The sequence below is a fragment of the Pagrus pagrus genome, assembly GCF_965226575.1.
Source record: "Pagrus pagrus genome assembly, chromosome: 3".
Lineage (NCBI taxonomy): Eukaryota > Metazoa > Chordata > Actinopteri > Spariformes > Sparidae > Pagrus > Pagrus pagrus.
Window position 1 is genome coordinate 27,314,933 of NC_140187.1, and position 60,948 is coordinate 27,375,880.

At 42.4% G+C, this 60,948-nt stretch overlaps 7 protein-coding genes across 14 annotated transcripts in view; 5 read left to right on the top strand and 2 right to left on the bottom strand.

The window, feature by feature from the left end:
- Positions 1-3,177, bottom strand: part of snai1a (snail family zinc finger 1a) — a 4,338-nt gene extending 1,161 nt beyond the window's left edge. Inside the window, exons 1-4 of one of the 2 annotated variants that reach the window (XM_084348351.1) lie at positions 2,977-3,177; positions 1,972-2,109; positions 924-1,445; positions 1-265 (exon numbers count right to left, since the gene is read on the bottom strand). The exon at positions 1-265 is cut by the window's left edge and continues 1,161 nt beyond it. In XM_084348351.1, coding sequence (XP_084204477.1) covers positions 81-265; positions 924-1,445; positions 1,972-2,047 — 783 coding nt within the window. In that variant the 5' untranslated portion in view covers positions 2,048-2,109; positions 2,977-3,177 and the 3' untranslated portion in view covers positions 1-80. Of the gene's footprint in view, positions 266-923; positions 1,446-1,971; positions 2,315-2,976 lie in introns of those variants that run through there. The other variant, XM_084348350.1, reaches the window with a different exon arrangement.
- Positions 3,178-4,586: 1,409 nt separating this feature from the next.
- Positions 4,587-7,505, top strand: tp53inp2a (tumor protein p53 inducible nuclear protein 2a). Of its 2 annotated transcripts, none has more exons than XM_084348353.1 (4): positions 4,587-4,737; positions 5,526-5,722; positions 6,466-6,568; positions 6,768-7,505. In XM_084348353.1, the coding sequence occupies exons 2-4, from the start codon at positions 5,614-5,616 to the stop codon at positions 7,012-7,014; spliced, it is 459 nt and encodes a 152-aa protein (XP_084204479.1). In that variant the 5' UTR covers positions 4,587-4,737; positions 5,526-5,613; the 3' UTR covers positions 7,015-7,505. The 2 variants fall into 2 exon arrangements, with proteins under 2 accessions (XP_084204479.1, XP_084204480.1); XM_084348354.1 differs by having other exon boundaries at positions 5,529-5,722.
- Positions 7,506-9,970: 2,465 nt separating this feature from the next.
- On the top strand, positions 9,971-14,906 carry LOC311254533 (glutathione hydrolase 7-like). 3 transcript variants are annotated; one of them, XM_084348341.1, is made up of 15 exons: positions 9,971-10,139; positions 10,311-10,513; positions 10,591-10,742; positions 10,824-10,941; positions 11,020-11,087; positions 11,165-11,238; positions 11,328-11,509; positions 11,624-11,711; positions 11,801-11,931; positions 12,034-12,122; positions 12,624-12,749; positions 12,852-12,969; positions 13,053-13,190; positions 13,283-13,382; positions 13,489-14,906. In XM_084348341.1, the coding sequence occupies exons 1-15, from the start codon at positions 10,010-10,012 to the stop codon at positions 13,638-13,640; spliced, it is 1,869 nt and encodes a 622-aa protein (XP_084204467.1). In that variant the 5' UTR covers positions 9,971-10,009; the 3' UTR covers positions 13,641-14,906. The 3 variants fall into 3 exon arrangements, with proteins under 3 accessions (XP_084204467.1, XP_084204469.1, XP_084204468.1); XM_084348343.1 differs by having other exon boundaries at positions 13,459-13,519; XM_084348342.1 differs by lacking the exon at positions 12,624-12,749.
- Positions 14,907-15,362: 456 nt separating this feature from the next.
- On the top strand, positions 15,363-21,841 carry cyld2 (cylindromatosis (turban tumor syndrome) 2). The gene is made up of 14 exons (XM_084348340.1): positions 15,363-15,493; positions 15,860-16,368; positions 16,666-16,795; positions 17,257-17,504; positions 17,594-17,759; positions 18,427-18,559; positions 19,098-19,202; positions 19,716-19,795; positions 19,939-20,005; positions 20,091-20,223; positions 20,328-20,436; positions 20,561-20,679; positions 20,765-20,969; positions 21,242-21,841. Exons 2-14 carry the CDS (start codon positions 15,934-15,936, stop codon positions 21,445-21,447), a joined length of 2,136 nt encoding a protein of 711 aa, XP_084204466.1. The 5' UTR covers positions 15,363-15,493; positions 15,860-15,933; the 3' UTR covers positions 21,448-21,841.
- A 2,249-nt stretch (positions 21,842-24,090) lies between these two features.
- top1a (DNA topoisomerase Ia) lies at positions 24,091-35,144 on the top strand. The gene is made up of 21 exons (XM_084348339.1): positions 24,091-24,248; positions 24,738-24,762; positions 26,937-27,027; positions 27,190-27,304; positions 28,137-28,189; positions 28,292-28,372; positions 28,476-28,557; positions 28,747-28,838; positions 28,971-29,086; positions 29,191-29,312; positions 29,436-29,558; positions 30,827-31,014; positions 31,109-31,253; positions 31,605-31,748; positions 31,938-32,123; positions 32,209-32,277; positions 32,668-32,782; positions 32,944-33,071; positions 33,374-33,468; positions 33,567-33,716; positions 33,834-35,144. Exons 1-21 carry the CDS (start codon positions 24,216-24,218, stop codon positions 33,934-33,936), a joined length of 2,256 nt encoding a protein of 751 aa, XP_084204465.1. The 5' UTR covers positions 24,091-24,215; the 3' UTR covers positions 33,937-35,144.
- Positions 35,145-36,015: 871 nt separating this feature from the next.
- zhx3a (zinc fingers and homeoboxes 3a) lies at positions 36,016-49,521 on the bottom strand. 3 transcript variants are annotated; one of them, XM_084348335.1, is made up of 3 exons: positions 49,236-49,521; positions 38,080-40,990; positions 36,016-37,547 (listed from the first exon to the last, which is right to left on the bottom strand). In XM_084348335.1, exons 2-3 carry the CDS (start codon positions 40,791-40,793, stop codon positions 37,514-37,516), a joined length of 2,748 nt encoding a protein of 915 aa, XP_084204461.1. In that variant the 5' UTR covers positions 40,794-40,990; positions 49,236-49,521; the 3' UTR covers positions 36,016-37,513. The 3 variants fall into 3 exon arrangements, with proteins under 3 accessions (XP_084204461.1, XP_084204462.1, XP_084204463.1); XM_084348336.1 differs by lacking the exon at positions 49,236-49,521 and adding an exon at positions 48,626-48,977; XM_084348337.1 differs by lacking the exon at positions 49,236-49,521 and adding an exon at positions 46,222-46,278.
- Positions 49,522-51,717: 2,196 nt separating this feature from the next.
- On the top strand, positions 51,718-57,433 carry fam83d (family with sequence similarity 83 member D). 2 transcript variants are annotated; one of them, XM_084348346.1, is made up of 5 exons: positions 51,718-51,913; positions 52,375-52,935; positions 54,508-54,675; positions 54,857-54,981; positions 56,136-57,433. In XM_084348346.1, exons 2-5 carry the CDS (start codon positions 52,450-52,452, stop codon positions 57,010-57,012), a joined length of 1,656 nt encoding a protein of 551 aa, XP_084204472.1. In that variant the 5' UTR covers positions 51,718-51,913; positions 52,375-52,449; the 3' UTR covers positions 57,013-57,433. The 2 variants fall into 2 exon arrangements, with proteins under 2 accessions (XP_084204472.1, XP_084204471.1); XM_084348345.1 differs by having other exon boundaries at positions 51,718-52,935.
- The last annotated feature ends 3,515 nt before the right edge of the window (positions 57,434-60,948 follow it).

The window sequence follows — 60,948 nt, forward strand, 5'->3', positions numbered from 1 at the left end:
AGTAGGCCCGCTGGGCTCACCTCTAACCCTCCGCTGTCCTGAGCTCTGAGTGGGTCCCCTCCGTCTGTCTCTGTGGTGTCTCACACCGCGCTGGAGCAGCACCCCGAGGAGCTGTGTTTCTGCAGCAGCGACATGCGGCTGAAGGTGCGAGAGCAGATGCCACACTGGTACTTCTTCACCTCCGCGTGGGTCTGCAGGTGAGCCCGCAGGTTGGAGCGGTCGGCGAAGGCCCGGTTGCAGTGGGGGCAGGAGAACGGGCGCTCACCTGGAGAGAGAGAGGGAGGAAACACACGTCGTTTAACTTAACTGTCCTTTGACAACAGGCAGGCGTCTCTGAGTTTACAAGAGCCTTCCATTAACACCTCTCACACACACACACACACACACACACACACACACACACATATCCTGGAGATAATGAAGAATCACATGGTCGACTGGTGGGGTCAGAGCCTGACTGAATTAGCATGATTCAATCAGAGCCAAATGAGATTAGCACGCTAACAAGTTGCTGCAGGTACCAAGTGCTCAGTGATAGCACAGAGCCTTCAGGCATTCTTTGAAGCCTTTTGTCACTTCTGTGTTGCCCGGTTCTCCCCAGCAGCCGTGATAAGATAATTAGCCGACGAGTCATTGTTACTGGGACATTAAACACAATGACTGATCAATGAGAGCAGGGTCTACAGGGGGATTCCCTACGTGATAACATCTGCTGATCAAGTGTTTGAGCTCATCAGCCTGATTGTTATGGATATCCCTCACTTCACAGCCCAGATGATGACCTGCTGACTCACAATGACAGCAACTCAGATGTAGTTACAGCTCCACAGAAACACACGTATGTGGATTTCTTCACCCATGACTCAACATTAAAGTGGAAATCTAGCAGATGAGCGGGGATGTGTAATGTTGCTTGGTCTGACCTGTGTGTGTGCGGATGTGGCCGCGCAGCAGCCACGGCCTGGAGAAAGCCTTTCCGCAGGTGGTGCACACGCAGGGCAGGGTGTGTGAGCGGATGTGCATCTTCAGTGCCCCGAGGCTGGTGTACTCTTTGGGGCAGTGCTTGCAGAGGAAGGCTGGCCTGCTGGCGGCTGTGACCGGGGCCTCCCTCTCCTCCTCTTCCTCAGGGGGACTGATGTGAGGAATGACGCCGGTGCATTTCATCCGCTGGCGAGGGCCGTATGTGTGCACGGGTTCGGGGCTGGGGGGGTCTGAGCTGCGTCCCTCATCCTCCTCTCCACAACTGCTGGCGCTGCTGCTGAGGCTGGATGGGGAGCTGAGGTCCAGGGGGCCTGGGGTGGCAGAGGGCTCTGTTTGGGAGGTGGGCAGGTAGAGGGTGGGCAGGACACTCAGGTCCCACACCAGGCCTGTTGTGAAGCAGGTGGCAATGGAGGTGTTATCCCCTGGTGAGAGCTCAGCGAAAGGATACCTCTCCAGTGAAGTGTCTGAGAAGGAAGGGAGAAGATGGTTCAGACATGCAGCCAGTGTACAAAAAGTCCAAAGATATCTGATTGATTATAGAACAACAGACAACACATTTGAAATAAGTTTCAGAAACTTTCCCCAGCTACATCTACAGTGTCTGGATTTATTTTGGTGTTACATTCTTGTTTTTCTCAGCAGTTAATGAGCGTAAAGCTGAAGCCATGGGAAGGCTTCATGGGCCGTTTCCTCCCACGTATTCACAAGGGCTTGTAACATGAATGGAGCTCTGTCTGGTTGCAGAAAGGGGGGAAAAGTGCATTTAACGGGCCCCGACTTGAACGGGGAGTAGCCGGGCTTGTAGTTGAACCAGGCAAAAAAAAGCACAAAGCAATATGTTCCCAACATGAAGTCACATTAATCTAAAAAAAAAAAAAAACAGTCACAAACACGCCTGAGAAAACAGGTGGTTTTCTATCTAGTTTGCGCACTTACGTAAGGATGCGTTCATAATTCTTACAAGAGATAAAAAAAATCTTCCCAACTCACCATTCTGACATTCCAGTTCACTGTAGTTTGGCTTTTGTTTGGCGAAGTACTTTTTGACCAAGAAGGATCGAGGCATCGTCCTTGTGAGCGTTAAACAAACCGTGCGTAAAAGTCTCCTGTGGTCACGACGCACAGTTTCTACAAGAGCCAAGAAAAAGTGAATCAAATCGTGGTCCTCGGGATTCCGCAGGAAACAGGGAAGTATCCTCCTATGGTCCACGAGTTAGAGCGGACTTCAGCGGACGAGTGTATGTGTGCAGCTTTCATACAAAATGACTAAATGCTGGCCTCTGTTCTGAAATACTCTGACACAGGCGGTAGGGGTGTGCTCGCCCCGAGGGCCCTCCCCACCTCCCGTATCAGCGCTCAAGTGCGCAGGATGAAGTCTTCATGCTCACACACTTTAACAACAACAAAAACACGAGCCTCACAGCGTTCACACACACGAACCCACTGGTGTTGACCCAGAGACAAGGAAGGGCGAAGGAACAGTAGCAAATTATTACAATTAGTGCAAATAAATGACATAAAGTGGCAGCGTGGCACTGTGTGGTCCAGTTGTGCAGATATATACCCAGACTCCGTATACCTGCAGATATCATGTGATAAAAACACATTACCTGATATTTTTGATAAGTTCAATGCAGTTTTTAAACACTGCAGCTCCTAATATGAGTTCTGATGTAAAGACTATGCTGTATGTTATGTATGAGGAGAAATATCATCAAACTCTGCAGCCTACAGGAGGATACAGGATGTCACACTTGAAATAAACAGTCACACTCATATGTGTGTGTTACTTTGGACAGCAGTTATTGACTTCATCTCAAACAATCAGCCTCAAGTTTTTCCCTTATTTTGGGAATTTGCAAGAGAATGAGGTCTTAACGTGAGACTTCATGAATAAGAATAACATTTCTGCTTAATGTCATTTTCAATCCACTGAGGTTTAGATGACTGTATGAATGAATGAATGAATGAATGAATTAAAAATACTGTTATCACCTGACTGGCCCCTGTTGTAAGATGTCACGGTGTCATCAGACCTGCCACACTTTATTTAATAAAGCTACACCCTGATACACAGGCTGCCTCAGTCCATCAACCTCAGTAGGGTAAGTCCGCCACCCTCTGGAAGAGAAGGGGTAGTGTTGTACGACCAATACATGTCAATGAACACTGGAGGGCGCTGTTACTGAGGCTCACAATCACCTGTGAAATGACAAATGTAAACAAAAAGTGATCTATGCATTTTAAATATACGTCCAGTCACAGTCAAAATAAATATAAGAAAGCCGTTTTTGCTCCCACTGATTATCCACTTCTCATCTTGATTAAAACACTGAAAGATGGACCGCAACAAACAGTGAGGAACAATAAATCACAGTCGCTCAACAAGACATTTTTAGACAGATTAGAAATATCACAGCAACACATAAAATAGTTTGAAATTGGACATGATGCCATAGCAGATGAACATGATTATTTCCACACAGTATGTTGTAATATTAAATGCACATTGTTCTACATGCATCCTACAGGAGTATTATATATTCAGCATGTGTGTACTGTACATGCTGGAAGAACTGTAGGCTATGTCTCTTCAGGGTGCCATGGCCACAATGTTACAGTTCACTGACAAATATGTTGGAAATCAAAATTGCATCCTTTTCTTTTTGCAACACAATTTGTAAATAAATGTGACTAGACTTCCTATAAAGATAAAGAGGAAAACCTGTAGTTTTTTGATGAGTGCAGTCCAGTACAGGCTGCACAGTGGCTCAATGGGAATCACTATGGCTTTACAGCTAGAAAGTTGTGTCAAGTGTCATTTCTAATATTCATGTTTTCTCCCAAAGACATGAAGGTAATTGAGCTTTGGTGAATCTTTCTACATTAACCACAAATCTAAAAGTTAATATGTAAGAGCAACTCAAAAAAGTAGCTGCACTAACATTTTGGATTTATGCTATGATTTGCTGTCAGACAGGGTTGTATTGAATTAAAGACACTTTCATAGATCATCATTAATATTTAGCGTACAGATTTTCAGAGTACTCAGAGTTAGATTGTACTCAAGTACTCACTGTAGCAAACTACTACAGTAAGTTACACAATGTACAAAAAAGTTGGTCTACATTGATCTGATCCAACCACTAGGTGGAGACAGAGAGTTACACATGTTTCTGTATTCTGATGCCCTCTGATTACGGCTCAGCAATAATAATACCATCCACAGCAGCTGAGCTGACAGACATGCTTATATTAATGTATTAGGAGACTATTTTCACTAGAAGCTGCTTCCTTTCAGTGCAGTAACTCGATGAATAGACGGCTCTGCCTACTTCCGTCTTCGCTTCGAGCATTCAAACAGTCCAACAGAAGGAATGATTTGGTTCCGTTAGCCTTCCTGTTGCTATCAAACATAATGCATTCATACATTAAGACAGAAACCAACACACAAGAGTGAATGTAACGTATAAAGTTTGTTAACATGACGTTAACTTCTGACGTGCAACCTACCAGAATCAAATCAAACCGCAGGCGCAGTCCTCGACCTCTGATTGGTGGTTGACTCCTGGTGGGCGGGGACATGGGCGTGTCCTCTGTTGTCTGTGATCGGTTGAGGATTTGAAATAGAAAACAACGGACTGCTCGACTGTTACAGTTTCTGGCTTTTAAAGGCTCTTTCGACAATTAAAGGTCCCTGTGAACATTTACAGACTGACTCTCCACAATGGTCTGCGACTGAAACACTAACAGCAGGTAAGGACACTGCACAGCTACAGGCTAATATACAGAGATTTACGATACGACTGCGTACGTTAGACAATAAAGAAGCAACCATTATGATAGCTGTTGACATCAGAGACACATTTTAATCGATTATTATCCCAATGGTGCTTTTTATCTGGACTGCTGGCTGTCATCGGTTGTCTCGGGCTAGTTTGGTTGCAGCCGTGGAAGGTTTAATGACATATTACTGCAAACCACTGAGGACTCTGCATGACCTAAATACACCAGACAGTGTGTAAAAATACATTTAAACTGAATCAAGTCAATGAGAGGAGTTTGATTATACAACGAGGTGATCTATGTAGCTGCAGGAGTGTTTTTAATCCTGTTGTTCCTCCCATTGTTACTGTGCATGACAGTGAGTGAACAACAACAACAACAACAACAACAACAGTAATGCAAACAGCATTAGGGTTAATGTGCACTGCAGACATAGAGCCATCTGAGTCCAGTAAAAGGTGCAGACCAGGCTTTGCATTGACAAGATGTTTGATAAAAGGAGCCCCTCCCTCGTATACGCCCACAGACAGATGGACCCTAACAATGAAAGTCTTGGGGAGTGGGCATCACTATTAAAAACCACCATTTCATTGGACACCCTAGTCAGCTGACCCAGATTGCTTGAAGTTTGAAAAATAATAATGGAGGAAGGGTCACTTGGCATCACTCCCAAACAGTCAAAGAGGGATTACAGTTACATTACATGAAGGTATGAACATGTATATGACTACATGAGTCAGTATTCTCCTCGTCTTCAGCAGATCGAGACTGTGAGCTTCCTGCTTAAGAAAGAAGGGAAGGAAGACAACAGCAAACACCTCAAGAGAAGACAAAGAGAAAGCAGTCATGTTCAAAACGATCAGCCGTCTGCTTTTTGGGGGAGAGGAGGAGACCCCTGAAGATGTCAAGTCTGGAGTAGAGGTGGAAGAAGAGTGGCTTGTTGTCAGTCATCAAGGTCAGTCATGGGACATGTTATCCATATATTTGCAATAACACATACATTGTTACAAATTTAAAAAGGCATATTATGTAGTTTTTTCAGCCTTATAACTTTAATATACTTATATATACTTATAACACTGCTGTCCATATTAATAATTGAGCCTTTCTTGACAAAGAAAGGCACTGGCAGTATGATATATTATATTTTATGCAAAGTATCATATTGATGTGCACTTAATTGCAGTGATGTCATGGTAGACTCATGATGGAGGATCTGCCTCTAAGCCAATTAGGGCTGCATGATATATACAGTATATATAAATCATATTGCGACTATTTTGACATACATTGAAATTTCGATATGATTCACAATTAGTGGAAATGGTCATTTTTGCAGCAGAATTTTCATATTTTTACTGAAAAAAACTACTGAGATCATGATGATGTGACATCTGTTGGGGTCTGTGCCAAACAAACATGTCTTTTTACATCTGGAGAACAAGACTTATTTTGATTTTGATAATAGCTTGATTAAATTGTACAGTTCCAAAGCCAATTAAGCTATACAATGAAACATATTTAAAAAGCTGTTCTTAACATTTGTGTACCTCGTTAATAATTTTGATAGATTTCTTTCAATAATCTACCTGTAAACGGCTGTAACTGTACCTTTTCTGGTCGACAGAAGAACAATACACTTACTGTATATTGAATAATTGCCCAATTATATGACCAACCTCCATTTTGTGTCCACAGAGGCAGTTTCAGCAGAGAACCAGGATGCAAAACTGACTGACACGGAACTGTCAAACTCGGCTCCTCATGGAGACACAGTCGCAACTGTGGAAACTGACATCAGGTGAGGGAGCAGGAGGAATCTTTTTCTTGACATGTAGAATTTCAACATCAAGAAACCGTTACAATGTTAAATTTTGTATATTAACTATAAACAGAGACCATTTCAGTTCCAATTCCATTTAACTTCACATTAACCTATACTGATGAACACTGACCCTCAAGGCTCTTGGATTCACATACCTGCTTGTGTTTTTCTGAAGTGTGTTGGATCCAGAGCCTACAGATCAAAGCAGCAGCAGCCCCAGTCGAGCCATCACAGGCTCCAGTTCTCAGCCTAAAGCTTTGCTAGAAGCGACAAAGATAACCTGCACTCAGAAGGCCAAGACCTGGGCAGACCGACAGCACATGACTCGTAACGCCATCCAGCGCCAGAACCGTGTTCGTCAAGGCGTCCAACAACACTCCTTCCACCTCCAACAGCCAGGACATCGTAACCTCTGCCACTAAGGCTCCGGTGCCACGACTGAAAATGTTAACCAGGAGATGATCTCACAACACTCATCATACACTAATTCAACATACACTGAAATATATACATATACACACCTTTTAGTCTTGTGTAGACATAAGCTATACATCTAGTCTGGATGTAACCATTACAACACCCGACAACTCTTACCACCAGGTAGTAGGCAGCTACTTTATGACTTGTACTGTATCTGAATTGCTGTTGTTCACCTCATGTAATGAGATGTTTTTTTGCTTGTGTGCATGTGGATGAGAAAAGTGCAGCCTATGCAAAATGTATCCTGTAACATTTTGGAGAAAGTGGTGTGATTTGTGCATGGACATGCATTTACCTCTAGCCTATACTGGACTTGGTTGACCGATCATCAGATCCAATATTCAGCTTTATTTTCAGAATCAGTGTTTTTGTTTTTGTTGTTGTTGTTTTTTTTAATCCAATTGTCAATAAAATAATTTAATTTAAAACTGGGGTAATTTGGCTCTGATGCATCGTGTAATCTGCAAAGTAACTAATGACTAAAAGTTATCAAATAAATGTAGTGGATGTATAAAGTCCTCGAAAATGGAAATGCTCCAGTAAAGTACCTCAAAATTATACTCAAGTATTGTACCTGAGTAAATGCAGCCTACTTAGTAACATTCCTGCCTCAGTGCCAGGCTTGACGGCACGTTTCACAACTGTGGCAGGGTTATTGGGGACCGAAGGTGAGTCAGAGAGCTCTACAGATGGACCCTGAGAGGGAGGGAGGAGACAGCGAGGTTAGTCACAGAACAGGAAAATCTTTACATCAGTTTAACAGAACACCTTCAGAGAGAGTTTATCATACCTGGTCAAGTTTGACCTTCTTGGTCCGCATCCCCGAAGGGCCGGGTCTCTTTGTGCTCTGTGAGCCCTCAGAGGGAGACGGCTGTAGAGGACTCAACTGAGCAGGTACCTTCAGTCCCTGGAGCCGGTTCCTCATTCACTTTAAACTTCTTTTTTGTAGTTTCAGAAGATGTTATTTTATCTAAACAATTTTAGCAAGAGCTAGTTAGTGAAATAGATTTGCATCTTACCACAAGTATTAGGCACGTTAAAGGAGTAGGAAATACACTAAGCTTTCTTGCAAAGAGTTGGATGAGAAGATTGATACCACTGATACCACACGAAATATGAAGCTACCACCAGCAGCAGGTTAGTTTAGCGTAGCACAAAGACTGGAAACAAACTTAACAGCAAGCGGTTATTCGTACAAAACCGGTATTTAAAAGCAATGTTGGGGTTTTACAGGGGGTTATGTGCCACGCTATTTCTTGGTCAGGCAAAGTCACATCACTGTGAGGTTGCCAGGCGTTCAGTGGAGACTCCAGGAAGTGACTGTGTCTGGCCAAGAAATAGTCCAGCTCATAAACCCCCATAAAACTACAACTTACTGTACAGACATCAAAAATTATTTGAACTAAAAATAATTTCATCAACTAAGCACGGAGTGGTTTGGCCAATACCTTGTCAGCTTTGAACATCTTTGCAGGAATCTCAGTCACACCCGCATTTTCTCTGACAGGTGGCGTGTGAGCAGGAGGTACAGTGGCAGACATCTTGTTGCTCACTGCGGGCTTCTGGTTTTTAGTGAAAAACTGTCTGTGGCCACCATCAGGCATTGCCCAGAATAGATCTTACCTCTGTCCATATGTGGCTGATACGGTCACCCCCCTCCTCATGGATCTGACTGTGCTTTATCAGACTGGACTGGAACAGCACAAAATAAAAGTATGATTTATGATATCACACAACACTAATGAACTTACAAGAGCAAAAAAAATACTTGTGTCTTTGAAGGCCGTAAGGTCAAAGGTCAGGTCTATTCTCATGTTTTTGGACTCCTGCTTATTGAAGAGGAGTCCAATCAGCCATATGTAAATATGCTCTGAACACCATCTCCAACATGTACTGTCAGAGGAAGTAACCCTCCACCAAAAGGTGCTCTCAACTGCCTTGGAAAGAAATATGTATTTTTGGACTGAACTCCCAGATGATATGAACCAAATGAGAAGATCGTTTCTCCAACTTTGTCGGCCACAATTTCAGGTAAATTCTGAAATAAAAAGACATGCAGAATAATGTATTACCTTTGCCATTTACATTAAATTCTAAACCACAATAATGATTTTTATAAAGCTGTTCCCCTCCAAGCTGTATTAATGACAATATGTAAGTAATTAAATCGAAAAAGATGTATCATATGTGTGAAGCAGCTCCACGTTGTCCTCATTACACACCACATGCATACACAGACATATCAAGACACCTTGGCAGGAAGTAAAAGGTTTGATTATACGGTGACTTAGCCTTCCAGTGTGCTAAGAAATCTGAAATAAAAGTGTGTCAACTAAGTACATAGCTCCCATCATAAGGTACACATCATTATTAAAATATTAACAAAAGGATAATTCAACTAAGAGTGTGAATCACAGATGAGATGTACCAATCAATTAGCCGATTTACCTTCAGGAAGAAAGGGAGAAAAACACTTAAAGCCTAAAAAGTTCCCAAAGTAAGTTTACTTGACTAAAAGAAAAGATGTCATGCTGAAATGTTACTTTGGGAAAGGTGAAAGTCATCCATACAAATACTTACTAAATAGTATTTTAGTAAATAGTAATAGTATCTGATATTAAAATGTATTTAAGTATCAAAAGAGATAACAGTAAATAACACATATTGTACTTTGTTTGAAACCTTTTTATACATAAATAAAAACTAGGACTTTGCAGCTTGTGCTTCATTAATGCATAAATTGTAATGTCTGAATGACATTGAACTGCTCACGGTTTGACGGATGTGAATGCTGAGATCTCATTGGTCGGCGGGTAAACGCACCTGCTGTGTGTGATTACATGTTAAACTGTGGGAAAGGGGGAGTTTATTTACTTGTACAATTAAAGGAGGCATGTTGTGTTCTTTTGAGTTAATCCTTGAGTGAATACAGTGAGGATGGATGTTTCTCCTGAGACAAAAATCAACCAGCAGTTCACATGCGGTTACAAAAGCTTTGCTGGTTCAACTCAGCTTGCTGATGGCTCATCCCCGAGTGACTTCCCCTGTGACCTGAATAAAAAACATGGTGAGAGGAAACAGACATGATGTCAACATTGTGGGTATAAATCACCTGATTAGATCTCAAGGGAGAAAATGGGCAGGATCTCTGAGTCTTGAGGACCATTTGCATCTTTGCAAACTCAAACATTTCCACTATGTTGAAGGTTCAAACTTTGTCTCCTTGCTGCTGCCACAGACTTCAGCCACCTCCCAAAGGAGATCCCTCTCAAACAGCTTGTCTCTGGTAGCCCGTATGTATCCGACCGAAGCCTGTCCGATCTCAAACAGACAGACAAGGACGGCCCCAGGCAGGACAAACGTGTTTGTGTTGTGTTTTTCACCTTTGCCATTGGAGTGACCATTGCCCTGATCCTGCATATTTACATTATGGGCAGTCTGGTATGTCATGCATGTAAAATATGCAAGTATTTACCAAAACTGCATTATGTAACCTCACTACAGTTACTTCCTCTCAGGCATTTGTGAAAGGTGTGTCAGCGTCGGATCACAAGCTCTGCACTGCACTCAGCCAGAGAGTCCTTCATGATGGTGGATCCAGTGTGGATGCAGCCATTGCTGCCGCCCTGTGTTTGGGTGTTGTGCATCCACATGCGTCAGGTATTGGTGGGTATGTGACTAACTAATTAATATACTTAACACAAATGTGTCTGATCCCAAATTCATCCTTAACTCATTGTCTTTTCCATAGAGGTGGGGTGATGATGGTTCATGACATCAAGAAAAATGAGACCAGGGTGATAAATTTTCAGGGAACTGCACCTAAAACACTTAAAGAAGAGATGCTGCAAAATGTTTCAGAAGTAAAGGTGATAAAGAGGTGGAGGGGGGCAACAATTCATCATTTTAAAAATTCTATTATTTATAATTTTCCTTCATTTATTCAGGCAGGTTTGCAGGTGGGAGTGCCAGGTATGCTCCGAGGGTTACATCACGCTCACAGCCTGTATGGGAGGTAAAAGAGTTCAGATGAAGTGAAATTTAATCTTGTGTTTATTAAGTCAAACACGTCTAACCACAAAATCTCTGCAGGTTCTCATGGGAGGATGTGGTCACCAGAGCTGCTGCTGTTGCCAAAGAAGGTTTCAATGTCTCTTTCAGTCTTGGTGAGTTTAACCACTGACTCATTATATTTTACGATGATGTCGCCTGAAGGTGATACACCCGGATGTGACTCATTTATGTCATTCCGCAGCTGAGGCTATATCGAAGGTAAAAGGTGAGCGGCTGTCGCAGCGTTTCATGGACATGTTCCTCCCGGGTGGCCAAGCTCTGCGTCCTGGGTCATTTGTGAGGATGCCAGGTCTGGCTGGAGTCATGGAGGCCGGCCTATGGAACTTCTATGAGGGGAACTTCTCACAGGAGATCGAGGATGAAGTGACTGGCATCCACATATTAAATGAACCTGGTTTTCATAAGCAAAATTATAGGGTAAAGTTTACAACAATCATTCAAATGTCAATGATTTAACATCTGTGTTTTCATACAAAGGTACGAGCTAATGGAGGGGTCCTGAGCAGAGACGACATCAGTAACTACAATGTGCAGCTGGAGCAGCCAGTGGAAGGCCTGTACAATGGTAAAAACTAGACTTTGCTGAACAATGCACTGAATGGCAGTGAATGCATTCTTGATGCCTTCATGTGTACTGTGTTACTCTTGTCTCAGAATTTATCACTTGGGTTCCTCCTCCCCCGTCTGCTGGTGCAGCGTTGATATCGGCCCTCAATCTTTTGGAAGGCTTCCATCTCACTGAGAACAATAACACGGAAAATCAAACATACCAGCGGATTGCTGAGGTGCTGATTACCAAACTCAGATATTACAATGTTCTTTTATATTATGGCCTGGTCGAAATAATAGCACTCCTACATAAAAGTGATTTATTTCTCTCCATTCAGGCTCTGAAAGCAGCTTTGGCTATGGCCAGTGGTTTGGGTGACCCTAAGTATAACCCTTCAGTGACTGAGCTGCTCTCTGACATGCTGAGGTAAACAATGAGGAATCAGTGATTAATCACACTATGTAATCTTGATTAACTGATTAATTGTTTGTCTATGAACTGTCAGCATTTAGGGCACAGGCCCATTTGGCTTCTTTTGTGTGTGTGAAAAAAGACTGAAATAATTAAAGGGTGGCTCAGGCAATTTTACTAGTTGAAGAAGAAGCAGCATGTAATCTGATAAACTGCCTCCAGTGATGTCACTCAGTGGTTAAGTCACATTGTATGTGATGTAGGCACCAGAGATATCACCACTTTTATTCTATACAGTTATATATACCTGGCGCCTACATTACCCATAATGCAAGTCAGCCATTGGACCAGTTTATCAGATTACATGCAGCTTCCTCTGGAACCATATAATATTACCATTATAATATTCTCATATTTTGGTGACATTATGGACTGCCAACTCTACTGCGCAACACAAAACTGACTCATCAGTACATCAGGAAAATTCTGCTCATTTTGTCTCTGCGCTCACTAAAGTAAGAGTCAAACTGAAGCGCTACATCAGAGGATCAAGTACTCCACTGTCCGCTCCCTGCAGACAGAGCTGATGGCTGGACAAGTGGCGGTGATAGGACCAGATGACATCATGGTGTCACTGGCCAGGTGACAGTAGTCTGACATGATTGCATCAGGATGATATGTGTGGTATGTGCTGCAGGGCTCAATGACTATTTTATCTTATGTCTTGTCTTTATGATCTGGCAGCTCCTTGAGCAGGCCATTTGGGAGCAGAATGGTAACACGGTCCGGTGTCATTCTCAACAGCCTCATTCTTGACTTCTCCTGGCCAAACAAAACACACGGGCAACTTTTCACCAACCAGGTATATTATAAATCTCCCCCAATAAAAACGAGTGACAAAGCATTGTTTTAAATATGGCTCGCTGTTTGAACTTGGTGCTACAGAACAACAGAGTCCAGCCAGGCAAGAGGCCCCTATCATCGCTCCTGCCAACAATAGTGCTGCCAGTGTGGAATAAATGTGGGATCTACGCAGCGCTGAGCAGTTCAGGTGGACAACAGAGTTTGAGTGTTGTCACCCAGGTTTGATTACTGTACATTATAAAGGTTTAATTTACCACGTCTAAATGATACTCCTTGATTGATTTACCGACAGAGACCTTTGTGTGCTTCAGGTGTTGATTCGTGCGCTGTCCCTCCATGAAGAGAAAAACGACAGCCTCTCCCTGACGAGACTCCACCCCGAACTCCAGCCAAGCAGACTTCTTGCTGACTGTAAGCATGAGACAATATTTTGTAGTTGACCTTTGCTTTTATTAGTATTACATTAGTCATTTCTCCATTTTTATAGCTTCTTGATTTCCTAATTCTCCCTCATCAGCTAAATTTCCAGAAGAGGGTGTGCAGTTTCTGGATGAAAACGGCCACAAAGTTCAAGGAGTGAAGACAAACTCTGCTGTCCAGGGGGTCATGAGGAACAAAGATACCATTACGGCCATAGCTCTACCTCAATTATCTGATGGTTTATTATAGCTTAATTGAGGTCATGAACTTTCGTTAATAGGACATTTTATAAAGCGATGGTATCCGGACAAGCTTGTTTGACTGTATGATGTAAGTTTGTGGCTGCTGTTTTCCAGTGTTGGATTGTCTTAAGTTGTTTTGATCACCAGACAACAGAGGGCACTCCTCCTACAGGTACTTCTATTAAATAGGAAAAAATTGTCTAGTCATGTGATGTCTGACCTTATCACACTTGAGCTCTAATCTGATATTTCTTCATGGACTTTTAAATAAATGATAACAAACAGAGGTTTATGCTGGTTGAGGACACACATGGTTACTGAGCATACGCAAGCTGAACAAAATGAGGGCTGTTGCGTAAAAGTGACTGATGTGCTGTCAAGATACCGTCAGACAGTCATACCAGCTGAATCACAAGGTAGGACATGTCACATGCGTTCAGTGTGTGTGCAGACAAACATGTCACTCAAAATGTTCCACTCCAGCCATTGGTTAGCCTACTTTGCTCGGTATGTGTTGACCATGTTTGGGGAGTAATGTCAGGATATGGTGACCTGTGATAATGGAGACTTGCTGTCTCCATCAAACCATACGCTGAGAAATTAAGCTGCAGTGGAGTTTTGGGATTTATTTTGATGTCTAATCTGATGATATAGTACAGTTTATGTCAGAAAGGACAAGAAGACAAATGTATCACTACATTTTAAAGGGGCTACTGCTTAACTTTTTCTGTCTCAACACATCAATAACATACAATGTAGATGGATGCCTAAGTCAGTATTAACAAAATATTTACCTAGTGATGGAAAGTAAAATTTTGGGCTTTTCTTGAGTATTTCAATTCTCTGTTACTTCCACTCATTTTGAAGACAAATATTTTACTCTACTACATCTTTTTGATAACCTTAGTCACTAGTTATTATTGAGTTAAAGGGGCACTTTGTAGTTTTGGAGAAGAAATTCAATGTCAGAATTTTATAAAGCTCCTTTAAGATCACTTTGTTTTTTCAGTTTATTCAGTCATGAAAACAAAGAGAGATTGTTTATTTAGTTTGTTGAGGCATAAAAAAATCTTTCTCTTCTTTTATCCAATAACTAGTATTGGATAAAAATAAAAACTCTGATTCCGCTAATCAGAGAAATGCTGTATATCGGATCTGATAATTGGCAAGGCCGATAATCAGTCAACCCTTTGTACACGGTACATATCACAAATATATCACTTGTACTTTTGATACTTAAGTATAATAAATATCACATGTTTTGAGACTTTTATTCAAGTACTATTTGTATGCGTCACTTTTACCAAACTAATATTTTCACATGATATCTTTACTTTTCCTCAAGTATGACGTAAGGGTTCTTTTTACGACGCCAGCCTATATATTTTAAAGGTATATGCATTTCCCTTAATAAATCCACAAACAGAAGAAAATGTTGCACTTTTAAAATCAAAGAATTAATTTAATCTAGCATCATCTTCACTTTTGCACTCCACTTGTGGCACAGTCACTCTCAGTTTTGAGTATAGGTGGGTGGAATCGATCCAAAAGTATCGATATTACCAATACTTCGTACTCCTTTTGTTCACTGGTTACAGTCGGTGACTTCGTGTCCAATGAGCAGCCGCTCGCGCTCATGTGGGCAGTTTGAGGGCGGACAGGTTGAGCGCTGCTGAGGGGGCGGTGTCGGTCACAGGCAGGTCAGTATTTAAATGTCTGCGGCTCACCTCGCCGCCCCCATGTTAGACAGGAGGAAGAGGAGAGCTGACGCTGCAGGAGTCATCTGCTTTTACGAGAAATTGGTTACAGCAACAATGAAGAAACCTGTCGCGGAGTAATAGTTTTGGACAAGCAAGAACAGTGAGTAAACAGAGACTCGATGAATTTCAGTAAATGTGTTGGAGGAACATCACAGAGCAGCTCGGTTTGTTTATTCACAGAGGTGGAGCATCATAGATCTCATTATCAGGCTGGCTCCAGCAGGGACTTGTGCTAACAACGTTATTTATTTACAATTTTAAAGTATTAGTCATTTAATATACTCGTATACGCTTTTCTCGTTGTGGTGTTTGTATTACCAGTGACACAGTGAGTGCTTTCAGCCAAGAAAATATATTTTTTTATTCGTCATTCGTGTAGAATTTACTTTCTCCAAACTTAGTTAAGTAGTTCCAGCTCGGGGGTGTTGTTAGGCTACAGTAATGTACTCCTGTTTTATCTCCACAGGGTTTAAATACGCACAACACCTGCGTGGACACCGTTAAACTAACTAAGACTGCAGCTGGAGACAAGTGGTTTCAATGGAGCCCAGAACTGTAGTAAAGGACAAGTTTTTCATCGTGATACGCGGGAAGTCGAGGAAAGGCTTCAGCCGCGGATGTATCGGCCGTGTGGAGGCAGAGACGCAGCGCGGGGAGCTGATGGGGCTGCTGTACTCCGGAGGCAGCAACGCAGGGAGCCCCAAGAGCGGAGGCATGGTGAGGAGTGAGGACACGTACCCTCTGACCCGACACCAGGCCCAGCTACTGCTCTTCATCTCCTCCGTAAGCAAACGCCTGGAGCTGCTGTGTAACCCACAGCTGTTCGCCGCCATCTGTGAGCTGTCTCAGGATGACCTGGTGGTGGTGAAGCACAAGAAGGGACACCTGCCCGGGCTGGTGAAAAACCTCATGCAAGTCGGGAAGAAGGAGAACAAGGACGACCTGTACATGCTGGGCTTTGAGGTGGAGCCTGTGGTGGGTAGAGTTGTTGTGTGTGTGTGTGTGGTGGTGGGGGGGGGGGGTACAAGGTAGCAGAGATACTGTTATAATTGCCAGGTTTCACTGAAGGTATTCTTTGCAGACATGCTCTAATGTAACCTCAAGAAATTTAGTAATGCTATGTCATCACCACTGATCTGTGTCTTTAGTCAAACTTATCAGTCAAAAGATTGCCAGAGAGATGCGTAACTTTCAGTGTCACGAGCGCACCAGTGTTTATCTGTGTTCTGTACATCTGACTGTTGCGTCTGTTTCTCTTTGTCTTCCTTGTAGGACTATGGTAGCAATTTGTCATCCAAGAAAGCTGCTCCTCTGCCCCTGTTCAGTGCTGCAGACATCATCCAGGTGGTCCCGTCTTACTCCACTCCCCTCGGACTGCACTGGAAAGACGGCCAATGTGGAAGTACGTAAAGGGATCAGAGTCAAAGTCAGTATGTGGTGCTTCTGAACCACAAGATTATTGGTTGTGATTAATCTAAGTTTATCAAATCCCATTAGATAAACTTCCCACAGAAATGATACTAAATTAATTCTGGTGTAAAAACAACCTAGGCCCCCTCCTCATCCAGTCAGCCAATATAATCCCACCCTTGGCCGTTTTTAAAAATACCTCTGACTCCAGGGGGGACGCTGAAGATGCGTCCCCAGAACACAACTGGAATAACTGGTCCTGTTGCTCTGGAATGCAACTCAGCAAATTGTCTGGTGGTTTTTGTACATCGTGCCCTCTGAGCTGTCTACATACCTCATGTTGCATGTTATGCAATCTGATGAGGCCACTCGTGACAAGACGCCAAAAAATGTCATATGACTTTCTAACCATCAGCCTCTCAACACCCGCATATCCTCCATACCTCTCCGCAGGTCTAAACGAAAAAGCGGTGACGCGCATCAACTCCATGCCGTCTATAGGCTCCCGTGCACGACAACTGAGCGAGAACCATAGGGAGCAGACTGTCATTCGGACCCAAAGTTTAAGATCATCTCATGTGACTTTGGAGGTGGGATCCATGGTGGAGGTGGTGTCCAACTCGGGGATCACAGTGTATGGAGTGGTCCAGTGGTTGGGAACCCCTGGAGGGAAGACTGGTGAATGGGCTGGGATTGAATTGGTGAGTGACTCAGATTTTGTACAGTTCCATTTTCTTTTGGTTTCGGGCATAAAGGACTCCATATCTGATTTGGTTTTCATTGTTTTCAGGAATACGATGTGAACGGCTGCTCTGATGGGCAGTATGGAGGCCAGAGGTATTTCACCTGCAAAGGAGGCAGAGCGTTGTTTGTTCCCGTCACAAAGTGCAGCCCTGACAGCAGGTTCTTCTCTTCAACAGGACAGGAAACCCCCAAACCCACCGAAATACCTCCAGGTTAGACAATTCTCCTAAGTTTGATGGACAACTGTACACGAGCAGTTCTAATTTACACATATTCTATTATGATGTATTATTTTCTTAATGTTTCTCCCTGAAGTGTTCTACAAAGTAAAATTAAAAAAAATAATTAAATTGTACTTTACAAAATAACTTAACTTCCCTCCCAGTCGTCTATTCTAAAGTGCTCTGCCAGATGTTTTGCAAGTTTTCACTTAAAGCTTAAGGGTAGGATGTTTTTCATTCCTCTCGTTACCTTTTATTTACATTTGCGCATCACAAAAACTCACAGGATAAGATCTTTTGCATCCTAATGAAGTGTCACAGTAGGCTTTTACCCAAGTGGAAAAAAAACGGCCTGACATTGCTATCACACCCTTCTGCCTCAGGCAGGAGTTAGTTCAGAGACATGATGCCAATTACACCTGAAACAATGCACGGGTTGTGACATTACTTATCAGTGGAACATGTGTGACAGTCCTGTGAACTTCTCTGTAAAAGCAAATTAATCGTTGTCCATGAAGGATTGTTTGATAATCCAGTTGGTGTGTGTTTACGCCCAGTGAGAAGCTACCTTTCCCAGCTGCAGGTGAAATGATGATCTGTGTTCCAATGTTATTTTAATAACGACATTTGTTCCCGTATGTTTGCTTACTCCTATCAGTTACACCATTTGAGGAGACGGAGGAACATGCACCACCTATCCCTGAATCAGAGGCCTCGTCTTTGTTAGTGGGAAGAATGAAAGGGATTCAGGGTCACATTAACTCCTGTTACCTTGATACCACACTCTTCAGGTAAAACCAGCTTAATGCTCCTCAGGGCATTATTTCTCAAGTATCACACCTTTGCAAATTCAGCTCAGATTTACTTCACTTTCAGTCATTTTATTTAGTGTATGTAATGTAGAACTAGAGAAGGAATTTCTGGAAAAGAGGCAGTGTGAATGCTCGATGTCTGACGCAAAACTGCATTGCTGGCTGTGATTTGTATGGAAAAGCAGCTCAAATGTGATAGATATGTAACATTTTATAGTTTGAATAAAGTTTCTAGCTGAAAGTATGAATGAGTTGATGAGAGTTAAAAAAAGTGTGAAGCGTAAATAAGATAAGTAAAAGCAAGAATGTCCTAATGTAGCTGAATATTTGATGTTGCTGCATTTAAAATGTGGAACCAGTTAATTAGTTAAATGCCCAAAAAGCAGTGTGTGACTAACAACAAGAATTTGTTTGTGTAGAAGAACAAATAAATGCCTTCAGCATTCACAACTAAATGAGCATGGTGAACTGTATTCAGATACGTGCAGAGTTGGTAAAACTGTTTTTCTCTCTCCAGTTTGTTCAGCTCATCTGTGACCCTGGATAATATCTGCCAGATGCCTGCTGACACAGAGCAACCCGTAACCTGCACTCTCAGAAAAATAGTGAACCGTCTACGCAGGTATAAACACTGTTGTCAGGATAGTCTTGCCTTGTGCTATCATCTAGTTTGCAAAACAAGAACACTGTGACATTTTACATAATCTCTACTGGTAAACATACTTTCTGTCTTAATGATACTCTGTATTCACTAGCTCAGTGGTTCTCAAACTTTTTTAAGTCAGGAACCTCTTAATTGACACAAATTAGACCCCAATTGATAAGATGTTGTGTTTGGTAAGAATTTTGCTTTTAGATAGTGTATCACAAAAAGTAAATGAGATCCATGACCAGACTAGGTGTACATTCTGACATTGTGTTATATATAGATGGAATTATACTGAAAATAAATTATTGCCCCTTTTACTTGAGCTCCCAACTTGGAGAACCACTGAAGTAGCTAATGCAAAACAAAGTGCATATACTTTAAGTTTACATAAGAGGGTGGGTCTTTTGTGTTTACCCTTGATTGTTTTGGTGTATGCAGCTAATTCAGTGTGTGTGTGCTTACTGATAGCTAAATTCTATATTGCAGACAAGGGTTTGTCCCTGCTGAGAGTGTGATGAATTTCCGTAAACAGCTTGGGTGCGACACCTTCCAAACAGAGGAAAAAGGTACACACCCAGATTTGTAACATGCATTGTTAAAAATGTATTTTAATAGAGTGGCTTTAGTTATTGCAGCATAATATACTGAATCCTACTGTTACAGTTCTATATGTTTTTTTAACAAGTTTTAAATCTTTCCTTCACTGCAGACCCAGAAGAGTTCATCACACTCCTCTTTCAGAAGGTGCTTTGCATGGAGCCGCTGCTCAAGCTCAGGTAGGGTCTTGAGCCACAAACTATTGGAAATACTGTCCTGCTTGACTGCATAAAGTGTAGTTATTTAAATTATGTTTCTTTTTAGATCAAGAGGAGAAAGATCTGAAGGTGCCTACACTTTCCAGATCTTTCTGGAAAAAGAACAGATTGGACAGATTCCCTCTGTCCAGCAGCTGCTGGACACATCCTGTCTGTCAGGTGACCTCAAGTTTGAAGAGGTGAGCACATGCTCCTCCTTTAGAGAGCAGCCCCAATGGGTTTATCAAGTTTTTATCTCTACAATCACGTTACCCAAATGTTGCCTTTTCTGTTCCTCCAACAGATGCCGTCCCTTCTAATGGTTCAAATGCCAAGGTTTGGAAACAAGTATAAGATGTTTTCTCATATCATTCCTTCCACTGAGCTGGACATCACGGATCTCTTATACAACTGTGAGTAGCACAAATGATCAACACTGAATTAAATCGTATATAATGTGAATGGAATCCCTTTTTTAATGTAGTGTTTTTTGAAGCACTGAAAGTTGTTTACAGATCGCCTACTTTTTCCCAACAGCTCCAAGGGAATGCTTTGTATGTGGGCATTTGGCAGAACACGAGTGTGTACAGTGTCTACCCGATCACAAACTGCAGCCAGGGAGAGTCAAGCAGTATTGCACTACGTGCAACACACAGGTAATTTTTAATGTTTGTAGGCCTTTTTAAATGTCAAGTATCCAACTCTGCAGACCTGTAGTTAAACTTTCTACTTTCCTTTCAGGTGCACACCCATCCTTCACGACAGGGTCACCTCCCCAAAGCTCTCACAGTACCAGACGATGTAGCCTCCCACAGTCCTGTGCCCAGACACATGATGAAGCTGTTTGCTGTGCTCTGCATTCAAACTAGCCACTATGTGTCCTTTGTCAAATATGGCCCGGATCCTCACTCCTGGCTCTTCTTTGACTGCATGGCAGACAGACGTGGTAAGATAGATTTCAGTGTGTTTTGTTTATTTGAATTAATTGGTAGTTTCTTGTCTTTTCTTTTTGTTATGACCAAACAAGTGATTTTTTTTCTGATGTTCGTGCAAACCATGACTTGTTTTGGTTTTTCTATAAGTGGTCACACATGACGGCCATGTTTGCTGATAATGCAGCCTCCACGAAAGAAGATAAAGCTACGCTCTGACGTCTATGACAGGTCGTTATCTCTTCTTGAGCTGATGTCTAATCTTAAGGCTCCTCTTCCTTAAAAGGTGATGATCAGCATGGCTACAACATTCCCGAGATCAGAATGTGTCCGGAGCTGGGTGACTTCCTGTCCCAGCCGGAGGAGCAGCTGGCTCAGGCTAACCCCACCCAAACTCCTGAACTGGTGTGCAGGCTGCTGTGTGACTCCTACATGTTTTTATACCAGAACCCGGACAAGCCACTTTCAAAGCCCAACCATCAGGAGTCTTAAATGCATGTAAGGACGAGGACACAACGTTCCCATAACAGTGCCTTTAATAACCTTGCATCTCTGCTTAATCAGCAAGATTGTGTGTTTGTTGTTGTTACATCCAAACAGCAGGAACTGTAATGGATGCTTTTAACATCATGGGATAAAACAATATTGTAGTTAAGAAATTTAAATGATCTCAGTCAAAGGTGATTTTGTAAGGAGGGAAAAGAATGAGCAGTAAAAATATACCAGCCTGCAGCCCTCTTCATTTCCCTCTTTTTCCTTTTCAATTACTTGTTGTTTTTGCACTGTTTTATTTATATCAACATTTGTAAAGGAAATTTTTGCTTGCTGGGGATTTTCATGAATTTAACTTTAACTTACCCCATAATAAATGCATAAGAACAAAGTCCACTCTGTCTCTGTCAGCTGTGATGGGGGGGGAAAAAACTCACTGAAGCCTCCCACATCAAATTAACAAAGTTTGAAGAGTACATGTATGGTTGTCCTGCATTTACTGGGAACAGATGCACTGTGCAGATTTTACAAGTGCGTATTACTGCATATATAATAGTCTTTTCTGACAATCTGACAAAAAACAATTTAAAATAGCTTATATTTGATAAAATTATTTCTTTGAGTTTGAATCACACAGAAGCTGCTTAAGAGGACACACCACTACCGTCTGTCATCATGTTTATTAGCAGCCTTTTACTGCATGGAATAATAGGTTTTGATCCGTTCAATCAACTACATCTAAGACTATTTTAAGACAAAAGTATTCACTTGAGATTCTAGCCTCACCAGAAAATTGTGATACAGTGCCGAGTGCGGACTGGTGGATCTTAATAGGTAATATTATGGACTGAAATGCCCTCTTGTGGACCAAAATGTGTTTGCGTGTAACATTATTCACTCAGCCCCACAAGTCTGATTAATTTTTATGCCTAAACAAACACTCTTCGTTTTCATGACTGAATAAAATTTCAATTTCATACTGTTTTACTTTGTGGCGGACCCTGCCACCTTTCTAGCTTCAAAGAGTGTTCTGGGGACCTTATTTTCCTCTAAAACAGCTTGTTTAGTTACGAAGGTAGTAGTTTAGTTACGGAAAAAAATAATCATTTTTAGTTTTTATCATTGTAAATTCATATTTACAATGATATTGACACATAATATTCAACAATTAATATTGTAACTGTTAAAATTCTGAGTTTGAATTTCTTCTCCAAAACTAGAAAGTGCCACTTTATCTGAGACGTTTTCTTGTTACAAATGTGTGCACATGTACGGTATGTAAGGTCATCAGTCCACAGCATTATTCTCATAATCTCTGAGGAAAACTGTTGATGAAAAACATTTAAGAAACTATCGGCTTTAAATGATCATTCGCAGCATGATGTTTAAAAAGCATGAACACGCAAGCTACTATGTTGTTGTGTTGGCCTATAACTAATACCAAAATAATACTAAAATACAGGAGTTTTTAAATGCTATTCTGTGTATTCTGATCAGATTTACAGTTGCTCAGTGGCCGTCTGTCAGCTAGCTTGGGAATCCCACTAAAAACACAACAATTTTCATTCATTTCAGGTGTTTTTTTAATATTATCCTGACCCACACCTTCAACTTTAAACTCACTCATCAGCTATAGTGTAGACCTCTCTTCCTTTAAGTTGTTATTTGATCAGCCTGTTGGCTCTCAAGGTTGTGGAGGGCAGAACGGGCTCATGCTGCCACGTGCCTCATATTCTGGCCTACACCATGTTTGAAATCACTACAAGCACAACACCATTCCAAGGCCTTGAGGGCAGCATACGTTTAACCCTCTAACATGTTAATTTCTGCTAATGATGCCTGTAATATGTTTCATGTGTGCCATCAGACAAACCAAGACAAGACAACTTGATATACTTAAACGACAGAAGGGTGAGTGAGGTCACAAAAGCATTCTGTCTGAAGGGACAGACATCTTCAGACATGATGATAATTAAATATATATGATGGATTAAATAAATATCAATGTCATCATCATCATTGTACATAATGTAGCCTATATAGACATATACATGCATGTACTGCAAATATCCACCGTCTTCATGTACTTTATAAAGTAACCCATTACAATAATCATTCAATATTTATTTTCCTGCAGTATTTGCATTCTGCATCCAGTAGTCTTGTTTACAATTCACAGAAACTGTTGAACTTAAAGTTGTTTATGTTTATTGTTGTTTTTAATTTAGCCTATATATTTATATGCCCACCTATTTTTTTTTTTTTACTTACTTGTAGTAGCAACATTACACTTAAATGTTTAACTTGTTTTTCAGCTGTATGTCTGTATCGTCCTGATAATTGTTCTGGGAACAGTGTGTACATTGAGAGCAACGATTCCTTGTTTGTTTACAGGAATGATTCCGACGATGGTGGTGATTGTTGTTATTAATATTATTACTAATTATATGTATAAAGAACTTCTCTAATTATCAGATCAATTGATATAAACAACACACAGGTACACGAGCTAGATTTGCCCTTAGTACACGCGTACCTCACTCAGGACTGTGTGTGACATCGTGGGCTGGTGAGCAACACGTTTTGGGAAGAGGAGGAGCTACACTGCTCTGTACCATTTAAATTAAGGAGCATGCGCACTAGTGTGCAATCGGGACTTAATCTCTTACACAACTGTGTCTTTTCTTCATTCTGCCTGCATCTCCTCGCCGGTGTCAACCATACACGTTTCTCATTTTTGATTTTTTTAATCAAACAATACTTAGGAAATGAGTGGGGACCATTCCCACAGCGAAGACCAGGTACAGTTAAATGTATTTCGTAATGTCACCACTCTTGGTCAACGGGCACAATTTCTTGCTGCCGTTTTATTTGCTTGGTTTGACAAGGCAACTTAGCTAGCTAACTGTGAATAGTGCCTGCTAGCGCGCGTTAGCCGACTGTGTTTGGAAACCAACTCATTTTGTTGTTAACATCGTCTTGACACGTCCCATCACATTTGTATTTGTAATGTTACAGAAAGGTGATTGCGGGTTGGCTTTCAGGTTTGTGTGTCTAGGTATGAAGTCCAAGACAAAGTCATACATTTCATTTGGCGTTAGCGGTAGCCTGTGTTAGCCGGACGGCTTCAGTATCAGCAGCTAAGCCATATAACAAGCCAGCGTAGCATGCTAGGCTAGGTAGCTGGGTAGCTAACAAACTGTCGCTTTGACATCCAGCAAGTTCAAAGTTAGTTAGCCGGCTAGTTAGCTACTACGGAATTTAACATTCATCTGTGTTTGATTTTTCAGGTTGACGGTGGCTCCCGTTTCAATGGTAAGTTTATGACATGATCCTAACATGTTAAACGGAGTATTTTGACTGTATTGTGGCATATCTTTACTGATCAAATGTAGCGTTACGTTAGTTCTCAGTAGAGGACAGAAATGGCGTCCAGAGACTAAGTCCTCTGCCTCACTCACAAGCGCCTATTGTTCAAAAGGGAGGTCTAATAAAAGCTTTTCCACTAAATATTTTCCTTATCCGAGTCACTATTGGCACACACCTCGAGGTGTTTTATCAGTTTATCGTACTAGAATTTCTTTTTGGTTAGCTTTTAATCCCAAATTTCCCACCTGAAAGTGAGGGTTTGGGGGTTGAGGACTTAGTCTCTGCGCCATTTTCTTTTTCGGTGTAGCGGCCTGACTGCACTGCAAGCTGAACCCAGGCAGTAAGTGCCGATGGCTGTGTGTTGAGGAGAACTGCGAAGGCATAGTGCTTCATCATGATCCCAAGTGGTGACCAGTAATGGTCTGATTTTTTTCTTCTTCGCGACATTAAACGCTTTTTTCCACAGCTAAAGTTATTTTCAGTAGAGCTACAGGGAGTTAACATTCCCACATGCTAGGAGAAAGTGGACCGTTTTTAAGTTGGGTCCATATTTCAACAGTCAGCACATCAAGTCTTCAACTTTTAATTCATCATAACATTGCAAGCTACAGGAGGTATTAGATTGTAGGTGTTCTTGATGCTTTCATAAAGTAAAAAGAGAGCACTCTTCTAGAGTTTTTAATAGTATTATAATTTTTCTGTTTGAGCTCTAGAAACCTATATCAAGAATTCAACATCCCACTCATATCCACACAAAAGTACATTTTGTTTTTATTTTTTCTAGGATATACTAACACTTACCTACTAACTATATTAAAAGCTATTGATCACTGAGCTGACTTTCCTGCTTCTGTACTGCTAAAACTGACATAGACAAATGTACCAGCCCACTTATGTGGCTTGATTTATGAGCGATGTGACAACATTTGACTATGGGACATAAAGGCTTTGGCTTCACTTCTGTTTCCAGAGAGAGCTACTCACCCTCTTCAGAATGAACTAACTGTCTAAGGCCAGGATGAACAAGTTAGATTTGCTTTCTAAAAAGCATCTTAACTCGGGCCTGCTTTCAAAAGAACGCATCCTTTGGCGGCAGCATCAACCACTGACTATTAAATTGTATTTTAAGTATTCATATTAGACCCTTGGGCACAGCTTGTCAACTAGTCAGTCACATCAGTCATATTTTTAATTTTATATTAACCATCTGCCAGCTGTAAACTATCCAAAAATCTGCCAGATAAACTCTGGTTTGTCTTCAGAAATGTGATTGAACACAAAAGGGGCCTGTCCATTGAAATGTATCGCAGGGATCTGGCTTAGATCTGAGAACAGCCTGAATAAAATCTGTCATCTTCAAATAATGGATGAACAAATACAACTAGTTTACAGTGATGCATAGAACAATCGGGGTAAAGCTCCAGTCTGTTTTGTTTGGGTTTTAACAAATCACTCACTGATCAGACTTTTTCAGTTCATTCTTTTGAACATGTTTGTCCTACACTGGTATACCAGGGGGATATGGACAACATTTTTAGGACTAACATTTGTTAATAGTCTTTAAGCTGTGAGCTCTACTTGTGACCAGGTCTAATGCATGTTAACTTGTTTTGGTGTTTGTTGATGGAGGTTGTCAGCTCTCCAATTTTGATAACTGCCTTTTTGAAGAGAGGTTGAAAGCGTACTCTGTTCACTAGCATGTTTCAACCTGTCGGATGTTTCATATTGTCTCATAAACAATGAGGCTCATACGAGCTGTAGGAGGTGCTGTGCTACTGTGTAGATTTTCTGTCTCCACATGGCATGACATTTAGATTGTGGTGTTTGGACCTTGTTTGTTATTTAATTCATGTTTTTACTTGGAACTATGTAGGTGGACTTTGAGTGCTTCTTAGGTGGTCAGTGATGAGATTGTTTTTCATAGCCTATCCACATTAGCTCCTGTTTGAGGGGAGTGCACTTTGTTTCGTCTTTGCCACTTGTGTATAGAATCATACTTTTTCCATTAGACCCAATGTAGGTACACAGCAGTCATACCTTTTTCTTCAGTCCATTGTTGGATTGTTTCAGTCAATATGTCATTCACTTTTGAAGAAGGTGACACTGTTTTCTTCTTGTAGACTCCCACAAGCATAAAGACAAGTACAAAGAACACAAACATAAGGACCACAAGAAGGATAAGGAACGGGAGAAATCAAAGCATGGCAACAGGTATGGTGTGTGTTTGTTACTTTTATATGCTTCATAGATGCATGTTTCTAATGGCGTCTGTGCAAAGTGGAAAAGATGTACCACTTGATTACTACATTATTTTCAGCATTGAATAGCTAAAACCACCAGAAATGAATAGTTTTGTATTTCTTCAAATTCTAGCGATCACAAGGACTCCTCTGATAAAAAACACAGAGACAAGGAAAAGATGAAGCACAAAGATGGCAGCACAGACAAATACAAGGACAAGCACAAGGAGAAAAGGAAGGAGGAGAAGGTGAATTACCATGTGATTAATTAATGGAAGAATGTAATGTGTAGTGTTTTTTTCTTCTTTTCATTTTTTAAAGGGGTCGTAATGGATTGTGCAATTTTAAGCTGGGGCAAATCACACACGTTCATCTATCAAGTTGATAGCCTTCAGCTATTTAAACCATGAGCAAAATGAAATGTGTATTTCTTTTTTGTGTGCATCTTTTGTTACAATTATGATGGATTTGACAAATGTGTCCTTTCAAACCAGGACATGAAAATGTTAAAAGAAATACAGTACAACATAAATCTGTACGTTTGGTTCCACATGGTTTCAGATTAAGATTGTTTTGGCACTGACCGGATAAACATTAGAGGAACTCTTCACTGTTAAAGTATACTCTGTTGGTATGCAAATATGGAGGATGTTGAGTGTAATTATATTATTGTATTTTCAGAGAGAAGCCATTCCGTATTATGTCTTCTATTTTATTCCACAAGGAAGGTCCCATTGAGATTTAGGATCTTTTCTTCCAGGGAATCCTGGTCAAGACGGCAGCATAGGCAATTTAAAAAGAAAAATAGAGCACCATATGTTACAAGTGACCAAGAATCTACTATGGCTAAATGATTTACATGCACTGACTTCTACCATTCTGAAACAGCCAACTTTGTTTTGTGCAGGAAAGTACAAAAAAGTTGATTACTTAAAGCATTCCTGTATATTATGATGAGCTGTTTCAATTACAATATTTGGTACGACTGGACTGGAGCCTTTGTGGACATGGTTGATTATCATTTGCTATTAGTCTTTTACATGTTTTTTCCATCTTAACAACTTTGTGTGATCCTTTCAGATGAAGTCCTTTGACGGTAAAGTCAAAAAGGAAAAAGAGAATGGCTTTGCCAGGTACGTCTGGACTCCACATTTTACTTAAGTGCTATGTTTAGGCTACCAGCAGATGCACTTTTAAATGTAACCATTTCTGATTTTGAATGTTTTCTTTTACAGCCCACATGTGAAGTCTGAGCCTGAGGATGATATTTACCACTCGCCTAAATCTCTAAAAAGAGAACGGGATGATGACAATGAGTGAGTGGCTTATGTGTTTAGACTTCTTCAACGTGTCTGTTTCGAAGGGTTTGGGTATTTGTAGTTGCCTGTGACCAAATTTGTAACTTGATGTGTCTTTCAGCTCTGAGTTCAAGCCCAAGAAAATAAAGACTGAAATAAAGACTGAAAATGACAAAAGGGCCAAGAAAAGGAAACCAGATGAGGTGAGAAACAGCCATAAGCAGGATGTAAGCTTGAGTTTATTATTTTCTTCAATATACTTTTGAAAGCACAAAATGAGGGAACACCTGAAGAACCAGGAGGCTTGAGTCTGTCTTTTGTTCTGATACTGACATTTTTTTCTGCCAACCTGAGAACGAAAAGAACTAAAATAGTTTCTCTTCCCTTTTTAGGACACCAAGTCCAAAAAGACAAAAAACAAAAAAGGAGAAGTCGCTGATGGAAAAAAGAAAGCAAAGAAAGAGCCAGAGGAGAAGTGGAAATGGTGAGTTATTCTTGCAACTGCGTGGTTATCAGAGTGGATGTATTGTGTGTTATTGTCGGATTGAGCAATGTTTTGTTAATCTGGTATATTCAGACTGAATATTGGATGGCATTGTTGTGATCTTGATTCCAGGTGGGAGGAAGAGAGATACACAGACGGCGTCAAATGGAAGTTTCTGGAACACAAAGGACCAGTGTTTGCACCCCCGTATGATCCTCTTCCTAGCAATGTCAAATTTTACTACGATGGTACGATTGTATTTCCCACAGGTGTACTTAACTTCTACGTAAGTCAAGGTGTTTACTGTAGAACCATGTGGTTAACAAAACACACTTATATTTGAATATTCTAGGTAAGCACATGAAGCTCAGCCCAGGAGCAGAAGAGGTGGCCACGTTCTTTGCTAAGATGCTGGATCACGAGTACACCACAAAGGATATCTTCCGCAAAAACTTCTTTAAAGATTGGAGGAAGGTAGGGGAAAATAAGTCACTTGTGAATACAATTACCTGTCAAATTTCCAAACATCCATACAGAGTCTTGTGATGTAATCGCTTAAAGATTTGTTTTTGAATGTAACATGTTGATCTGATGCAGGAAATGAGTGCTGAGGAAAAGGGCAAGCTCACGGACCTGAAGAAGTGCGACTTCTCTGAGATGAGCGAATACTTCAAGGCACAGTCCGAAGCCAGGAAGGCCATGACAAAAGATGAGAAACTGGTTAGTTATTTTGTTTATCATATGAAAACTAAATCTGATTTTGTGTGTATTATTTTAAACCAGGGATAAAAACAATATATTGGGTCCCGCATTATAACAACCATATGGGAGGTCCTTTGCCTTTTTATGTTTAAACACATATTTGTATTATTGATGAATACTTGTAAACCCTTTGCCCAAATTCAACATTCCCTGACCCCACACAATGAAGATCTAAAGAAGTTACTTAAAAAGAGTAAATCTTTTGGAACAGCAAATCAACCATGGTAAATATCACTCAAACTATTTTTTTGTAGTGTGTTACAAGTATAATCACTAATCTACAGTACCTATGTTTTCCAAGAGACAAACAACATACTGCAACACAAGACGACATTAGAGTAAAACATATTTGAACAAAACGAGCAGTACAGTCATACAGGGAAAAGTTAAAAAAACAAGGAATATTTTCATTCTGTAATGTTTCTTTCATTAAAAAATGGGAGCAGACTTCATAAAACTTCCCCCCGGCAATTATTAGTTCTTGCGATTTAAGATTCTAAAGAAGCCATGTTTGTCATTAATTTTAATAATCCATCACAAATGGGCTTTGTTTGACTCTTACAATGGTGAAGAACATTAATTGAACCACCTATAAAGCCTGCCCCAATTCAAGTACACATTTTTGTTTGTGTATACCTGTTGTTTAGCGAGGCACGACTGGCTATAGTATACGCAACTTCTCTCCAGTACATTTGACCATGCGTTTCCAGATGGGAGAAACAAAAGAATAATTTAACAATAAATAAAGAAAAATGACCTACTTCATTTTGACACCACCAGTGATTTAGGTTTAGCTGGTGTATAATATACCCGTATGTAAATTTTTAACACCTGCATACGACTGACCAGCTGGTATTAGCCACTGTGTTTCCATATATTCACTTATGTTTGAATTAAGCTCTTTCCTAGATTTTTTATTTTAAATTACTGGAAAGAGGCTGTTGCTATTGCTTTTCTAAAGAACGGGGGCGAAACTCTTCGTGCAACTCTTAATTTGTCTATAACTAAAATTCTTGTCTTTCCTGCCAAAATCATCTTAATGCTGGTGGAAGTTCCCCCCTGTTCAAATTGATGGATTGCTCTAACTTGAAGAATATCCTTGCTCTTTTGTTGTTTTATGTACCCACAGTAGCTGCAGTAAGGATTTTTTTTGACACTTCTCAATTTATTGACCCAAACAAGATGGTGATCTGATGTGGGGGTTTTTTTTTCTTTCCTTTTTATAGAAAATAAAGGCAGAGAATGAGCGAATCCTGCAGGAGTATGGCTTTTGCATCATGGACAACCACAAGGAACGTATTGCTAATTTCCGCATTGAGCCTCCGGGTCTGTTCCGTGGCCGTGGAGACCATCCTAAGATGGGCATGCTCAAACGTCGTATCAGACCTCAAGACATCATCGTCAACTGCAGCAAGTGAGTGTACAGTTGTTGTGTTTTTTCCATGCGGATGAACTGATATGTTGAGTGGGTATAATGATTAAATGTTTTATTAATGTTCTCCTCATAGGGACTCCCAGCACCCTGAGCCTCCTCCAGGCACTAAGTGGAAAGAGGTTCGTCATGACAACAAGGTGACCTGGCTGGTGTCGTGGACGGAGAACATTCAGGGCTCCATCAAGTACATCATGCTGAACCCCAGCTCTAGGATCAAGGTATGCTGATGGGCTGAATTCTACACTACAAGGAGGTTTTGACCTGGTTTCAAAAGAGCCCGTAGTAAGTCCTCTCTGGGCTAACACTGCAAATTATTGCAACACCATCTATGAATAGCAGCCTCTGCACATGGTTTATGTCTCTAGGTTTCATTGTGACTTTTTAAAAATCTTTTTTCTCCACTAGAATGTAAGAAAAAAAAAATTAGATGCTGCAGTGTCAAATAATTTATTCGCTGTGACATGGCTACATACTAGAGTATGTTGCTGTGCAGGGAACATGCTGTGCTGCATGCTTCACAAACAAATGTCTGATTCATTCGTTACTCTCGTCTCACTGTTTGCCTGCAGGGAGAGAAGGATTGGCAGAAGTATGAGACTGCCCGCAGACTGAAAAAGTGTGTGGACCGTATCCGAAACCAGTACCGTGAGGACTGGAAGTCTAAGGAGATGAGGATCAGACAGAGGGCTGTGGCACTCTACTTCATCGACAAGGTGAGCTGCATGATTGCTATTGACGTTGTCCTGAGTGTATACAGCTTGGGGAAGTTTAATGCGGTGTAATTGCTTTTTAACGATGACTGTAACTTGCAGACGGGGTTTAGCAGGTGCTTAAACGCTAACTGCAGTGAGGGTACCGTCTCTGTAAGCCGGCTTTAATCCATCTGTCCTGATGTGCTCTAGCTGGCTCTGAGAGCGGGTAATGAGAAGGAGGAAGGGGAGACTGCGGACACCGTGGGCTGTTGCTCGCTCAGAGTTGAACACATCAAACTCTATCCAGAGAACGATGGTCAAGAGTATGTGGTGGAGTTTGACTTCCTGGGTAAAGACTCCATCCGCTACTACAACAAAGTCCCTGTGGAGAAAAGGGTAAGGACTATAAAGCTTTGTTGCATTTTTTTAAGTCCGCACCCACTGCCTCTATATTAATGTATGTGTGTTCTGCTTCCTCTAGGTGTTTAAGAATCTACAGTTGTTCATGGAGAACAAAGAGCCTGATGATGACCTGTTTGATCGCCTGAATGTAAGCAAAACATGATCTGTGAAAGGAAACTAGTTTATCCATGAGGGTTTCCTTTATTTGGTAATTCCCTTCTTTTTATAAAAAAAATCTGACATATTTACATCTCTACACTCATAATGTCTGAAATTATTTCCCTCGAAGCACAATTTGAATTGTATTAAAGGTGGGGTGAGCAACTCTAAAGAAAGTTGATTGTTGGGTTGAATTCCCACGTTGTCAAATAATTTCTTCCACGTGTCCAGGACATTGAACTCATAGTAACTGAAACCCTGTTTTACATTTATTTTGGCAGAAATATTTGGGAAGATGTTTCCTTTTTTAAATAAATGCCTTCTCTTATAACATAGTGTTTAACTTTAACACTTCACTCACTGTCCCCTCCCGCCACAGACTTCTGTTCTGAACAAGCACCTTCAGGAACTGATGGACGGACTGACAGCCAAAGTTTTCCGTACCTACAATGCTTCAATCACCCTGCAGCAGCAGCTGAAGGTGCTCACAAGTGGTACGTCTTCACCTACAGTTCTCACTGGAATCTGAGAGACAGAAATGGTGTACATCTGAATGACTTGTTTGGTATTCGTAATAGGCTTTTCATTTGGGTGTGTCTGCTGCCATGGATTATTCTACACACAGAAAAACTCATTATACTCTGTCTCTCTCAAGCGGACGACAACATTCCAGCCAAGATCTTGTCCTACAACAGGGCCAACAGGGCTGTGGCTATCCTGTGTAACCATCAGAGGGCTCCACCGAAGACATTTGAGAAGTCTATGCAAAACCTGCAGACTAAGGTGAAGTTTGTTTCAGAATGCTCTTGATGTGCACTGTTTTGTGTTTTTTTGCTTGATGAAGTTTATATCAGACATTTCATTTATGGTTTCACAGACAAACCGCGGCAAAAAAAAAAGGCTGTTAAAAGGCAAAGAAAAAATAGGAATTTGGGGTACAAATGTTTCATCCAATAAATATTATAAGATTTTACTACCCAACCCAGACTCCTCTATATTTTCATGTCTTGCTTTATTTCAAATTTAGTATTAGTAAAAAGTATTTTACCACTGTTTTTGGGACTAATCAGTCATTTTTATCTTAGATCGATGCTAAAAGGGACCAGCTTTCTGATGCCAAGAGAGAACTGAAGAGCTCCAAGGCTGATGCCAAAGTACGGAGAGATGAAAAATCCAAAAAGTAAGTATTTAAAGTTTTGGCATAGCTGAATAGTTGTCTCCCTGGTCAACAATGTTAAGCAAATTTCTAACCTGGTGTGCTACCTGACTTTTCTGTAGGACTGTGGAGACCAAGAAGAAGGCCGTTCAGAGGATAGAGGAGCAACTGATGAAGCTGGAGGTGCAGGCAACTGACCGTGAAGAGAACAAGCAGATTGCCCTCGGCACTTCCAAGCTCAACTATTTGGACCCTCGCATCTCTGTGGCTTGGTGAGATGATATTCTTGACAACATTTTAACTTGTTCTTGAGGACAAGGATGCACTAGTAATGCTACAATGAGGAGCACTGTACAGAATCCTAATGTCCATCTTTTTTTGTCTCCTAGGTGCAAGAAGTGGGGCATTCCAGTCGAGAAGATCTACAACAAAACCCAGCGCGAGAAGTTCGCCTGGGCCATTGACATGGCAGAAGATGACTATGAATTTTAAATCCCAGTTTGTTGTTTTTAACTATGATACACCCATTTTTTTTATCGGATACTTGTTTTTTAGCTTAACCGAATTTTGCTCGATGGCCAGACCTGACCAGGAATTTCAGACAGTTTGAGCAGAAAAACAGCAGCGACATGGTAAGACAAAATGAGGCCACAATGAAGTGGCAGCAGGGTGTTGTGGGTAGTCTAAACATCTGATCTGAGATCAGGCATCCAGGCTGAACTATACCCACAACTGAGCATCAAGGCATAGTCCCAGTAATTGGAAGGCCCTTTTACCTTTGTCTCTCTCCCTCCTCAGGGACGATGCCTGAACTTTGAACTCTGTGGTCCTATAGCTACTGTATTCAGCAAAAACAAAAAATGCTTTGTATCATTTTATTTCTTGTTCACTTGCTCTGTATTTTAGCCCTCCCATGTATTATTAATGAATTCTATATTTTGATAGACAAAGTTAAATGAATTCCTTAACTACACCCACGCGCCTTTCGAGGAAATGGAAATGTGAGCTCGACTTTTGAGTTGTGTGTGCATGTGTGTGTATGAGGGGCTCGGCCATGGATCTGTTTGGGTGAATATTTTAAACTGGACTATGTTGAATTGTTTAGCATGAAAGAGGATGTCTGGGCAGGCAAGGGGAAAATACTGCAACCATGTCAATATTTACTTAAGCAAGCAGAATGTGAATATTTTGTTTTACAGCCTCCATCAGGGACTTGTTTTTCTGTGTAAATGTGAACCAATCATTTTTATCCTTGAGTTGCTAGCATCCTCCGAATCTCTCTGCATAGCCCTGTCTACATCTGATTTTAACTTAATTTAACAATTGTTCCAAGACAAAAAAAAACTCCCGCATCTGTTACTTGAAGATAATGCTATGATAATGTATTTAAAGTGGGTAAATGGAAAGTGTTTTTCTTCCCATGAGGGTATGTGAGGGATATCAACTTTGCCAAAAAATCACCAATCTGTTACAATTTAGGCAGTTTTTTTAATTGTGTAAAGATTGAGGATAAAGTAATGTAACATTTAATGTGAATTATCAGTTCATTTTATTCCACTCTTTACGATAGGAAATTGATGTAAGTAGCTGTAAAGTCAACATCCTATTCCTGTTTTACCTTCTGTCATAGCCTTTGATCATGTTTTCTTTGAGTTTTATGCTCATTGTAGGTTGAAAATGAATAAAATCCTACAAGTAAATATGTGTGTTTTGTTTCTATCTCACAATTCAATTGGGGATATGTTTGAGGTTTCTTGAAAATTTTGGAGACAAATGTTTTCTTCCATTTTGAAAACCGGACCCTCCTGCTCGAGCATCACAGCTGCCTGTTGGTTTTGGACTAGCAGCCTTTGTGAAGGTCTTGCCAAAGTTAAAGCGTCCTCATATTTGCTTTGTGAAACATTTGATCCCTTGTAATTGCAAGACGAGCTTAGACTTTCTTAGAAAAATCTCAGCCTGTGGTGCCCTGTATACAATGTTTAAACAAAATGTGAAGACATTTTTCTTCAGTTTGTTTTTTTTGAACAGTTTGAACAAATCCTGTTCTTTAATGTAAACTGCTCTTAAGGAATGCATTTGTTCTCAGTTGAAAACGGACCACGTGTGGCCGGGCTCATTACAACCCTGTACATTCCTGTAAACTACTGTTCCTCGAGTTTTCCTTTGTGCCCTCTTCAAGAAGGATTTTATTTCCGTGGCAACATCTGGCAGCACTGTGCCACTCTTTGCCCACAGCGCACATTCTTCTTCGAATAGAGAAGCTCTGGTCACCATCTGCAAACAAAGACTAAATACCTTACAATGCACCTTGCAGACAAAATAAATAGGTTTTTCTGCAAAATCTGCCTGCCATGGAAACAGACTAAGAATTTTTCCTCCATAATTCATCTCTCAGCACAAACTGTATTGTCAGCTGCTCACCAGCAGGTGAGGCTGTGTGCATTTCTCCAATCCCAGTGCCTTACCTGTTACTTTCACATTCATCACACTGAATAATTTGACTGGTATCCGTGGTTTAATTTGTATTCACTCCTTGTGCAAGGTGCCAAGAAAAAAATAATGAGACGTGACTGCTTGGTGAGTATTCAGTTTATTCTGTAAAGATTCAGAAGTGTAGAAAGGATGATACAACAGTGCTTTATGATCAGACTATTTCATAAAAGTTTTTTTTAAGTGATCATAACACCGTAAGTCCAGATTCCATTTATCTCAAACCAAAATAAATTTGTAACATTCGACACAAGTGCATACACTGCTGGTAGGAGATCAACCTCCAATTTCACTTTGGATGGTATAGCACCGTTCTTAGCTATTAGCAGCTTGACAAAGATGCAGCTTAATAGGATTCATGTAGTGACTGTATGTTTATATAAACACAAGAAAATTCAGAGGAGAGCAAAGATCTCCTCATTTGGCTCTCTAGCTAGCACAATATCTCACTCTGTCAGTGTTTAGGGATCAAATTGATAATTTTGCTTTAAACAACATTATGCCAGTAACAATATTTGATACAATTACAGCTTAAAGTTAAACATCTCCAAGTGTACAGAAAGCAGCACAAGATTTTTTCACAGATATAGACTAACAGTGACCATCGATGCACTGGCAGGTTTTTTTTTCTTTTCTTTTTTTTCAGGACAGCACAGTAGCTGGAAAGCAAGGTGATGGACATACAGGTCATATAAACACATGGACAGAGCTGAGTAAGGCAACGTTAGCGTGACAGGCTTCTCTCTGTTCAGTTTGCAGGGCAGTGTAGTGTATTGATCTTGACGGAGCTGTCAATACCTTTACTGTGGGGCAGTGTGATTTTTAGCATTGCTGTCTTCATTAGTGCATTGTATATAGTCTCTTGCGTGTAGCTGAACTGCGAAGTGATCACCAACATTTATACAGATCTAAATAAACCATGTTTGATTGCATCTGGACTTACAGTGACTATAGAAGAGTAAATAGAATTGAAAAACCAAATAACGGAAAAAGTAAAGTTCAAGGCAGTGCTGAAGTACTGGTTGCTAAAAAAGTAAAAAATATCACAAAGCCAACAATAACATTTCCTCGACACATCTTTTGTTTGTCCAGTCAGTACAAACCCTCTTTTATAGTGCAGTTTCAATCATATATATATATTTCTCCCTCTGACCCAAAAACAATATCTCTCGGCCCTATCCTATCCTATCTTCGCTCATTCAAGTCAGTTTTCCAGTCAGTGTGCGTCTTTTCTCTTTCTTTTCTTTGATCCCTCGTACTGACCTCATTGTGCACCCTCCCCACACAACCACAAAGAAGCATGAAAGGCTTAAACATCACAGGACTCAAAGGTGAGAAGTTCTTTCTTTTGACGATGGCAGGAAGTGATGGCAGATGGAAGAGGAGGAGGAGGCGGAGGAGGAGGAGGAGGAGGAGGAGGAGGAGGAGGGGTGGGGGGTATTCACAGTTACAGTCAGAGTCCAACGGTCCAGCTACAATCACATCTGCTGTCATTATGAACACTCTTATTAGACCACGGCCAGGGGAGCAAACCAGCCTTTAAACATGATGTTCCTCTGGCGGGATCGGGCCTGTTTCATCACACCTCCAGCAGCTCCATCCTCAGGCGATCCCTAACAGCAACACACACACACAAACAGAGCATGCACAAATTGTGAGGGCGTGATTGGAGAGTTCATGTTGTATTGTATTACAGTTGGACATGTGAGGTTTTGGGAGGGAGCATTGTAAAAAGATGCCTGTGTGCGGGTTAACTTGCCTCCTGGAAATCCACCTCACCAAAGACAATTGTCATGATTTATTCACATATATTAGCATGCGCTCTCAATCTATAATTCAACGGCCCAGACTCCTAGTTATCTAAAAATAGCTTCTTAAACACAGACCTTTGATTGTCTGAATAAGCTACTCAGCATGAGTACCTGTACACACTTCTCCTGCCTCCTTTTTTACTGTACATCATGCTGCAATGACAACAAACAACAAGCTGTCAGGCTTTCATCACTCCACCTGGCTTTCATTGGTTTTGTTTTCTTGATTGATAAATAGCACTAAGCTTGTAAAATATCACAAGGTACTGAGAGTTGTATCTTACTCAAGGAGCTTTTATCAAACTATGCAATTCTAGCTTTAAGACAGAAGTACCTGGCCTGATTGGCGTCAGTCTGTTGTTCGATGAGTGACTGACTGGACACTGGCTGCTGGTGGTCCTCCGCTCCCTCTGACCAGGGATCCTGCAGGACTCCTGACTGCGCTGACTCCTCAGCTCTGCCTCGCTGGCCGTTCCCCTCGGACCCCATCAGACCTAGCAGCGGTGAGTATGAATCCTGCCACACAACACGCTGCCCTGAGTTCAGTCCCCCTTCTCCCTCAAGGTGCTTGTTCATGTCTTGCTCAACAAGTTTCTTTTTGGCCACTGGAGAGTCCTTTGGTGACTCGGCTTCAGCGCCTCTGTGGCCCATCACTTCCTCTGATTCTGCGGGCGGTCTTTGATAGGTCTCCAGCCACTTCAGCTGCCCATTCTTGTGGCTGTACCGGCTGTCACTGAACCAGCGCACCACCTCTGACTTGGGAAGGCCTGTCTGGACGCTCAAGTCTTCGTACTGCTGACTGCTGGGCCAGCGAGTGTTGGAGAAAACCTGTCGGAGGATGTGCAGCTGCTGGGGACTCTTGTTGCTCCAGGGGGGTGAGAAAGACGGCTGAGATGTAGACACCTCAGCTATCTCAGACTTATGTTCTTTATGTGCACCCTCAGATGTAGTCTCTGGTTCATTCATCTTCAGCCTCTTGAAGCTGATCTTGATGGGGTCAACTTTCAGCTCAGGGCAGATCCTATCCTTGGCAAATGGGTCCTCCTCCTTTATGAGTTGCTGTAAGATTGACATGCCTTTTATGGGAAAGTCCTTGTTGCCTTTACCCTCATCCAAAATGGATGAGATGCTTTTTGTAATGACAGTAGTGCTGGTGCTTTCATTTGGGGATTTGCTGGCATGGTTAAGGTTAGGGACACTGTCATTACAGGTAGTACTGGGATATTCATTGCTAATACTGCTGTTGTTGTTCTTGTGTATGTAGTCGTTGCTTTCGTTGTCGGGCTTTGCGGTGTTGGCATGCTCTTGTGGACTGATGATGCCGCTGTTATGATTGTTACACATGATGTTGGATTTGCTGGTGTTATCGATGATCACTTGATTCTTGGTACTGTTTGAACCCTCCAATCCAGTTGGTGAACTGTTGCTTTTGACATTTGGTTTTCCATTGGTGTCAGCAACACAGTGCTCCCCATTATTGCTAATGTTGGTAGAGCAAGTTGCAATGCTGTTGATGCTGTTGGTCGGGCTGCTGTTAAGCAGCAGTTTCCTGGTGATAGTCTCACCACCATTACTACTGCTGGAATAGCTGCTGATGCTGCTGCTACTACTGCAACTACTGCTGCTACTGCTGCTTCGACTGCTGCTGGTGCTACTGACACAACCACTGCTCCCAGCAATGTCCAGGCTGATGCCATTGCTCTTGTCTGGCTCCACAGTGGGTTGAGTATTCTTGGTCAGTACCTTTGTTGTTCTGACTGTGGATGGAAACTCTGGGGGGACAATTGGAGTTGAATACGAGACCCTAGTGACATGGGGGTTGGTTGACATGTTTGCCTGTGTAGGTATGACTCCGAGAGGCCTGGTTTTCATACCACCATAGGGAACTTTGGCCATCTGAAAGTTTGGTCCTTTTGAGCCTGGATGGGCAGTGACAGTGTGGTGGGTTACAATGTGATTGACTTGCCGATGTGTAGCAGGTTGCTTTTGAGGTGCTCCGCCCTGGAACACAGTGTTGAACATCTTCCTCCTGGCTTCTTCGATCTCTTCAGGAGACCAGCTTATGCCCTGCTTGAGCCTTTGGGCAGTAAACCACAGTTTGATCTGCTCTTCGGGGAACTCTGAGACCACCGTTAGGTAGCAGAGTTCGGCTTTGGTCGGGTACGGGAACTTGCCAAAGGATGTCTTGAGAAAGCTGCTGGTGTCCATGGCAGCATCGTAGGTGGGGATGCTGCTCAGAGGGATCATCACCTTTGGAAGGTCTTTATTGGAATTAGAGGAGGGGGGAGAGTAAAGGGAGGGAGTGTGCTGGTGAAAGACTTGGTTGGACACTGTCTTCGCAATCACATGAGTGACAGTGGTCCTCGGCATAGCTGGGGCGGCAGAAACACTGAGAGCCCCGTTTTGGAGTTCAGGCACATTTGTCAGCATGCTGGGGTCTACATCCTTTCCAGTGTCTATCTTCCGTACCTCCACGGTGTGAGAAACCACAATCTTCTTGTGCTCCCCCTTGGCTTTCATCATTTTTGCAATCGGTGTTTTGGTGAGGGAGATGCCAGATTCTTTGTATTCTTCTCCGCTGTCCGTGAAGAGGCTTTGCTCCACTGTTGTTACTCCATCCCTCTTGTTAACAGTTAGGGAGGCAGTGACTAAGCCCTCCATTATCTTAGGGTGGGCGTTAGCGTTATGCAGAGCCAGAGCCTCAAAGCGGACGACTGACACCCCACAGTTCAGGCAGTAGAAGGTGGGCTGGGCCCTGAAGTCTAAGTGGCAGTTGTGCATGTGATCCAAAAAGTAATTCAGATCTCTGGACTCAAAACGGCACTTTGGACAGCTGTATGTACCTCCTTTCTGCATCTCGATGCCACTTTCGGATTTGGAGGAGCTGTGAGAGAAATGGCCAGACTCTTCTCCAGAGATACTGAGTATGCTATCCTCTGGGATTGTTGGTAGGAGTTCTGGTAGCGAGCCCAGTATGATTTCCTCACGCACATGTTTGGATTTGGATGGTATCATGCAGGGTACAGTGGATTTCCTCTTGCTGGCCATTGTGCAGCTTCGTGTAGATGGGAGAGTGAGTGATTGCTTGTCCCGTGTGATGAAAACAGAGGGCGGGTGGAGAGTGGAGAGGGTTGAATGGAGTTTAGTGTCATGGACCAGCCACTATGATATCACAGTGTTGCTTCATGCCCTCTTCCACTTTAGGACTCCTGTCACATGGACAAGTTTAACAGCTCCCAAGGAACCTGTGAGAAAAGAGTACAAAAAAGAGAGACGTAACTCGTAAGATGTAATAACAGAAAAAGAAAGGGCATTACGGCACAACAAAATGGCAGGTAAAAAACCTCTCCTACATGGATAGTAGATTGATAGTCTCTGCTTTGGGCAAAATATTGAAAAACATATGAAATATTAAGCCACGACATATAAAAGTAAGCAGGATGTATTGGAAGCTAATAGCCCCACACACGATATTAAGTGTGGGTGGAAATACAGTGTGATAAGTGTAGGTGGTATTTATCAGCAATTACAACACTAAAGTAAAGTCTCTGGCTCTTCTTTTATGGAAAAAAATCCATTTGCATTATGCTCATAATCCAAAATGAAGGCTACATTAAATTACTGTACTGAAAGACGTTAAGAGGATCGCATTCACTAGACACATTATTTTTAAAAAGTGCCATCAGAGTTCACATTATTTTTAAGGTTTTAAAATTAAAATTAAATTTGGCTGATTATATAATTACTGAAAGATATTGATCACTAAATATTTCAAAGAAATCTACAAAGAAAAAGGCTTTTCAATAATTAAAATACTTTAGAGAAATGCACACACACACACGCACACACACACACACACACACACACACACACACACACACACACACACACGTACACTACAATCATTGCAGCCTGTCAGTGTTCTTGTTATTTACTTGGATTTACAGACTTCTGTCTAGCTGTCACTTCTTATGAATTCAGAAAAAAAGAGCATGAAAATCGACAGAGCCAGAAAAGACAGTCTAATCTCTGGGATATTTGTTGTTTTTCTTCACTGTTGCCATAGGTTTGGCTCCCCTAATCATTGATGGCATGTATCCACTGAATTATTTTTAGTAAAGCTTTGTGATATTAACAAAAACATGCAATAAAAATGCAGTAAAGCTGAATTTAATATCACGTAAGTGTGATGTGCTGTGTTTGAATCTGTGTTATGGATCTTTTTTTGTGCCAGATGCCACAAGCCTCCCTCCAGAAAAAACTTAATATCAGTAAATAAATATTGTCTGAAAAACTACCTCAGGGATTTTGCATCTATTGAGTGGGATGCACTCGACCACTCTAAATTGATAGCGCCCGTATCTGGTATCTAACCTTACCAGCTGTTTCACATTGTCTGCAGCAAGCACAAATATGCAAAAATATGCTCACCAGTTTGTGTTTGTCTGCAAAAATATTTGTTAAACTTCTCTTGTATGGTGTGGATATCATTATTTTAAATTATGTGAATTTTTACAGGGAGAATTGATGCCTTTTTAAAAATATATTTGAAATTTTTCTCATGCACGTGCCGTCCTGCTCATCTTTGGTCTGGTATTGTACAGCAGGAATATGAAGGTTAAGTGGCTTTGCGGGTGAGAGTGAGCATTTTACTGCCACACTTGGATGTGAGCCATATGTTTTACATTGGATGTTACAGTGTACTTTCCTGGCATAATGTAGTGTCAAGAGGGGAAATCAGGTGACTGTGTGTGTGATTGTGTGTGTGTGTGTGTGTGTGTGTGTGTGTGTGCGTGCCCCAGCAACAACAGTTCTATTACGGACCTGAAACATTCTCATAAGGTCTGAGGAGGTTACTACAAACTCATCTGAAGCCATTTGCAAGCTGCAGGCTCAAACAATCTCATCCTACATGTGCTCAACAAGCAGCATGGCGTCTCATGCATGCATACAAATACAATACACACATCACCGGCTGCACAAAGCCATTAGCAAACCACATCCACAGGCTTTCCCTCCCTATAACACTCCAGACATACGGATGGATATGGATTGTCTCTGCAGTCTTCAACATTTCTCTTTTCTCTTCTCCGCATTATGAAGCAGAAAACAAGCCTCTTTTCTTTCACATAGCCACAAATATTTAACAAAGTTCGTAGGAAAAGACAATGGATACACTCCAGCCAGTGTTTCATTAGATGTACAGCTGGTTCTTATAGTTACTTTAGCACTGGAACGTACAAAATATGTGAAACAAATGATGAGAGAAAAATATCAAAGTGGAGACGGGGCTCTGCACCCTCTGCCCGCTGCATGAACTTTTGACACACACACACAGAGACACAGAAACACGCACACACAGCCTCAGTAAATCACTTACATCTTCCTTTCTGAGACTGCAGAAGTGTTGATGTGTGACATGCTGCTGAAAACTGCTCTCAACCTATCATCATCTATCCATATCACGCAGGCTTTACATTCTCCTGCAAGCTTGTCATTCTGGGAATAACATCAGCTGCACAAATTCAGCCACCATACCACCCGAAAACTAGTTTCTGTTGAAATCTAGCATACCTCAACATCTTGCGCTGCATTTTGTCTGATACAAAGAAAACACTTTCACATACTTTTCAGCAGATTTTGTTGTCACGCTGCGTTTGTACACAGTGCGAAGCACTTTCACAGACTTTCATTTTACTGCATCCACGTGCGTGTTCACCATGGCCGGCTGGTTGGTAAATAAAAGATGAACCTGTTCCAGAATTAAAACCCTCAAATGACGGCCCAACAGTACACACTGATCCCAGACAGACTGTGACATCCTCCTTGTATATACCTCTTTTCATTTCGGCTGCTGCTTTCTGACAGAAAAAAAAACCCCTCTAAAACAAAACAAAACAAACAAACAACAAAAAAACTAGGTCACCAGCATCTTATGCAGTAATCCCGGTTCACTGCATCCAGACGCGGGCATGTGCTGTATGTTTTGCCGCCAGAGAGGTCATGATATCCTCTGACGGCACACTCGATTAACCCCTGGTGAGGACACAGCGTTCATTGAGTTTGTTCCACTGAACGAGGGATTTAGGAGTGAGCTTTCACGCTACAGAGGGATGTAGTCATGCACATTTGAAACATCTGCGTGAGAGATGTCACCATGCTATAGAAGTTTGTGAAAAATCAGTGTCGGCTTAGTGTTAGCTGCGCTGAAGTGATTCATTGTGTTTGTCACACAGACAGCACACTGTACGCCAGGATGTTACAGATAATAAAGTGATGGCGAAGGTAACTTGGTCACGGCGGCGGGCTGTGACCGGTGGAACAGCCCCCGGAGGGGACGCCTGTCTGTGACGAGACAGACGCTGGCCTAGTACAGACGGCTCCCCTCCCCGGAAAAACACTCCACTTCCTGCATGAGAAAACCCAAGACAAGCCAAAAGTTGAGAAAGGTTACATAAAGAATCAGGTCACCTATCAAAAGAATGGGCTGCTTTATCTGGCGGAGTGAGACGTGCGATCAGACACAAGACAAGGGCTTCCCAGACAGGGAGCCATTGAATGGTTGCCTCTGAAAAGCTAGGCCTTGTGTTTCAGCGGCGAGGTAGACAACGCTCAGACGATCACTGTCCCCAGTGTGTCTTACGTCCTAGCACTGGCACTGGCTCGGTGGCACAGGGGGAGGAAACTCTTTTCATCTCAGCGGACCGGGGGAGTCGTATGTGAAGTGAGGGAAAGTGGCAGAGCTCTCAGACGTGCTCTCCGAACACCCACGCTCAGCGTAAGCGGAGGGGCCTTGTTCGCCCAACCCCAACCACGTTTCCACCATTCAACTTTTCAAAAACAAGCGTTTCAAAACAAATGGGATTAGGCTAGGTTTAAATTCTGATGGGGTTTATACGTTCCGCCTGATTTAATAGCAGCTTTAAGATTTTCAGGAGGGCCTCTCTTATGTGCTCTTACACTGTCATTTCCATAACAATATTATATTTACATCTCATTAATATTTAATTATACTCTCCATACTTTAACACGGCGAACAGCTGAGTGTGTTGCTCTCGTTTCAGCGAAGCAATTGAAAGAAAGCAGCATGTATTCCCTTTCATCACCTCATAAACTGCTGCAGTAATTACAATATTACAACACGAAAAACATGCCCAATCTACAGCAAGCTGCTACCAGCGGAAAAGGGAGGCGAGGCTGCAAAGTGGTTGCTAAACATTAAAATTTAATTCAAAACAGTCCACTGATTCAGACGCTCCCAGATTGTTGGGTCACCTACAGTTGACATTAACAAACGGAGATTGGTGTTTCTGTTGTGCCGCCTGTCACATGAATGAGAATGTGACGGCTGGAGGAGGAAGAAGGACAAAGGAAGACAAAACTCAGACATTTGGGGAGTGAAGTGAGAGGATGACTGATGATGATGACAGGCTCTGCTGTTTCAATATTCCTCCCCGCTGACACCTCGTAGGCACACGTCTCCACACACACTCCCTCCTCACCTCCGCAACATTTAGCACCTGCTCCGATCTGTCTTTCTCTTTGAACTGAATAACTGGCAAGGAGTCTCTTGACGCGACAGTCGCAGAAAACAGCTACAAAAACACACACGCACACAAAAAATGGGCATAAATTTTCTCACCTATGAAAATATTTGTTTTGCGTGTAATTATCTTTGACAGTGATCCGCGGTTGTCTGCCTCAAAAATCTGCCAAAAACAATGACCCGGCGTCCTCTGGGGGGTTTGGGGCAGAGAGGGGGGAACTCCTGACAGATACATCTGAATGATCAAAAATCTGTTTAGCGAGAACATTTTCTGCCAAATGTCCATTAAATAGATTAACGTCATGTGAGTGGATCAGCTGGACACCCAAATATAAGCCAGAGACGGAGAGCAATTACTGTCTTGCACAGAGAAGAGATTGGGAACAATGGCGCCTCATTTATAAGGGAAACGTGATCCAGTGCTGGAGCCTTTAGACGGCTGACTGTCGAAGTGTGATTGTTCTGTTTTCTGCGTGTCTCCTGTGTCCATCATAATGCCGGCATGGACTAATGTGGAGTTTTTATTGACAGTGAGGGTGGACAGGTTGCAGTCTGGGGGACATCTTTGTGTGCACGAATGACACTGTACGCTTGCCAGCATGAATAAGTGTCAGGCTCCAGTGTTACGTGTGCTGAAAAACAATTCAGAGTCATCAGGGTCCTTAGCACAGTGCTAATACAGCACACGAGTCCACGCTGTCCTCGCCGCCTGTCCAGCTGAGGACATGCCGTCGCTCCAGCGCGGAGTCTCCATCTCCACTGCGGGCTCCTTTTTTTTCTACATGGGTGTGTTTGTGTGCGTATTGGTGTCTGAATTAGTGTGTGAGATGCAGGTGTTGTCAGCCAATCTCGTCCTCCTCCTCCTCCTCCTCCTCCTCACACACACACACACACACACACACACACACACACACTGCCCCCCCTCCTTACCTCCATGACTGCAGCCTCGTCCACTGGGAGACCAGTCGGTGGTGCCACTCATGTGTTAACATCGCCATGGCAACCCCTCTCTTCCCCTTGCCCACCACGCCACACACACACACAGCGGAGTCACTCGCCCACACCCACCAACCTCAAGACACACACACGCAGACGTACACACTGAATCCACAGGACTGCATCCGGTGCAGGACAAACTTAATCCACATGCCCCGCCAGCCATCTTTGAGAAGTCCATTCACAGTTTAAGTCTCTTTCAGCTAACTTTGGGTGAGGTCCGCAACAAAAACTTTGCTCTTTCTTTCTCAATCAGGTTGTAGCGACACAAAGGTCCCCGCTCCGCTGTACTTATTTTTATGACGGCGGTTGATGAAAGAAATATCGCAGCTGTACTCGCTGCAAATGACCTCCCGTCAGTGTTATTGTCTCGCTAAATCAGTGCAGAGGCCTGGAGACTGTGGCGTACACCACATACCTACTGCACTCTGCCTGTCTGAGCATCTTTGTTGCATGGTCCTGTTTTGTGTTAGGGTGAGCGCTCGCCGTTGAAGTCTTACATTGTTCTTCGAACCCTTCTATCTGTGGCCCAGATGAATGACAGACAAATAAACCATGGTGCGCAGAGAAAAAAATTCTGAGTCATGCATCCTTTTACATCACTTTTGATGAATAACTTCTTCAGTTCTGTAGCCAAGACTACAGGCATTCATTTGGCAACTTAAGAAGAAAAGGAAGAAAGATGGCGGCGTACCGCACATTGTACTGTCCATCCTAAAATGGCTGACATCACAGCCTCCTCTAAGTGCCAAAGACTGGCAAATGCCAGCTCCTGCTGACCAAATCTTTCTTGCATGGGACAGAGAAAGTGGCAGGGGCTCTTTCCCCACTAGCCCCAAGGTTTTTTCCCCCCGTCAGTGCACGGGCGTTTCTTTTGGTTGGAACTGTGCAAACATGCTGTTTTAGTGGGGCTTTTGAGCGGTCTGGGCTTCGATACGGCATTGGTCCGACGACAAAAGCAATACCAAAAAGGGTGAAAGACCCCAATAAAAGTGAACCTGTACACAACGCCGTCCTTTCTGCTGGGGAAAATAGGACTCTGGATTGGTTTGCGGCGATTTTTTTTGTGAGGATCAGGAGGTATGCTGCTATCATGAAAGCTTATTTGTATAAAAACGGCTGGAAAATAGATCTGGTTGGCATTAGACAGTTGATTTTCTTCTCTGAACTCAAGGAATGTTATACACTCCATGTCAGCTAAATCGGCAAATCATGACCATATGACCTTCCTCGGTATTCTCTGGCAGTGGATTCATTTTGAGCTGTGGGAGGCACACACAAACATAACATCCACACTGACTGTTGTTGTTAAACAGTACAGCAAATCCTGAAAAGTTCAGTTTCCAGGTATATGAGGGGTGGCATGTGCAGAGACGCTGCTTTTTGCAGAGGGGAGTGGGCAGTCTTTGGCCCACTACATTGTGTCTGTGTATACAAACACTCCGCTGTGGCCATAACGAAAACTGTGAGCTGTGCCTAATTGCAGGGAGAGAGGGATGAAAGGCAATATGCCTGGCCTCATTAGAGCAGTTCCGAGAAGGGAGATGGAAGACCGTTCCCAGGGATCCACAAAGGGAATTGACATTCCCCTAGTGTAAGCGTCCTGCTGGAGTGAAAACCTCCACACACACTGAACTCACTGGGCCAAGCTGAACCCAATCCGCCAGATCTGCACAGCGAAAGCTCATTTACCTTTGTTTAGCCGGTCATCACACACGCCTGAAAATTAACCATCGGAGTGCAGAAATGTCCAGCGGAGACTGGACTCCGCGCTTGGAGTCCCTCTCCACAGTCCAAACACCTACTCTCTCAGGAAAACCTCAATGGCTGAAGTGTTGCGCAGTCATTTCCATGACCTACATTATATGTAACAAGCTTACATGGTTAAATAATTAAAACACATTCCAAAAATTTCCAGTGATTCATGCCTGTCTAGCTGGCTGCTCGGATATTTGGGGTTTGTCTCTTGTGTTATGGACCCACACATGATCCACGGAGGCAACATTAGTCAGCACAGAGGTCCCTCCCCTGAAGGCAGAGGGAGACACATGGCATTCAAAGCTGGGTCAATATTTATGCACAGATAGAAAATCTGATCGTGTACAGGAACTGGTATTTTTTAACACAACGCCTCAACGACAATCCACAGTTTGCAAAATACCTGCGCGCTCCTGAAACGAGCAGCTCCCCTTACTGTATTGTATATGTGAGTGTGTGTGTGTGCGTGTGTGTGTGTGTGGTGTGTGTGTGTGTGAGTAGGGCAGCAGCACATGTTGGCAGGAGGAAGAGGAGGAAATGAAAGAAAAAGAGTCCTGTGCATAGACACACACAGGCCTACCTTTCTGCTCAGGCAGGAGGAAGAAATGTGTGGAGAGAGTGAGCGATCAATAGATGAAAATTGATAGTTGGCGTGCAGTTTGAACGTCTATGGAGTCGGAGGCTTCTTCTATCAGTCGATAAGCCCGCTATAGCACTGTGTTCAGAAGTCTTTCACAACTAAAAGCACGCACACTCAACAGAGCAGTGGGGGAAATACAGCGCGTTGTGCAATAAAATAAGCAGATACGCCACATTGTATAGCGCGAGAAGGAGCGCACAGTCAGCCACACGGAGGATCCGCTGTTGTAACTGTAACAAACTGACGAGTTAACCCGTTTCACTCCATTCACAAGGCTGTGGGGCAACACACCGCCTCGGAGCCCACTTGCCAAAGGCGATCTGGCACTCTATATAACCTTATGAATATTCCCAAAAATCCTCCACCCCCCTCCTCCACCTACTGTCGCCATTTTATACATTGGCGACTTCATATAAACTGCCTTGACTACAGCACCAGATGAAAATTCAATATTCAATAGCGAGGCGGAATTTCAGTAAACAACTTTGGAGATCGCACCTCGCCAATAATGGGAGGTATTCGCGTTTCGGAAGAGTAGATGTGTCCTTACCTCAACAGTCGGTGGGAAAAAATGGAATCCGACATTAATATATAAATGAATAATATTGGATAAGCTCCGATCGTTGCGTTTTGAGAAGAAGAGGAGGCGAGCAGGGGGTGGGAGCTCTCCTCAAGTGAACCCGGTGAACTGGCGTGAACCCGTCAGTGACCACGGCAAGGTACATTACATTACATTACCTATCCACCCCTCTGCCACACTGTATGGAGACGGCAAAACAACTATGGTCGGCGGTGCAGGACGAGGCAGCTCCAAAAAAATTATAGCGAGTGTATTTCCTATGAACACGTGATTCGGAGCGTCATCCAAAATCCAAAAGCCCTTTCATCTAAAATTTTGGAGAGGGGCGGGGATGAGATGGGGATGTGTGTGTGTGTGTGTGTGTGTGTGTAGAAGGGGAGGACGAGGAGGAGGAGGAGAAGGAGGAGGAGGAGGGGGGGAACGTATACTGAGCCCAGTGCACATTTGGGTATGTCGTTATAGGGGTAAGGCAGTGCTCTAACAGATTGGGTTATACATAGCTACAATGGCGCCGCGAAGCAGGCTGAGCAGATGGATTGTATTGTGTAAATGTGGGATTTGACAGGAGTTCACTGATCTGCCGTTTCACTCAGCTTCATCACCCAAAAGGTCCTCTTAATTAGGTCACATGCTTTTTCAATAGATGGCTGCCGTCTTTAGAAAATGAAAGAAAAATCTCTTGATGGGCTACTATGAATATTAATCGTTGTGGGAATTGTCATTTCAAGCACAGGCCTATTAGCCTACCGGCTTAAAATAGACTTTTACGCACACGCGTAATAGTGGTACAGCAATTTACGCAGATGCACAGTAAATGGAGCCTAGTTGTTCATGTCCATTTTTGAAGCTAAACATAAAGAGAGGAGACATTTCCTTCAATCAAATGACCAATGTTACTTATGTCTTGTTGCGTAATAGGGGCTATACGGCTGTGACCCTCGTGACCTTGTTGGCCTGCTGTGCGTAAAAGCGCACTGGGAAAAGCGCACAGGCCCAAAACAGATCTGGACATGTTTAGAAAAAAGGGTCTAATTTTAAAAAGTAAAAGAAGTATGGTAATGTATTTCAGAAGGATATAAAGAGAACATATCAACAAGTCATACCAAGAAGAGAGATGTATTATTGTTGTAATAGTACATAAATAACATGAAGTATTATAAGGAAACTCTAAAGCAAATTAGTATTTTAAACACATTATATGTCCACTTATAATATAGTAATATAATATAACATGTGTATGTGTAACAGGTAGGGGGACTATAGCTGGAGGCCTGCAGCATAAACAACACAAGTAGACAACAACATCCTCGCTGTCTGTTGTAGAGCAGAAACATATAGAGCCACTACAGGCCTCCATTATTTAGGAAACATGGTTTTCTCTTCCCTCCCACTTTGTCCTGACTGGGTTCAGACGTTGCCTGTAGCTGTGGCTGTATACAGTCAGGAACAACAAAGATTATCTATCAGCAAGATGAATCACTCAATAGCAAAATAAAAACCATGCCTGTGGTTCTGGTCTGCAGGCGTGAGACGTGTCGTTTTACATGATTGAACTACAATTAAAAAAAACACGTGTCAAATATGTCAAAATGTAACATTTCTTGTTACAACAATACATTCAGTGCACAAGTATGCTGATACTATGGTGATCAAGTGATGGTGTGGTCAACGCTCAATATTTGATTTTTTTTGTTTTTAGCATCTTTGCACTGTTTTTGCCTTCTGTTGGGCAGTTTGGGGGAGCGAGTGTGTGTTGGATTCCTCTGGATGTGTCGGCTCTGGCTCCTTTATTGCAGGCCTGCCTTTCCGGCCCAGTAGGCCTATATGCACAGGATATTATCTGGGTTGAACAGATTAGAGGCTCCCAAGAGATCTCTTGATTATCTCCTAAATCAAAAACACAGTTGTTTGTTTATGTTTGTCGGTTTACATTTCATTTTCACATTTCCTGAATGTTCTGCAAGACTTGATGCTGCAGATTTAGGCTCAAATGTATGTAACCCCATTGATGCACACGACATGAGGGACCAGCAGTCACCACAGGTGTCTCCAAATCCACTTAACCTTTACCATGCTTCAAGTTTAGATGGCCTGTCTGTTCACCTGCAAGCCTTGTGTAGACTACAGCTAATACAAATTAAATTATGGGCCTACAAGGTGAACTACCTGATGGGCTGGTTTATACCAATGGAGGCAATATGGAGTTTATTTATTTATACATTCCACAGAATCCATTATTTTTATACATCAGGACAGCTTGTCCTGTATTAACGCGCCTGTGCCATAGTTAGAACAAAGTGTGCTGTGTTCAAAATCAGGAGCATTTCACGTAGTTTTTTGTCCCTTTACGTTAACGCGCAGCATCCAACAGAGGCGGATACTGTTGCTATGGTTACCCGCAGGCGGCGCACAGAGGTGGTAAACTGTTCACGTGATCTCCCCGGTTTTTGACACTTTTTCAGTGACCATAGCACAACTGGATATCTTCATGACTGGATATCTTCCGGATAAACACAACATATCTATTAAATTGAGTTTGTGATTCAACACGGTCAATGGGCCGACTTGGCCTGAGTGTAGGCTATCCCACACCTGGAAGCGTTTTAAAATAACCTCAACCACAAGCATTACGCAACGCTGTTTTTTTTGTAAGTATTGTAAACAAGACCGCCGATTAGCTAAAACAGCGAGGACCACCGGCTCAGAGTTTGTGTTTTATGTTTCACGCCATAAAACTGAAAGTGGTGCTACACCACTAAAAAAAAAAAAATCTTCACACGAACTTTTGTTTCACTAAGATTTAAGGTTTAAGATTCAGGTCTCAGGGAGTCCCAGCGGCCGTGAGAGCAGGAAAAATCCTCAGAGTGAGAGCTCCCTGCTCTGGCCTGCTCTCTGCGGTGTAACCGGATCAGGGCAGAGCAGAGGGACGTGCGCGAGGCTTGTTTGCCTCCAAACGAGCCAATGAGACCGGCTTTACATTAGACTGACAGTGCGGCTCAGCGAGCCCGGAGACGCCATCCCACTTTGACGACCGTCCAACAGCCAATACGGATCCACGAGGTACAGGAACGGAGGGAAAAAAACGAAATACGAACTTGTCTTCCTGTAGGTCAAAACGTTACCTGTCTGCTACCTGCGGTACGTTAGAGTCTGCTGGAGGGAAAGGGGATCAACATCCACAGAGATGGCTATGTCGCAGGTCCTGGACGACTCACCTCTGAGGTTGGGTCCTAAACACACCGGGGTCGACGACCTGAACCTGCAGGAGCTGTACAACGAGAGACACCGGCTGGCTCTGGAGGAGCTGCTGTCCGGGGGGCTCGACAACTTTGTGGACTTTCTCAGGAAGGAGAGGATCCCCAACTTTCTGTCGGACGATGAGATCCAGCGGATCAGGAGCGCCGCCGTGGCCCCGCGGTGTGTGTCCCTCCACGGGGAGGACCTGACTCTGGAGCAGTCGGTCAGCAGCTCCCTGGACTGCTCCTCCGTCACCTATTTCCCCGAGGTGTCAGATGTGGAGCCGCCGCTGCTGGAGATGGGCTGGCCCGCCTTCACCGCCGGCTCCTACCGGGGAGTCACACGGGCCGTGGCGCACTTCCAGCCCAGCTACGGGGAGTGCATCTACAGCTGCAAGGAGGCTGCCAGGCGTATGATTAAAAGTGCCAGAGAGGTATGCACGAAGAAACTGTTATAACACAACTGGTTCACATGATAATTACATTTTACAATCCTATTATTTTTTGGCAATTTATTATTTTATTTCCTTTAAAAAAAAAACACCACCCTGCAGGCACGGTTCCATATTCACAGTATTTATTTTTCATTTTAATCTTCCTGAAGTGAAATACCGCAAAATATCTAGTTGTATAGATTATTGTATAGTATTATGCACGCTGGTATTATTTCACACTGTAGTATTAATATAGTTCCTATAGTGTTTTCTAGGCCTACGGGCTCCAGTGATGGTGTGACAGCATGTGTTTGTGTGCTATCATCCTCAAACAGGATTATTATTTTGGCTGTTTGTCACACTCAAATTGATATTCCATCAAACATCCACCCCACCACGAAATAAAGCAAGTGTGTGCGTGCGTGTGTGTGTGTGTATGTGTGTATATATAGTCACTTATTTTTGGAGGGAAAATCTTCTTTGTATCATCCTAGTTAAAATATGTGCCAGATTGTCCCCGTGGAATTTCCTTGATCAGTCTGAAATGTAGAAGTTCAGGCTTTTGAAATCTTTATCAGAAAGAAAGTAGTGACCAAAAGGATGGAACAAACAAAAAGAGAGCATGAATATTCATGCTGATGTTCCTGATGCGAGCTGTCAGTCCAGCTCTGCTTTTGAAAGGAATCATACCAGCATGAAAGGAGTGTGCGGCTGCAGCAGCAGCACCTCGGGCCTGTGGAGGGCCTGCGTGCCAGATGTGCCCTGACTTGCTTTGCTCCCCTCCATGATAGTTTGCATTCCCTCTTTCATTAGAGAGCTTTAAACACTGGATTTTCTCTCCCCTTTACACATACAATGTGGTGGTGTATACACAGAGCCCTGGCAACCTCAGAAAAATATTCTCGTCCAAGTTTAACCGTTAGATCGTTTGTCCTTTTGTGATGTTGAAGCGCTCACTGCACACGGCCTTTATTGTTCCTGACTGTAACAACACACTGCATCTAACCGTCACTGGTCGGCTCACAGGAACAGCCCGCTCCTGTATTTCTGTGAAATTTAACTCGTGTTTTTACACATTTTCCTAAAAATAAGCGCCCACACACCATCATCCAAACAAGGCGGGGAACTCTTGACAAAGCTGCATGTGGATAACACCAGTTTGAAGCAATAAATCTGAGATCTGTAAACATCCGTGTCTAATCCTCGACACACAACCTTTACCACAGCATGTGAAATTCCTTTCTTCCTCGCGAAAAAGAGACGTCTCAGTGCAATCCTGAGCTCAGGAAAATGGAGGCTGGCCCTACAGTGCACCTACTTGTCTCTGGTATAAAAGTAACTTGTTTGCTGACCAAGCGTTACTGCCGATTGCCATGGTAACAGACCCTAGTCAATAGAAAGCTCATCAGCACACACATTACTGGGAGTGTGTCTGACAGAGATTCACAGCTCTGTTTGAATAAGGCCCTGCATTTGATAATAATAAAAACAGTCATGTGCTGCATGTGAGAGAGTGCGGCTGCGGCCCTAAAAGGAATTCTATTATATTACCTCTGTAATTTTCCACTGCAGGTGATTGCCATAGTTACAGACTCCCTGACAGACCTGGATATCTTTAAGGATCTGCAGGAGGCGTGCTCCAACCGTAAAGTCCCTGTCTACATCCTGCTGGACCAGTCATGTGCTCCTGCTTTCCTCAAGATGTGCAAAAATGTCGGCATTCGCCTGGATGACCTTCGGGTATGTGGTTGGTTCGGTAAAACTGGGTGTGGCTCTTTGTGCACAATGCCAACATCAGATGGCATCAAACACAAATATGTCCTTTTAAGATCTCATTATGACTGGGCGGGTCCGCACTTATCACTCACTCCTGCTTTCTCTCTCTCTCTCTCGCGCTCTCTCTCTCTTTTAATCCGCACAGCAAATGAGAGTGCGAACCATAACAGGTACAACTTATTACATGAGATCAGGAGCGAGGATTACTGGGAAGGTTCATGAGAGGTTCATGCTGATTGATGGAAACAGAGTGGCTACAGGTTCCTACAGGTAACAGCATGACAACCATTTTACATAAAGTCAAACGCTATAGCTGGGTATTATGTAGATTTGAAATGCCTTCCAGAACTTCCAGATTTTCCAGATTGTAATTTAGGAGGATTAAAGTGGGTTTGGATAATAAAACCCTGATTCCAAACAAGTTGGGACACTTGCAATGATGTGCTCATCCATTTTGACATAGACTCAATTGAAAACAGTACAAAGAGCATTTATTTAACCTCATCCACTTTGGGATTTATGTAAATATATGCTAAATCTGAATTTTCGAACAAGTTGGTACAGAGGCAACAAAAGACTGGGAAAGATGTGGAATGCTCAAAATACACCTGATCCCTGTACTACGAGGCAGGATTTGCTGTTACCGGGGTAACTTCAGGGTCAGCCCTGGGTTTTCAGTAATAGGTCGCGGTCACACATACAGGAAATCAGTATTCGCCTCCCGTTCACCTCCATTCCATGGACACGAAGGCTCAAAAAAATATTCCCAATCAGTGGCGAAGCAAATCCGCATCTTGACTTTGTGTAGAGTTCAGCTTTGGTGAATTTTGACCTGCAAAGTCGCAGCCACAACCAAAGACGTGTGTGTGCTTCACCCCACAAACCAACTACACACCAGCAAACAGAGTTCAGATCCTGCACTGCCCACATTCAGCACTGGCAGACGATTTTCAACTGCCTGCATTTGCGTATTTGTGAACGTGACCTTGCGACGCTGGTTCACTTCTTTGCCGGGGGTAGCCATGGTAATTTTTGCTGCATACCTAAACAGCTCTGGAGCAGGTTATGTTCGAGATAACCGATCAATCCTTCTCTGGTAAATGGCATCATCATTCATAGAAGATCCAGTGGAGCTTGGTGCGCAGACCTTAATCGTCATACTCCCGTGTAGGACGACAGCCTCCTGTCTTCATCATCTCATTTTGTTTCCTTTTGGCTGCAAGCGATGTCAAAGCCATTGTATTAAATTTTCTTTTTACAGATATCATTTTACGACAGAGACAGATTGAAGCACTTAATCCTTGTGGTTATAAGATTCGAAATTACCTCTCTGAATTATGTATTTCCCAAGTCCCAACTTCTTTGGAATCAAGGCTGTACTAGCAGATATTTCAGTCATGCATTTAAATCTCATTCCTGTGCAGGTTCAACTGGACTGATGGTAAACTAAACAGCAGCAACCTGATCGAGCTCTCTGGTCAGATAACAGAGAAATTTGACGAGGAGTTCCGCATCCTCTACGCCCAGTCTCTACCGATAAACACCCGAGTACCTCAGAGTGTGCGGAACAGTGGCATTTACGACCCTCTACTCCTCAAACACTTGGTCACCTCCTCCCCTCATCCTGCCAGAGAGAGGCCTGCAGAGCCAGTGTGTCTAACCAGCACCCCCACCCGCAAGCCCCAAGCCGTAGCTGTCCACCCCCCGTGTGAACCCTCCACTCCAGTTCGAAATAAAACCATTCCAGTGTCCGAATCCTCCACTGTAGATGAGAACTGGACGGACCAGGAGGAGATCCTGGCTGGTAGCACCACTCGCCCTTTCCCTGCAGATCCGCTTGCGGTGGAGACGCCTATGATCCCCCACATCATTTCCTGCCACGCCTCCACTCAGACCAGCCGCTCAGTGACAGACAGCAACACCCAGACTGACCTCCAGCTCACGCAACACCCCGAACTCACCACGGCAGCAAGCCCAGGACCAAAAGGATCCACCTCTCCTGGGCCTTCCCGGCACATCTCGCCCACCCAGGCAGCTCCAGACGGCGCCTTAAAGGACTGCTTCCACAAGCTGACCAAAGAGCGCCAGTACCATTACTCGGCCATCCGCTCCAAGCTCGAGCACATGGTGAGCGCCTTGTCCCAGAGGAGAGAGCTAGCAGACATCACCAACATGACTCAGGGGCCTGGCGCTCCCAGCAGGCAGAGGGTACACAAAGACTGTGGGCAGGAACCGAACCCCAGACTGCTTGTTGAAAGTGCGGGCATGGGCACATGGCCAAGAGCCAGATGTGCACACTAGTGTCTTCAGGGATTTAAGCAATGGAGGGTGGTGGGGGGAAGGTTTCTTGCGGATCTTCTGTTTCAAATAAATGGTTTTGGCTTATGCGGTAGAACTCAGCTTTCTTCTATTTGTCGTCTTTCCTGCAGGGAAACTTTTTTTTTTTGTAACGGTAACGCAGATTTGTAAATGACATTAAAATCTTGAAGAAATTATTACTTAAACCAAAGACACGGTGCAATAATCATGTTTTGACCATGTCAGTTTAATGAATATCATTTGCTGAGGTGGTTAACACGGGATGATATCTGCTGTAGAATGAATGAAAATACATTGAGGTGCTGTTTTGGTTATTTAGTCACATTTGCAATTGAACAACATTTCAGAGAGCAGTTGGCTCTTATTGTGCCTTGCTAATAAACATAACTAGTAGCTGTTGCTACATGAGTGCTTTATTTTTCCTCTTTTCTACCACTTCCTATCTTCATCTCTCTGTTCATGTCTAGCTCAATTGTACTTGAGATTGCAATCAAAGTCCTTGTGAGGAATGTCTCTGGAAACATTTGTCCAGAAGTTTCAGGACACACAAGGAAGCAAAGCACTTCCTCCAACAGTGACTTCTCAAAGAGAATGAGCACCTGCGCCCTATAAACTGCAGTGCCTTCATGCAATTAGCAGAGAGGCGGCATCTGTGATACTGGCACCTCTGCTGATTATGTTGCCAATCACAGTTGCTGTCTAGGGTGGATTTGGAGAAGAAACTCTGTCACAGCTAGCGTAGATTAAGATTTCTTTACACACACAGATTGGATTTTACAATTGCTGATTTCTTTCTGTTATATTATGTTTCATAATAACTATATACTGGATTTTTCATTAATTCATGTTTGTTTGTTTTTTTTGCTCATTTCAGTGTATAACTTCCAAAAACAATTGTACAAGACAATCTATGATCCTCGTCATTTTATCGTCATAAAGACCTCTACAGTCTAATAGCCTATTTCTCGCTTTGAACATGACTAATAATTTTTTAAATTCAACTAAATCTTTAAATCTCAACACGTGACAGTCTGTTGGTATGTTTGGGGCCAAGAGCGATACATAAGCAGATATTCTTTATTTATATGTACAAAAACATTTTTGGCAATGATCCATCAAATATCGAACACTTGTGGGGAAAGTAATTTGCAGGTATTGAGATATTCTACAATCTAACAATAAACTTTACTGCCCAAAATGACATCTGTGAACAGAAACAGCAATCTCTACTGGGAATTCAATAATTATAAATCACTGCAAGTATCTTTTACTGCATTATGTTCTGTATAAAAAAGGTTTCATAACTGATAAATATGTGATAGGCCAATATCGGCTGATGGAATCTGCAGGCCGACATATCAGTCGGGCTCTAATAGTAATGTTACGCTCAGATACTTGCCATCATTCTCGGAAAAATAGGATTTGAGATGGCTAAACAGTCAAAGAAAGCATTTTTTATGTCGCAGTGAAGCAGTGGGCTAGCATTCTCAAAGAGCCTCATATTAGCAACAATCTGCTTAAAGTTAGTATGAATCACCGCATAAATTGAATCACGGAAAAACATGGGCACTATGTGTTCCTGAGCCTGGCACAAACACTGCTTCAGTTTTTATATCTTGGACTTAAGCACAAAGGTCCTGCTGTGAATGATCAAAACATGTCAGTGTACTGGCACGGGTCACAAGTGTGCTCTCAACAATCTGAGTTATTAATGTATTACTCACTCTGAGCTTTACGTGGCTAATATTTAACTTGATTGAGGAGACGAGGTGTAACTTCCTGATATCAAGGCTTAGAGATAGCTTTATTCATGGAGGACGGAGACGTGTTGCATGTTGTTTCAGTACACGATCAAGAGCAGGAAGCAGTAGGTGACAGAAGGATTGTGTTTACACATGAACTACTTCAGCCTGGTTAACTACATTTCTACAGTCCAGCAGGCGCATGATAACATAAAAAGGGTTGCATTATAAACACACTGACAACAGCTCATATTTACAAATCCTGTTGATGTTGTGTGAAGGAAGTTAATCTGTTTGTCCTGCTTTCCAGAGAAATGTAGTTAAAGGTCATATTTAGCATGATTATAACAACTAACTATGACATATTGAATGGATTTAAAGACAAACAACAGTGTTATAAAGGTTTTCCATTTGCAAAAGATGCCACATTATTAGCCCACAATTCAAACTATTATATGGCAATAAGGTAAGAACAGCAGGCCTTTCAGCAGCTCCTCCTGTGGCGCGTGAATCTCCTACCAGGCAAACACATCAAAAGCCTCTGCATTCATTATGTAAAATGGCGCAGCTGAAGGGAATTGATCTACAAGTAAATACAATGGTGGTAATATGTGAGAGAATGGTATTTGATTTTAATTGGCTACTGCAAAGCAACCACTGGCTGTAATCAAGGAAGCAGTGGGGGATCCACAACACAACAGTCTGCACCTATTAGGCTCGGCTCACTGGTAAACAGAGAGGCTTGCATATTCCACTTCACATGTGACAATTAAAAAGCAACATCTATGATTTACTTTTTATTTGATTTTTTTTTTTTGTCTCTATAGAAATTGCTTATTTCTACTAATTTACTGGGATCCTGCTTGATGATGAGCAGCTGTAACACTAGCAAGTCTCAGCCACCAGAGAGAGCCCTGTCCTCAGATAACGCTCATTCCCTGCTTCAGGCCCCTTATAGAAATGTGTTGGAGCTCTACATCATTTATTTCTTAGAATAAAACAGCAACATATCTGTATTTTTCACTGCAAAGATTTTTTTAAATTATCATAATTTAATCCAAATTGTAGATGTATGTGTCATATTTTCATTCCGATGGCTGCATCACACTGTTTTAAAGGTTAAGTTCACCCAAAAAATGAAAATTCAGTCATTATCTACTCACCCTAATGCCAATGAAAAGTTGGGATGAAGTTTCGTAGTCAAAACAAAACATTTCTGGAGCTTCACAGCAAAACAGTATTGCAGTGTTCACATAAACAACTGAAGTAGATGGGGACTTGTTTTAAAATGTAAAAAAAACAACATAAAATAGCTCCATACAACTCATCCAGCCTAATCCAAGCTTCTGGAAACTCCAGGGTCCCAAATTAATTTGAAAGGATGTTATTGACACGCAGTTGAGCTCATGCACCCACTTCAGACAGGGTGTGCGCTAATGGTTTTAGCTTAGCAGCTACAGTGAAGGTTTTGGCCTTAAAAAGGGTGTAAATAACATCTTTCAAACCAATTTGGTATCTCCGGACTTGGATTATGCTCGACAAGCTTTATGAAGACATTTTATGGTTTGTTTTTTTTACATTTTAAAACTAGCCCCCATCAACTTCAGTTGTTTAGGAGAATGCTGCAACACTGTTTTGCTGTGAAACATCAAACTTCACCTGATTTTCCATCAGCCTGTGGCAGATAATAGATAATGACTGAATTTTTATTTTAGGTGAACTAATCCTTTAAACTGTAAAATGTTCATTTTCAAGTTTGGGGGGGACGTATTTGGAAGAAACACACAGCCCCCGTCTGATGTCCTCATCAGGTCACCCATGATCCCTGGAGGATTGTTGTGGTAGAACATCTCCTAATGCATGCTGGGTAAAATCCTTGTGGATGTCAGCATGTCTGACAGAAGGTGTAACATTATATCCTACAAAATATTGTGTCAAGGCCTAATCCAGTTAGCCAGCATGCGTATTATTGTGCATAATGACAAATCACACCCATACAGATGAAAGAGATGTAAATATGAATTTCTTTGCAAAACCTGTTATATATTCATTACACATTCAAGTTTCTATGTGTATTATGTGTTTTTTTCTTTGCATAATCCTGTTTTTTACTGCATGAAATGTAGATTTGAAGGCCAGAGGTTGTGTGTAGTATGACTGCAGTATTTTACACTAA

Bases quoted from the DNA above. Each gene is read 5' to 3' on its own strand.
- tp53inp2a (XM_084348353.1), top strand. From the start codon at position 5,614: ATGTTCAAAACGATCAGCCGTCTGCTTTTTGGGGGAGAGGAGGAGACC. The intron at 5,723-6,465 runs GTCAGTCATGGG...TTGTGTCCACAG, and splicing joins GCTTGTTGTCAGTCATCAAG to AGGCAGTTTCAGCAGAGAAC. The intron at 6,569-6,767 runs GTGAGGGAGCAG...GTTTTTCTGAAG, and splicing joins ACTGTGGAAACTGACATCAG to TGTGTTGGATCCAGAGCCTA.
- LOC311254533 (XM_084348341.1), top strand. From the start codon at position 10,010: ATGGATGTTTCTCCTGAGACAAAAATCAACCAGCAGTTCACATGCGGT. The intron at 10,140-10,310 runs GTGAGAGGAAAC...CTGCTGCCACAG, and splicing joins TGACCTGAATAAAAAACATG to ACTTCAGCCACCTCCCAAAG. The intron at 11,510-11,623 runs GTGACTGGCATC...TTTCATACAAAG, and splicing joins CACAGGAGATCGAGGATGAA to GTACGAGCTAATGGAGGGGT.
- cyld2 (XM_084348340.1), top strand. From the start codon at position 15,934: ATGGAGCCCAGAACTGTAGTAAAGGACAAGTTTTTCATCGTGATACGC. The intron at 20,224-20,327 runs GTGAGCACATGC...TTCCTCCAACAG, and splicing joins GTGACCTCAAGTTTGAAGAG to ATGCCGTCCCTTCTAATGGT. The intron at 20,680-20,764 runs GTAATTTTTAAT...CTTTCCTTTCAG, and splicing joins GCACTACGTGCAACACACAG to GTGCACACCCATCCTTCACG.
- top1a (XM_084348339.1), top strand. From the start codon at position 24,216: ATGAGTGGGGACCATTCCCACAGCGAAGACCAG. The intron at 28,373-28,475 runs GTGAGTGGCTTA...TGTGTCTTTCAG, and splicing joins GAACGGGATGATGACAATGA to CTCTGAGTTCAAGCCCAAGA. The intron at 29,313-29,435 runs GTAGGGGAAAAT...GATCTGATGCAG, and splicing joins TCTTTAAAGATTGGAGGAAG to GAAATGAGTGCTGAGGAAAA.
- zhx3a (XM_084348335.1), bottom strand. From the start codon at position 40,793: ATGGCCAGCAAGAGGAAATCCACTGTACCCTGCATGATACCATCCAAA. The intron at 37,548-38,079 runs GTACTTCTGTCT...TGTTGCTGTTAG, and splicing joins ACTGACGCCAATCAGGCCAG to GGATCGCCTGAGGATGGAGC.
- fam83d (XM_084348345.1), top strand. From the start codon at position 52,450: ATGGCTATGTCGCAGGTCCTGGACGACTCACCTCTGAGGTTGGGTCCT. The intron at 52,936-54,507 runs GTATGCACGAAG...TTTCCACTGCAG, and splicing joins TGATTAAAAGTGCCAGAGAG to GTGATTGCCATAGTTACAGA. The intron at 54,676-54,856 runs GTATGTGGTTGG...TAATCCGCACAG, and splicing joins TTCGCCTGGATGACCTTCGG to CAAATGAGAGTGCGAACCAT.